This window comes from Chlamydotis macqueenii, chromosome 16 (genome assembly GCF_036417535.1).
Source record: "Chlamydotis macqueenii isolate bChlMac1 chromosome 16, bChlMac1.mat, whole genome shotgun sequence".
In the NCBI taxonomy this organism is placed as follows: domain Eukaryota; kingdom Metazoa; phylum Chordata; class Aves; order Otidiformes; family Otididae; genus Chlamydotis; species Chlamydotis macqueenii.
The window spans coordinates 15,494,359-15,550,383 of NC_141571.1; the positions used below are offsets into that span (position 1 = coordinate 15,494,359).

The window sequence follows — 56,025 nt, forward strand, 5'->3', positions numbered from 1 at the left end:
TCGGAGTTTTGACAAACCTGTTCTGCAAATAACACGCGAGTCTTTCCTCCAGGACTATTTCCTGCAAGATTTGTCTCATTTATTCCAATACCCAGACAGTTTTCAATGTCTATTGAATAACTCCCACCTCTCATTTATTCCTGCCTGCCTCCTGCTCGCCTCCAGCCTCCCTTTGTTCCCCTTTCCTGGTGAATCCCATGCACAGCCTCTCTCCTTGAAAGGAAAATTAATGAGTTCTCACATCCGCTGCCACTGGAGCTGCTCTTACCATGTGGCGGCAGCAGATGCAGTACAGGCAGCAGCTCTGGTGTGAGATGGAGTCATTTTGGATGGGTTTTGGGGGAGAGAAGTGTTTTCTCCTTCCATCCCTCCCCAGTCCTCCCAGTTCTGCAGGACACGTGGCCTGAAGCCCGGACCCACAGAGCAGAGCCCTTGCCAGGAGGATCAGCTCCGCTGCAGGGATTTCGCCCCTTCTCCTGCCACGGGCTCCCAGGGTGCCGAGAGCGAGATGTTTGAGAAGCAAAGCCTCTCCTCAGCTCCTGAACAGAACCGCCCGGCCCCAGGGAGGAGCGGCAAGCGAGCTGCTCTCCATTGCGGTCTTCCCCGGGTTACGCTTGGAGAGCGGCGCTCCTGTTCGCATCAGGAAAGGGAAATACCATCTCTTTTGCAGAAAATGGAAAGGTTTTTACTGAAGAGGGTCACTTTTCCCTCCCTTACACCCAGGAAAGTGACCCCTCAGAAAACAGTGGCAAAGGCCAGCCCAGCCCATCTCCTCCCGCCCAGCGCAGGCTCTTCAGTCACTTTAAAGCCTCTGAACCGACCCCTCAAAATCCATTCCTCACCTGCCCTAAACCCCGCACGCACAAATAAATCAACGCGTGGCAGGAACGGCACGCGCCAGCACACCCAGACGCAGCGGGGTGGCACCGAGGTGAGCGAACACCTGGAAAACCACCGAGAACACCGACTTCGAGAAGGCGAACCCGAGGGACAGCGAGGTGGCTGCCGGTTTCGATCCTTCAGAACAAACGGCAACGAGCTAAGGAAACGCTGTGCTGTGATTTTTTTTTTTATTGAATTCACATTCAGACAGCGGCAAGCCCACGGCGCTGTAACACTCTGGAGCGCTGAACGCACGCAACCAGGCCGCGCGTCGCAGGTTTGATGAAACTGGAAAACGCTAACTTTACAAAGTGATAGTAAAAGGCTTATAACTTACCCTAAATTAGCTAAAAAAGCAAAGAACTAGTAACATTTTAGCTTAACATCCATTTTTAAAAAGAGGTCTACACATAAATAAAAGTGTTGGTCTTTAAGGAAACGGGCTCCATGAAATGCAAGACTGCAGGATCCCTAGGAAAGAGGATTTCTTCCCAAAGCTTACGCGACTCTTCTAGGGAGAGCATAACCCCTCTGCCTGAACACATGGAAATGATACTGGACAGAGTAGCTTCCTAGACCTTAAAATACCAAATAATGAACATTTTTAAAAGGAATTATTTCAAACAGAATAAAGTTTTTGATGGAGAGAGCTGAACAGACTTCTCTTACTGACGGCTTTAGATAGTTAACGCACACAAGCCCCGTTAAAGGTAATTTAACCTCTCAAGCTGCTCTCTAAGAAAGGTTTTTAAGGGCTTTCATGGAATCCCTCACAAGGCAAGTCAGTTCTGTAGAAGACATTTCAGCTATGTTTTACAAACAGACCAAGTAACTGCTCCCGTATAAACACACACGCAAAATGAACACGCTGGCGTTTGTAACCAGCACCAGGGCAGCGCGTCTGCACCAGCCAGCGACACGGCAGCCCTGAGAAAATGAAACAAAACGAGCATCGCTCAGATACCATGGCTTGATGAGATTGTCAGTCGTTTGTCCAGGAGATGTATTTTCTGAGAAACGTAGAGTAAGATTTATTTTTCTGAGCTTATCCAGACGCTCCGTGATTCCAGTGAGCGCTGAACATTGGGCCGAGGGTGGCGGTGACGTCGGCAAAGGGAGCGCTCTGACTGAGCTCGATCACCAACTGCTTCTTCAGAACAAGAAAGACGTAGAACTTGGCCGCAGCTTCTTTCCGGTTGTTTTTCCGACAGAGCTCCCGGAAGCTGAAAGAACGCGCGCCTGATCGCTGCAGGTGCTGCATGAGGGAAACGGGACGATCACTCAGGGCAGCTTCACTGCCAGCAAAACCCGGCCCCACCAAGCCGGAACCGGGGAGCGCTGCTCCGAGCGCGTATTTTCCGCTTGAACGCCCTGAAATAGGATCTTCCCTGCGCACCTGCGGTTATGGAAGTGGCTCTTCACATTTTATCACCATAATATTGCTAACGCCTACGTATGTTACTAAAAACCTACGTGTGCCCACAGTCCTGGAGAATCCAGTTAAACCATACTGAGGCGCGCGACGAAGCGCAGCTGTAATGGTTTTCACCGCTCAAACCAGTAAAACTCATTGCGTACGCTGTTCTTCAGATACAGAGCAGCAGCTACGTTACAGGCAATTCCAGTCACAGGCAAGGGAGTGTTACTACAGCTTGGGCTTTAACAGCTACACTTAGACCTAAGTGTTTATTTATGGGCGTTGCACAGAACTTCTGAAATATGTTCATAGAAATAATTTCTTAAAAAGGGCTGTGAAGTCAAACCCCAGCACTACAGAAGAGCTAAGCAAAAAGGAAGCGCGAGCACCGAGCCGTCAGACCAAGGGTTTGGACACCCAGCATCAGGGCAGCCTGTGCTGGCTCCTGGTGCGGTCCTGTCGAGGTGGCACGTGATGCCACACGTTGCAGCTTCACCAGCTGTAGAAGGATTTCTGCAAGAAAGGCAGAATAAGCCTTCCTGCAACAAAGGCTACCCTTCCTGCTAAATTTCAAGTACCTTTAAAGCACTGAAACCTCTCAAAGGCGGCGTCACCAACTTTCTTTTTACCATAACCCTCGCTCATTCCCTAGCCTTCACCTCAGAAACAGCTCAGGCAGATGAACGGCCAAATGTCGGCGCCCTGCAGCGCCCAGCTGAGGTCTGGCAAGCACCTAGGAACTGGGTTTTGCAGAGATACTTCAGAGCACGCTCATGGAAGGAAGAGCGCGAGGGCCTAGCGTTACAGCAAACGCTGCCATGGAGGCAAATGTTTGGAAAGTTGTAGTGATCCCAGCAGCTCCGGGAGAGGACACACGTCAGGCACTCAGAATCCTGGTTTCCTACAGAAACGCCCCAGACGCCGTTACACGCTGCGTGCGGGAGGCAGCAATACGAGCAGCAGTGTAAGCAGGAGATTTTCCAACACGGTCAAGCTGAAATCAGCACCTGGTTTTGGCACCTAATTACAAAATCCAGCACCGGTACCTGTAAGGTTTTTAACAGCTGAAGAGTCCTTTGGCTCCACCTTCTCTCTTCACTGTCTTTGCCGCTCCTTGTTGGCTCCTCAAGAGGAAAGGGAACAGAAGGTTAGACAGCACGTGTAAAAAGTCACACAGCGTGATGATTAAAAGGACAAGAGTCCTAGCCTAATTGAAAATCCAGCTGGAGCCGGGCACTGTGATGGCCATACTCAGGATACCTGGGACCTCTGCGGTCACACTGGGCTTTGCGGAGCAGCAAAGGAACGTGAACCACGTTCTTTTTGCTACAAACAGATGGGTCGGCTGCAACACCACAAGATACTGTTCTGCGCGACTGGGATTCTAACAGTATCTGTACTGGTCGGGGGCAAAAAAGGATGTTCAAAAATTTGGCTTTAGATTTTGGGATTAACCTCTGAAGTTGACAGGAGGCAACTGCCCTTGTTTCAGAGTGTCTGAGTGTCCTCACAGCCAGTGAGTTCAGAAACCATTTCCTTCGTACAGGAAGCACGGTCTCTCAGTAAGGAGCCGTCTCCTTATCCGCATATCCCCGATCACTGAGCCATTGAAGTTTTTTACTAGCAAAATTTGTACTAAAGACTGTTAGTACACCAAAATTCACTGTAAGTTCATTACATTATCACTATTTAAAAAAATATATATATTTCTGAGAAAGAACACAGCTCTGAAATTAGCCAGAGTTGTCAGCTTCGAGTGCACGTACGTTTGCTGACTCCGCTCGCGGTGTTTCGGCTTGGCCCAGCGAATCGCTCACCGGCAAGGAGCTCTCAGACAAAGCCGTTCCATCCTGCAGCGAGAACGGAGGACAATCAGCAGGCATTCCGATTTACATGTACAGTGTAATTCCCAACTGCGAAATTCTACTCAAGTGATTTATTGTAATAAATGTTTTCCAGAGTGATTTAACAGTTGCTAGTTCTCTTGTCACAGAGGAAAGGACCTTGCTGCGGTATTTATCCTACAGCCAGACCCACGCCGACAGACTCCGTTCAGGCACAGACCCTACATTTTCTGCTGCTATTAGGTCCAATTTTGTCTTTCTTTTTGAACTTTAAAGAGCCTCGTGTTCTCTAAAGAATCTCCTTTCACATTAGCCTCAATAAAGGTGGCAGAAATAGATAATTTGTTATTGCTTGAGTATTTCCTTCATTTGAGACACAAGAGATTATAATCATCCTTATAAAGGATAAGATTTTCCTCTCTTCAGTACAAAGAGGCTATATTTCATAGTAAAGTTCCATTTATACTTTGTGATTAGACTGTAATCTATACTGATAGACAGACATTTTAATTACAGTTCATTTCATGGTGAGAATCTTCCAAAGTCTTTATAAACCTTCACGACACAGGCTACTTCGTGCTGTGTGGGTTGTCTCCAGCATCCTTTTCAAACATGTATTATTAAAAGTTGTTTAAATGGAACTCTCGCATAGAATGAAACCAATAAATACACTTAGAGCTCTAAAATTTACGGAAACTGCTCACTATAGTTCGACCACAGTTCTCATCGGTTTCATTTCTGTTATTCTGTGATGCCAACATAAATGAATCATTGCTAATTTTTCTCTCAGTCTCTGAACGAGCTGACTCCTGCAGATAGCTTGGCTCCTCTACTATCAGCATCTCTGTATTAACAAAAAAAAAGGTTTAAGAGGAAATTACTGTGAATCTCTGTTCTTAAAAAATAATAAAAAAAAAATTTGAAAAACAAAACTCACACCCTAGCCTAGCAATCTTTGATAGTAAGAGCCAGAATGAGAATAAATATAATTCCCAACAGGACCACAGAAAAACGTTCCAAGGGGGATTTTCCTTTTCTAGAAGTCAACCTTCATGGACTCGCAGGAGGTGGTGGTGTTGATTAACTTCTGAGGCAGCCGTACAGATTATATTCCTAGCAGAGCGAAGGAGTGACAGCAGACACACCACCTTCTCAGGACATCTAAAACTGAACGTTTCTTCTTGTTTGACATTAACCAAACTACCATCTTTGAGATACAAATACAAGTTATCTACACGAATTTGGATATTTGGAGAGTGATTTGATTAAATTCAGAATAAGTGGAAAGTTTGGGTTTTTTTAAAAAACAAACAAACAGAAAACAACAACAATAACAAAAAAAAAAAAAAGCCAACCCAAATCTGCAGTTTGATAGACAATTAGAGAAACCAAAGGTGAAACCAAAAATACCTCCTTATGCCAAAAGGAAGAAAGACTTGCATTTAATTTCTGATCTAAGGCATGAAAGAACAGCAAAGTACTTACAAAAACAAAAAGCTTTTAAAAAAATAATTAACAGTCAGTTTCCTTAACATTTAATTTTTTTGGCCTTTGATTTGTAGAATACTGCACAGAAATACTCCGCATGTGTGTCTCAAACATTATGTAAAATAGAAAATATTTTCTAATGGCTAATTCTGCAAGAAAAAAATTAAAATATTACTTGTGGTATCTTGTCCTTTTCTTGTTTCTTCCGTTTCAGACTCCCTCTGTGTTCCATTTCTTCTCATCTTAAATCTGTCACTCTTGAAGCATTTTTCAAACAGCTGAAAACAATGATTTTTATATGTTTGCTTTCAGAATATCCCGTCAGATGATTTGCAAACATCACCACAAAGGTATGAACACCACTTGTATATTGATTACCGCCACCTAGAACTTACACCTTTGAATTAGGTCATTCTGAACATCTGCATTTCTTTTAAAATAGCCTTCTGCAGCTTCCACTTTGGCAGTGGACTCAATGAAGAAACACGTTAGGAACAGCTTGGACCATTTTTTTTTCTTGAGGCCAGCCAGTAAGGAAGGATGAAAGAAACACCTGCAGTTAGCTGTGTGTGGATTTCTCTCCCCATGTTGTGGTGCGTGAGTATTTTTCACCCTCCAAGAGCGAGCTGTAATTCTGCACCTCGGCTCCGAGCGGTGAAGCTGTGGTGAACCCGAGGCGCTGTTTGCCTGCAGACCCTGCCTTCCCAGAGCTCACCAAGCCACGCAACCGAAGACACACGGTGCAGTTTGCATGAGGCTGCTGCACAGATTTTACACCGTGTCTTTCCGCATCATCACCTCTAAACTTACAGATAACACGAGGGGACACGAGAGGCTTCGGCAGATCACATTTCCACGAAACGAGCCCATCTTTCTTGTGCCAAAAGAGCAGTAAGGCCCCCAGGCACAGGCACGGGTGGTCCGGCCCGCCCTGCTAGCCAAGGTGACAGCGGGATCAGGAACCTCTTGCTCCTCTGAAAGGCAAGGCCCTGACTGCTCTCCAGCTGTAAGCTTAATCTCCAGTTGGGAAAGTACAGAAGAAATTGGCATCCCATGTTTCCAAAGCCATTAACGATAAAATAATAATGATGTTTAAGCCGTACGTACCTTGGAAATAAGCGCAGGAGAAAGACGCAGTCTTGTATTGATCACAGAGCAGAAACAAACCAGAAAACAACAAAACAAAATAGAATGCAGGAAAGAAACCGACAGAAATCTAAAGAGTTGTGTATGAGTGAAATGAAACAACAGCTCTCAAGTTTCTTTGTCATTTTTGAATTCTTGCTGGAGATTAAAGCCATGAGCTCTACAGATGGTCTTTCTGATGAAGCAATTAGTGGTGAGTATGCAAATTATCATCAGGCATCTGCACAACACACCTGAACCGTGCTGCACAGCAATACTTTCAGTGATGCTACACACTTGCCGTTTGCTAGGAGTTCACACAAACCAAAAACCTCTCACAGCTAGATCCTAGATGTCCACCAGTCCCATCGTTTACCCAGTGACGTAAAAACCTACAGGGAGTTGATCTTTACCATTAGCAGGTCAGCATGAACCACAGGCTGTGCAGCCTGGGACAGGAGTTTGTCCGCGCCTCCCGATTTCTTCCACATCATTGTTTTTTTCGTTGGCGGTGCGAGGTCTAACGGAGCAAGCGTGTCCGTGTAGTCGTTCAGCTGGTTGTAAATAGTGTTGCAGCTGAGTTCCTTGTTTACATCCACAAGCAACTTCCTCTTTCTTTTATTTTTCTTCCTCTGGGTGACAGCTAAATAGAACAAGTATTAAAAAAAAAAAAAATCCTAATAAGGCCTATGCACAGAACACCTAAGCAGAAAAAAACCCCAACCCACTGTGAATCAAAGGGCCAGGCTGCTGCCCTCCTGAAACACTGCACAGAGCTGAAAACCACAGTGCAAGCGCACGGGCCGTTTCTCCAGAAGTTCTCATGAAGTATACTCTGTGTTCTTGTACAGGAGATTCACGTGTGTTTAATTACAGAAGACATCACTGTTTTACTAAAGAATCAGGAACACGAGGACTTAATGAGAAGACATGATATGCCAACAAGACTGAATGAGCTATCTTGAATCCATCAGGAAGTTCATTGTTCCAAGAACCGCTGATGCACTCAACAGGTTTCACTACCTTGTAATTAATACCTGTATTTGTCAGTTTAAACTTTTAACAATTTAATTAAGATGTTCATAGTAAACACGAAAGACAGACGTGGATTTGCTATATATCCACAACTTCCTGAGTATTATTTTAGCAGGCTGGAAAATTCCAGCATTCTAAGTATTAGTGTCAACATAAACTTGTTTATTTGCTATCAGCCACCAATGTGACAGGTGACATTTAGATTTTCTCACAGGAGAAATAAAACATTTTTCTTTTTGGATCCTGTTAAAGTTAGAAGTTCACAAACCAAAATTTTACAAAGGCCTGAAAGTTTTCAGATTGTTATTTTACACATAAAAATCACTGCTGTGTCACTAGCAACAAGAGTTCTTCAGCTGAAGCTTCAGCAACACTCATGAATAAGCCAGGTTTAGAATCACAGACTGGTTTGGGTGGGAAGGGACCTTTCAAGGCCACCCAGTCCAACCCCCTGCAAGGAGCAGGGACATCTCCCACCAGATCGGGTTGCTCAGAGCCCCGTCCAACCTAGACCGCTGGCTCTGCTAGACTGCAGAGAGATAAATCCTGACTGGGTATGTGGAAGAAACTGTAAGCAGAGATTTGGGCAGATCAGATGAATAACCTGATACTCTCTTTGTGTAACAGTTACCATAAAACAGAACTCTGGCAGCAGGAGTAGATGAGATCTAAGGTGGGAATAATCTGTTTTGCAAATATTTTCACTAACGAGAACAAAAACAAACCTAGTCAACGCAAACATTCGCAAGAAACTGACCTGTATCATCAATGGGCTCAAGCACAAATTCTTCTTCTTTCAACAAAAGTACGGTTTCATTCACCAGATGACTTGCTTTCTGAACGGTGGTGTCTGCGCAGCTGGACTCAGCTGTAAGAAAACCCAGCAAATAACCAAAATTATTAAAAAAAAAAAATTACAGGCTGGAATAATTTCTCAATCTCATGACAGAGAATATCAGACAGAAAAGATTATCTGTCTGTTTCCAGTTCCAGGCAACCGTGTGGCAGCGTGGACACTTCTGTCAACACACGAGGAGCAGGCAGTACCAGCGCGAGGAGAGGCAGGCGCCTCTGTTTCCCTTGAAAGCTGTTCCAGATTACGGAGCTGTAAAGTCACAGTGGGACGGGCGTGTAAGGATTCCAGAGAGAAAAAAAAAATTCCAGCAATACTTTTCAGAAACGAATTTCCTTTATCAATACCAAACCAAATGACGACTAAGGACACCTTTACGAACTACTAAAGTGGCATTGTCACTGAAGCATGAAGCCAGAAATACTCACAGTTAAAGTTCAAAGTTACAGCACACCCTTACTCCGTGTCCTCCCCCTACAAAAGCCACCTCATGCTGCCGGAGCAGCAGGGCGGATCCACAGCACGTCCACCAGCACGTCACAGAAAAGCGCTCCTAAGCAACGTCAAGTTACAAATCGGGAATCCCTGGGTCAAATTAAATTATATCTAAAACAGTGGATGAAGCATATTAGGAAAAAAAAAAAGCAAAATAAATGAACAAAGCAAAAAGGCACGGGATATTATACAAGGCTGAACGTGAGTAACTTCAGGCGTTAAATACAGGACCAGAGGGTTCGTGCGAGTAAGACGGAGCAGACGCTGCAAACTCACTGGCTGTGCCGTTCTCTGGCAGATCTTGTGACAAAGGACGTTCCTCCTCCATATCAAGAATGCCTTTATCTAGGCCACTTTGCTCATCCCTCAGCAGGATTTCTTAAACACAAAATGCATAGTTTTAATCATTCTAAGCCCTAGGAGTCATGAAATAGCCCAATACAGCCTCACGTTACTTAAGGTTAATTTTGTGCAAACAAAAAAGCTCAGCTTCCACAGTTGGCTGTCAATGATATGTCTGCCTTCAACAGTACTAAAAGGAGAACAACAGTCCTAATTCTGAGATCTCCATCTTTTCTTTGAAAGGCGTGGTGTTGATACTGGATAAAAGGTACAAACCTAGAAAGGTTTACCTACATAACCTGAACCAAAGCAAAGATGGAGGAGCTACCTTGCTGCCTTTGTTATTACAACAATAAAGATAAAAATGCTGCAGTATTTCACCTTTGAAAATATAAATTCGTTTGTTAAACATTAAGTATAAACTGAATGCCTTCAACTCTAAAAAAAATGAAATATCTCCTTAAGTACAATTTTACTTGGTAATAACTAAGTGATCATAGATTTAGTGACAAGTAGGGAAAAAAAAACAAGGAAGTATGAAAACAACAAAAAACACAGACTCTGTGTTTGAAAACAATCACTTTCATGCTGTCTTGTTTGTTTTCCTGTAAGAATAAAAATATTTGGAAAGAAACTAACTCTGCTGAGCTGTAGCAAACCCTACCAATCATATCTGCAGCATCCTCCTCATCTCCAAAACAGTCATCCTCAAAACAGCAGGTATCTTCATGCAGCGCAGACTTGTCTCCAGGCACGCTCGCAGAGTTGTGCTCAGCCACAAGACAGTTACTGCTCGTTAAGGTGCTGCTGTCAAAGCTCTGTTTTCTTCCTGCATCTGCTTCCTCATCTGAACAAACACAGAATTCCTGATGCTTCATCCGCATTCATTTTTGAAACACATTTATCCATTCCCTAATTTTTCAAATAATTTTTAAAAGACTGTAAGATATCTCACACCTCAAATGGAATAAACGAGAAACAATTTAAGCTAATTCAGTAAAAAGTAGAAAATGTTGGGTTTGATTCTCAATGTCCAATATCCCATTATATTACTTAGGCAGAGTATTTACACAAAAATTTAAGCATGAGACGGCACGCAGGCCGATCAGCGCAAGCGTGAAACAAATGCACTTTTAAGAGTAGCTTTTTCACATGTGAAAGGACCCAGGCTGGGCAAAATTTTTTCATAAAACACACTTTTCCTTATGGAATAGTTCTAATTTCTCAACTACTCTCACCAAAGTTTCTATCACAGAGAAGTATATTGCTTTCGTAATCCTCTGTAAGTGTGATGTCTTCAGCTCTGCTCTGATTCAAGGCAAAATGTTCAACGACATCAATGGCACTGATGAAAAAAACATTATACAAACACAGGGTGAACCGAAACCCATTGACCATTCAGCTGGAATGTGAAAACTTGTTTCTAAACAGTCTTCAATCTTGCTGTTTTATCACAAAACCCCAAAGATAGCTTCTGTTTTCTATGGCATTGAAAGTACCCTGGCTGATCCTCACTTCTGTGGAGAGAGAACAACCGTTTCCCAAAGCTGTTTGCATTCAAGCCATTTAAGGTTTTATTGATAAAATTCACTGATAAAATTCACCGCTTTGAATTTCCTCTAAAAGCTACAAAGAAGCATATGGAAAACAGGTGCTACATGTTTATTAAAACTGGTACCTCTGAGCAAGCAGGCAGCTGCCTTCTTTGCCAGCCAGAGCTCCTACGCAATCTCCAGCGTAGGCTGTACAGCGGAGATGAACCTGCGATAGCTGTAACAGCCCCGTAGCTGGGGAGGGGTCCGCGGGGGGGGGGAACCGTTGGAAACACTCCCTGCAAGCAACCCCCTCAAGAAACAGCAGAAATATTTACAAGGACAAGGGAAGCGCCCATGCTTCTCTCCGTATTTCATATTTCTCCCTCTCTTCTGCCAGTAAACTTGGGCTCGTGTGAGTTTGTTTGTACCCAGGCCCTGCCATCAGCCAGACACTTGTCACACAGAAGCTAATTAGTGCGACACCATCATCCGTCAATCAAACCGCACGGACGCTTTGGGTGGGCAGGAAAGGCAGGCTTTGCAGAGTCAGCACACTGAGGTACCCGAATAAACAGTATTGCATCTCAGCTGTGCTTACAAAATACTGGACACTGTCGGATCCCACCAAACCCTGCGGGCGGCGAGGTACAGAGGGAGCCTCAGTGGACGTCTGTGACCTTTGGAGGCGACAGAGCCATCAGAAACATGTCTTGGCCTCCTGCTTTTTATCAGCTTTTCTACATTAATGCTGATTTTGTGCCAGAAAAGACAAAGAAATACGCTGGCTTTTCATCAGGAGCCAAGCTGGCTACTGCTGATAAAGTACCCCAGCCCCAAAGAGCAACGGAGCAGAAATTCATTGCACTCACACAGCAGAACGGTACAATGCCGCGAGATTACTAGCCAGAGCTTCCTTGGACTGACAACAGGATTTACACTACATTTATATTGCTCTTCAGGTCAGAAAGCTGTTTGCAGGCTTCACTCAGACAATTTAAAATCCCCAAATCTAAGTTTTACACATGATTTCATTGTAAAGCTCTGTTGATTGCATGAACTTTGAGGAACTCTACGCAAGCACAGTTCCTGTGACTGTAGCCTTGTAAAGCCGACACCAAATTTAGCAGAATTTGGTTATCAAACCAAAACAATTTCATCTGAGTCTTGATCAGATAACAGCAAGGGTATCTTACTTCTGAAAATACTAACATAATGAATAAAAACTAGGGAAGCATTTACTTTAAATCAGGCAGTGGTGTTTCAAAATCATGGAATTCTTCAGGTAACGTAATGGACTGGTAAGCAGCCTCAAAGTTCTCTTTTGGAAGGTCAACAAGTCCTAAAAGAAACAGACAACATAACAAAATAAATATAAACAAAATGAAAGTAACAACGCTCTCCCGAGTACGTATAATAAGACTGTAAACCTGTCAGGAAGGTCTGCTGCCATTCTAAATAAAAGAAAAGTAAAGCTGAGGCAATTTGCCAACAGGACTCCAAAGCGGAATTAAAATCCTTAGGTTACATGTAATTTAGAAGCCATATTTTTTACAGACAGATAAAGAGTCTGCTGCTACGGGACCCAAAATACTGTAAATACGTCGGGTTTATGAACAGCTGCCTTAAGTCCCTGGAAGATTCTCCCAGCTGACATTTAGCCCAGAGTCTTTCATACCACTTCAAACGAATTACTGCGCTCTCTTTTTCTCTCCAGTGTCCGTACGATGTTATTCTCCAGCATCAAATAATCATGAAGCGAGACTGCAAACACTTGGTAATCAGAGAACCCTGGAACAATTCGGATGAGGAGGGATTTCCGAAGGTCATCCAATCCAACCTTTGGCTCAAAACAGGGTTCACTTTTAAGTCAGATCACTTGTGACTTATTTCTGGTGATGGCGATTCCACCGCATCCCTGCGCAGCCTCTTTCAGCATTTTATCACTTCCACTGAGATTTTTTTTTCCCCCCTCCTTTTATATCGAGCTGGAGTCTCCGTGGCCCCAGTTGTGACCGTTGTATCTTGTTCTTGTGTCGCGCAGTCCTCTCTAAGCTGCTATAGTATCTATTTAAAATAGAGAGTGCTGTGCACTTATCTTAAGTGTTTCTTCTAGATATTTCCAAGTATTTACAAAAATTAACTAACTAATCACGTTCGTATCCTTGAGAGCAATGCAGAGCAGGCATTCACCATTCTGCAGACAGACCAGCTCACCAAGCACACTAAGGCTGGCAGCAGACGCTGCTGTCCTGGCCTTAGCCTTTTTTCAGACAACAGTGCCTCCCCGTTTGGTGCCTAAATCTGACAAAGGTACAGCCCGTTGGAAAAGGATCCGGTCATCTCTGCTCCCTTCTCGCTGGCTACATGGCTAGAGCTCAAAACACGCTGTCAGACCTGGCACTGACACACTGCTAGACATGGTGGTGGTGTCGTCACACATTAAAATTAATTATCTAGCAACAGAGGCTGAGTTCAGGCTTCTTCTCATAAGGCCACTTAAGATACTGCTTCTTTTAAAGGAGTTAAAGACCTGAAACGGCATTAAATTAAGCCAGACTAAACATCGGTGATAGGCACCAATAAGGTCAATTTCCCTTGGGATCAATAATGTGCATTTAACAGAAATATCCAAAATTAGCTTTTACAATGAGAGCTGTGAAGCACACAGATGGGAAAATGCAGGATATTCTGTCCATACCTGGGCGAAAGGCTGTCTTCATTTTCGTCAAAGCTTCACTACAGTCTGCCAGGAGATACTTTGCTTTCCTGTGGTAGATCCGCACCACGCCGAGAAGTAAGTGTCCAGAGGTTCGCAGAGCCACTGTAAACTTTCATGATTTAAAACAGTTGTTTGGGAGTCAGTATTTTTGGCAAAAACATTAAAATGAACGTATTAGACAGTGGTAACAGAGTTCCAGTAACATACAGCAGTACAGAGCTCTACAAAATTCAACAGGGCTTTGTACTGATGCAGAAGATCATAAACAGAAATGAATTTTCAGAGCCAGGACCTTCTGCTTGCTTCTGTTCCTAAGCACCGCCGCGCCAAAGCACGAGTGCTGAACTGACGCTCTCAGTGCTTGGTGTAAAACATCTCAGCTGCCTGCCAGCAAACAGTGTAACACATCCTGAAACAGAAAGTAGCTGCACACGTCCTAGTGTTTGCCACTTGGGTTATTAAGTGAGCAGAGCACACCTATGCCCTTATTTATGCAAATAAAGGTGATAACTATGCCCTTCTTTATGTAAAGCCTTCCTGCGCCTTCCACGTGGGCATGCTGATGCTAGACAGGACAGCAGGCCAGGGAAAACGCCTCCAAATAACATCAAGATCACTTTAACAACAATATTAATCATAACCCATGTAAGACAGACAATGAAATTTGGGCTACCAAATATCAAGCAGGTGTTTGCACAGAGAAAATTAAAAAATAAAAAAAAAAAAATCTGCTTGCACCAGCTGAAAGCTTTGGATCTCCTGAGCCATCGATTAGTGACAGCGCAGAGTTCCTCACTGTTCCTTGGATGCAACTGCGGCGGAGGGGCCAAGGACTGAGTCACGGGTACTCAGCTGCCTGCATCGGTGCTCGCTCGAGTCACGCCTTATCTGCGATGCGCAGGGGGCTCCAGCCTCCAGGACGGTCATACAGAGTCTCTCAAAAGCGCTACCTGTGCTTAATTACAGGTTTAACAGCTTATAATGGGGGACGCGGAAGAAGTCCACTGAAGGTGGAAGGATGGTTACAATATGTCAGAAGTTATTTATGATAACATCAGCAAAAGCATTCTCATCAAACGGTCTGCGTGCGGTTTCACGGTCATTTTCTTAGTCCCTTGGCTCCGGTTAAGCAGCTAATTTTCATTCTTTTTGAGACAATTTCCTCAACAACCACCATTTCCCAAATATTGTTGAACAATACCCGCAGCCAGTACTCAAAGTCTCCGAAGAAAGACCCGCACCACGCTGATGGGCTCGTGCTGCCTCACGAGTGGCTCAAAGCCACGTGCCACGATCCCTCGGCCAGCGATGCCCGCACAGCGCTCTGTGGAGCTCTGTTACTGTGTGGAAAAATACATCTGAACATACTGTGGTAACATTTTCTTACGCTGTACATAAATGTATGCCACAGATCTCCAGGAGTAAAACAGCAAGTAAAATATTTATATAACTGTCATTTAACAGGATGGAGATTTTATCCAGGTGAGAACTGAATAAAATCAGAGTTTACCTCGCATTGGTTTTGAAATAGCCACCAGTTTGTCCTACCAAGCCAGTCTCTGCGATAGCTGCAGTCCCGTTCCCTACAGAAGATGTACGCCTCTACCCCAGAGCCTGCCCAATGACCCTTCATCACGGAACAGCGTACCTTTGGCGAGATGATCTTTTCTATGGTCGTCTCTAAATTGCACTCAAACACATGAGTTTTGGTGAGCTTCTTCTCCCAGTGGGCAGCGAGCCATATTTTGGCCAAGGGCCCTCGCTTGTTGATGAGCAGGTGCAGGTAGAACATGGCGCCGGGGCTCACGGGCCGACCCTGCTGCCGCCGCCCTGGGCTCTTCCCCTTCCAACGGGAGACGGGTCCTGGGATATGAAGTGGGAAGAGGGATTTAGTGAGACCAGGGGGGATCAGTGGAACCCAGCCAGGCACCGAGGGGACAGGAGGGGGGGGGTTTAGGGGCATCTGAGGGGATGAGGGGCCCAGGCGGGTGCTGAGGGGACAAGAGGATTTAGTGGGACCCTGAGGGGACAGGGTGGGGGGATTTAGTGGGGCCTGAGGGGATGGGGGGCACCCAGCCAGGCACTGAGAGGACAAGGAGGATTTAGTGGGATCGGAGGGGATGGGGGACCCAGGCGGGTGCTGAGGGAAAGGTGGGAGGCGGGGGATTTACCGGGATCCCGAGGGATTTACCGGGATCCTGAGGGAATGGAGGGACTGAGCCAGACGCCGAGGAAACGGAGGGAGATTCGGCAGGGCCCTGAGGAGAGGACGGGACCCAGCGAGGCACCCAGGGGACCGGGGGGGTTCAGCGGGCCGGGGGCGCCGGGCTCCCCTCACCGCCGCGGCGGCTGCGCGCTCCCGCCAAAACGGCGGGGCGGGAAGCACCGGTACGGTCCCCGCGCTGCTGCTCCCGGGGGTCTCGGACGCCCCCCTCGCCCCCAGGAGCCCGAGGGGGCCGCCCCTCGCTGTTCCGGCGGGGCAGGTCCCGGCCTTTCCGTTGGGCTGCAGGGCCCCGTGTGCGGGCGGCTCGCGGCCCCCTCAGGCCTCCCGGGCGGGCCCGGCTCTCGGTATCAATAAATCCCGTCCCGTCCCGGGGCTGACGAGGGGCACGGCCCCGCTCACCTCATTTTAGGTGCCTGCGGGTGGGGAGCAGCTCCCCAGCGCTCTCCTCTCCCGACCGCTTTCCCCCTTGGCACGTTAAAAGCTGGCTTGGCGTGCACCCCCCCGCCTCTTCTCTCTGCAGGTCCTGCATCGCGCCGGGCATGTTTGGTGAAACTGTGCTGGGGAAGGAAACTTGCAGCAGGAGGAAAAAAAAATAAATTAGCTTCAGATCTAATCTCCATGCGGAGGGGTGAGGGTAAAGGTTTGCAAGGCAGCCACCCTCCACGTCAGCCACAGCCACCACCGAGGGGAAAGGCAGCATGTTTGCACGCTTACCTGTCACCAGCCAGCAAAAATAAATAAATAAATAAATAAATAAATAAATTCATTTATCAGCCCTCTATGTTCTGTGCTTTGCTTTATATGCAGGCAGGGTACAGCAAGTCTCCGGAGCCACGGCCCAGAGCATCAGCTGTTGCCGTATCACAAGGCACCTGTGGTTTTCCCCGCGTCTCCCCAGTGCCCCGGTGTTAGCTGAAGATAATTAGATCTCAATTAGCACCAGGAAAGTTTTGGGCCTCTTCCCAGTGCAGCTCTGCAGCTGGTCTTAGTGGAAGGCAGGGGTCTGTCCCTCCAGCTGCGAGCTGGTACCCCGGGCTGGGATGGTGCCGTTTGGGGAGGGAGAGGGGGTTCTGCTATAAAACACCCTTGGGGCGATACATCCCCAGTGGGGGCCTGGAGGAGCCCCTCACGTCCCAAAGCAGCCACCCGCTGCTCTCACGACGGCACCGAGCCACCCAGCGAGAGGGAAGTGACCCGCACCAGTGCCTGGCTGCGGTCCTCCCCGGTGCCAGGGCTGATTTCCAGCCCCGGGGTGCAGAGCCAGGTGGCAGCAGCAGGACCAGAAACCCCGCGGACACCCGGCACCGCGCGTGCGTCCTCGTGTGCATGGGGAACCCCGGGGTGCCACGTCCGTGGCGCGCAGGGATGGGAGCCACCATGTGCTGGGCACCTCTGGTCCTCGCAAGCTGCTGGATCTCCCCGCTGGTGCGGAGCCAGCGCCTGGCTCCCAAATTGCCTGGCTGCTTTTTTCCCCTGACCTCCGAGTCACCTTGAGCCGTGCCGGCAGCGGGCGTTCGCTCTGCTGTGAATGCTAAGGAGGCAGGAATGAAACTTCACCCTTATTGTGGGGCTGGGCGGGGGGCAGCGCTGCCAGCGGGCACAGGGCAGCTGCAGCAGCCGTGCACACCCCAAAACCGGGTTGGGCTGCACTGGAGGGGCCTGGGGGGGCCAGAAGACGTGTCCACCACCCTCCCAGCTCCCACCTGTTTCTGCTCCTGCTCTCTGCTCTGCTGGCTTGGGGCTCCTGTTTGCTGTCCCTCCCATCCCCGTTTAATCATTTGGCCAAGCAGCAGCATGTCCCTGTCCCCAGCACCTCTGTCCTCCGCTCCCATTCCCTGCTCTGGCTCCCTCCCTCCTCTTCCCATTTCTTTCCAAGCCCTCTGTCTCTCCCCTCCAGCGCTCCTGCAGATTCATTGCGAATTTTGGCAGCGCTGTCTCTGACCTTGGCTGTCTCCCTCCTCTCTGCTCCTGCGCTGGCAGCATAAGTCTTGGCTGTCTCCATCTCCCCTCCCCTTCCCTCGGTGCCAGTGCCCTGGGGATGGAGCCACCCTTGCCAGCCCCCAGCCCCACGCTCAGCCGGGCCCAGGATCGGGCTGGAGAAGGCTTTTGGGCTGCCCACCCCACGCTCTCCAGCCCTACAAAGGCCAGAGGCCGTCTCCCAGCTCCCGTCCAGCAAAGGCAGCAGGACCCAGGGGCAGCACAGCCAAAGCAGCCATGCGTGCGGGACGCGTACGCCTCACCCACTGCAGGTGTCCTCCCAAGCATCTCTGCAGGATTGGGGTGCGGGAGCAGCCCCCCGGGCACCACCACAGAACCCTGACCCCATGGCAGAGCACGGCATGGACCTGCCCACCGCGCCGGCTGCCTCCGCGCTCGCAGGGTCACCCCTGTCCATGGGTGAAGGCAGGCGGGAGCCACGGCGCGAGCGGCTCTGCCTCTGCCCCCCAAACCCCCCAGCCTCACTGGGATCCCAGCCTCAGCACCCCTGGGTGCATCGGCAGCCGCAGGGCTGGGGCGCTCCGAAATGGAGGGCTCGACCACGGCTCTGCTCAGGAGCAGACCGGCAGCATTTCTGCTTTTCCCAGGGAATTTGGCGATGCGAGAGGCAGCGGTCCCTGCCACTGGCACGTTCTCCTCCCACCCGGCTCCTGCCTGCCCGTCTGCTCGCAGGGCTGCGCCCGCCTGCTCCAGATCCTGAATTTCCTGCTGAATCGGGACAATCCGTGTCCCGTGACCTACTTGTCTCTGAGCATCTCCTGCCTTCCTGCGGAGTGGGTTGGTACTAAAGCCTCTCGAAATGTGGTTAACGTGTCAGGATGCACTTACATTTATTTTTAATTCTGCTTCCTTCTCGGCCCACTTCTGGATGTGTCCCCGGGGGACGCTGTGCTGGGAAGCCTCTGCGTTTCAACGTGGCGCAATGCGAGGAGACGGGAGCAGCGAGCAGGTGGGTCGCAGTGCACGCAACCTCCACTGCAAACTCAGAAAAGAATGAAACCGTGGGTATCTGCGCCCCTGACACAGCAAAAGGTGATGGGAGCCCCCCACCCACCCTGCAGCCCCCGGCCCTGCAAACCCATTTTGCTGAGCTAAACAAATAATTAAAGTAGACAAAAAACCTTCCTGGGGCACATTGGAGGAAAATTTTTTTTTTAATTAAAAAAAAAATGGCTGAAAATGATCCAGAGGTTAATTTTTAACAGAAACTTCAGAGTTTAACGAGGGAGATGTTCAAGGAAGGATAATGTCACCCATCATTAACCTGCTGAGCAGCGGTGGCACGAGCCATGCTGGCCCTGCCCGGACCGTTTCATCAGACCGGGTGGTAGGAGACTCCCATCTGCTGTCCCCGCGCAGGAAAACGCCCTGGCACCGTGTGGCTGCAGGAGTGGGGACGAGGACACAGGGCATGGGGAGGGGGCTCAGCCACGCATCCCCACAGCCCCCGTGCTGCGAGCTAAGCCGGCACCGGCATCAGCGCATCATCTAGAGCGATGGCGGGGGAGCTGGTGAGGATGCCGGAGGCATGTGAACGTGCTGAAGGGAGCGGCGACGTGACGGACAAATCTTCCCGGCAGCTTTCAGCAGCCCACCCGCCATCGCTCAGGATTTACATCCACAAGCCCATCTCCAGGCACGGCTCCAGACGCAGAAATAGCACACGTCGTGTTCGCAGCCGAGCCAAAAGCGCGCTGCTGCCAGTGGGTCACTGCCGGGGCTCAGGCCCGCGGCCAGTTCCAGGTCCGGGAGAACGCGGAGCGCGGGCACTAACACAAGCGCTGCGTGAAAAATGGAATAAAGGGGGCAGTGAGAGGGCGGGGGTGCAGGGGGGGCTCTATGCTGGGGCGTGGGACCTGGGTAGGAGAATGGCTCTGTCCCAGGCTGGAGCATCTTGTTCCCACCCCAACTCCAGGTCAAGTCCTGAATGTTTTCCTCAGGGATTTGGGGGGAATCTTGGCCGGGCTGGAGCGCTCCTTGCTGCCTTCGGGGCTGGGGGCTGCGGGGACTCGGGGTGCGGCCCCAGGGTCCCCATCCCAGCTCTGCCCCAGGTCTCCGGTGGGGACCCCCCACCCAGCCCCCCATGGACACGTCCCCCAAGCACGTCCTGCGCTGTGCAAAACCCACCCGTGCCCCTCCCCACGCAGCCGCCCCCCCCTACCCTGGGATGCCCACAGAGGGTACCAGATCGGGGGGCGGGGGGTGCACGGAGGGGTCCCTGTTGCGGGCGGGGCGTGCACAGCCGGTGCCGGTGTGCAACCGGGCGTGTGTGCGTGCGCGTGTGCCCGCGGGGCCGGCAGCTCGGGGCACCCACGGCTGCACCCGCACCGGCCCGGGGAAGCGGGGACGCGGCGGGGGTAGGCAGCCCGGCGCGGGGGACCGGGGTGAAAGGAGGGGGGGGGGCACGGTTCGGTGCGGGAAGCGGCGGGGCGGGCAGAACGAGGAGGGACCGGAGAAACGGGAGAGGAACCCGGCGTGGGGAGCGGGACCGCAGCCCGGTGCGGGAACCAGGGAGGGTGGGTGGGACCGGAGGGGAGAGCCCGGCGGGGTCAGAGGGACAGGGGTCCCCGGGGCGGGAGTGGCAGCCCGGTTTAGGGACCCAGCACCGGGGAGAGGGAGCACACTGGTCGGAGTGGGCTCGGCTCGAGGGAGGGGGAGCATCCCAGTCGGGGGGCCCGGGCAGGGAGAGCATCCAGGGGGGTTGGCTCCGGGGAGGTGAAGTACCTCGATTCGGGGACGCGGGGAGGGAGAGCATCCCGGTCCACAGGGTCGGAGAGGGGGAGCATCCCGGTCGAGATCCCCAGCACCGGGGAGGGGGAACATCCCGGCCCGGGGACCCGGGGAGGGGGAGCATCCCGGTCCAGGGGGTTGGGGAGGGAAAGCACCGCGGTCGGGGCCCCGCCGCTCACCTCTGCCCGCGCAGGCCGGCGGCGGCTCCATGGCGTCCCCGCGGGCGGCGGAGCGGCGGAGCCCTGGCGAGGCGGCAGCGGCGGCGGCGGCGAGCGGGGGCGGCCCGGCGGGGCCCGGTGCGGGCCCGGGGCTGGCGCTGGCGCTGGGCTGCGCGCTGAGCGGGGCGGTGCTGGTGCTGCTGGCGGGGGCCGTGCCGCGGGCGGCGCGTCCGGACCCGGCGGTACCGGCGCGGCAGATGGAGCGGCTGGAGGAGCGGGCGGCCCGGCTCCGCGCCCGCCTCGACCGCTGCACCGTGGCCGGGCTGGCGCTGCTGGCCCTGGGCGGGCTCCTGCTCGCCGCCCTGCTGTTGGCCGCCGCCGCCGCCCGCCGCCGGGCCCGGGCTGCCCGTCGCACCGGGGGCACCTACGGCTCGGTGTGCCTGCGGATGCGGAGGGTGTCGGGCGAGGGGACGCGGGCGCTGCTGGAGAACCAGCTCAGCCCCCCGGCCCGGTCCCCTGAGGGGCCGGGCTCCTAGCCCCACGTGTCCCGGGGGACCCCGCTTCAGCCCCGGGGACCCCTTGCCACCGGCAGAAGTGGAGGTCCCCTCCCCGCACCCCAACGCCCATGCCGTCCAGTGAGGCTTCTCCCACACTCGCCTGGCAGCCTTTGGCCACCTTCCTCACCTCCTCGGACCCTTCCTCGGATGGGGCTCCCATCCGGTAGCAGGGACACAGATTTCGGATGCCCTACTGGACTGCTCGGCCCCCGCCCGGGCTGTTCCCCAGCACCAGCACCAGGGCAGCGTGGCCTTCGGACGCCTCCCCACCAGCTTTCTGGGTGGGGTCCTGCCCACCAGCATCGCAGCGACGGCACCTTCCAGATGCCCATGGGACTCCTGGGCCGTGGCCAGTGGCAGCCGGGGTGGGACGTGAGGCCGAGCTCCCCACTGCAGCCAGCTCCAGGGCCTGGGGCGCCCGCTCCTCTCTGGGATGGAGTGTCTCATTTTCTGCGGTGACCCTTTTTTAGCAATAGTTTCTTGTAAAACTCTGTGGCGTAGAGTTGGCGCTTGCACCACCTTGGGCAGAAGAGAAGGGGACAGCAAGAGCGACCACCGTCCCTGTGGGGGGTCCAGCCCCCCGCCACTCCCCAGCCCTCGCACCCCACCAGCCCTGCTCCAGAGAGTGGGACGAAGGCTGGGACACACGCCTGCACCGCGCCGGGTATCCCACCAGTGACTCTGGAAAGGCCTCCTCAAAAACCACGGTGCTCTGTCCGGAGGAGAGAGGACGATTCCCAACTCCGGGAAACGGCGCGGTTCTGTTAGTGTTGGACAGGCGTGCCCGCGCGCCAGCCTTTGTGCTGATTGCCAGGGCCGTTGTCTGCGGCGTGAAGGTAAAATTGCACCTCGGGAATTAAACGTGAAGCATCATTAAAGCACAATGTTCTGTGGGAAGAGAAATCGGTACGAGCAGGATGCTGAGACGGGGAAGCAATTATCCCGCAGGAAAATGCAGGCCCACAAAAGGTGATGTTTGTCGTGAACCGCCACCAGTTTTTAATCCATCCCATAAATTACTCGCTTCAAATGTTTCCAGGTGCAGACAAATCTCTCCAGACAGCCTGACACAAGAGGTCGGTCATCTTTACATGTGCTGGGATTGCCTGGGTCAGGTTTTACTCCAGGGCCTCCAGTGTCCCCCCCCGGGGACAGCATCCTCCACCCGCAGCTGATCCCTCCTGCTGCTGTGCACGGCCACGTGTCCCTCTGTCCGTCACCGCGTCACCCGTCCACGCTCCATATTTATTGTAGGGTCCCGGGAAACAACCTCAAATGGCCTCGTGCCGGCGCTGCCGTCATGGCTGTCACGGAGGGGCTGGTCCTGGGGGCAGGGGGGCCACACTGCGGGAGGAAGGGGAGGAAGGGGAGGAAGGGGAGGAAGGCTCTCACGTGGGGTCTGCCAGGGGAGCGCTGGGGAAAGCAGAAGTCCCTCCTGCAGCTCTCAGTGCTGGCCCTACGAGCCTGGAATAGAAAATAAACCCATTAGAGGGAGAAATCCTCCTCATCAGTTTTTGTCACGTTAAATAAGGTGGAAGGGGTCTTTCTAGGATGAAAGGCTGAGCCTCCTCAGAGGTTACCACGCCGTTGTTGCTTTGCCAGCACGCTGCTGGGCTGTCCCTTGAGGACCCGCAGGACTGCGGGAAAAGCCTCTCCACTGAGCTATAGATAAATAATTTAAGGTGAACGAAGGGCATCGAGGAAGGGGTGCCCTTAAAGAAGCTCCCCCATCAAGAGCTCCAGGACTGGGAAGTTATTTCATCCAGAGAACCCCCCCAGGCTGAGGCAGAGGGTGGCTGCGGCGGGGGGACACGGAGCTGCCAGCAGCCCCCGAGCCGCTCTGCCCCGCGCCGCAGTCGGCTGCCCCACGCTGCCTCCCAGCCTTGGCCTGGCTGCCCCTCATGGCTCCCGGCACGTGCTGGGGGAGAGCAGCGCAGCCGGCTTCAGGCGCTGACCTGCGGTGGCTCGCGTGCGGTGGTGTACTTAGGAAGCGATCAAAAATACTCCAGGCTGGTGAGAAAAATCTGGCTGGGAAAGACGGGCTGATGCGGCGCAGCCCAGGCGGGACGAGGGTCGCCGGCCCCTCAGCACTGGGGGTCTGGGGGCTTCGCCCACCCACGGGAATTAGGTGTGGTGGGTGGGCTGGAGGCAGCTTTGAGATACCCCAGAAAAAGTCCCCCTGTCCCTTGGAGGTGCAGCGAAACCACCCCGATGGGAGAGTGTTTCACCCCTCCGTGCCATTTCTGGATCCTCTCCAGCTTCCACAGGAAAAGTCGGTTTTGCTGGAGGAGGTGGGAGGTGCGGGACGGGCATTGGGGAGGAGCGGGCAACGCTGTGCCCGCTGCCTTCCTGCAAAGCCAGAGATAACAGCGGCTGACTCGCGCTTCGCACAGCCGCACCCCGGGAAGGTTGCCCCAATGCCACAGGGATGGGCAGCGCGGCCGCAGCGAGAGGCACCAGGCAGGGCGTGAGGCTGGCTCCCCGCTGGCGACGCCACCGTACCGGGCCACAGAGTACGGTGCAAGGGCGGGCAGATGGCAGGCATAGAGTCACCCAATAATTTGGGTTGGAGGGGACCTTTAAAGGTCATCCAGCCCAAGCCCCCTGCAGCGCGTCCTCGTCCCCTCGCTCAGCACAGAGGTCTCCGGTCCCCCAGCTCCAGGGCTTCGGGGGTCTCTGCTTGTCCCAGGAGCGAGCAAAGAGGGAGCGACCCAGCGTGCCTTTCCCAGTCCCATACAATGGGGGCTGCTTTGTTCTCCTGTCCGTGCATTACGCACCGGTTCCTCCCTCGCACTGTGTGCGGGACACATGGGATCCCGGGAACAGAGCATCGTCTGCAGGGTAATTAGCAGCGCTGGGGGCTCTGCCTTTGGGAGCGCGTGGGGCAGGTGCCACTGGGCTGGGCGGGCTGGCAGATGGCTTGAAGGGCTCTCTGGGGATCTCAAGCCATTACCAGTAATCCAGTGTCTTTCTTCAAACGTGACGTGGACGCGCTTCACCGCTGCTGCGGGCGGAGGGAGGGCTGTGCCTGTGCCAAGAGCGCACACGCCAGCCCCAGACTCTCTTCACGGCCTCCCCGTAAAATTAACTCGAGGTGCACTGCTGGCTGCGCTCCCTTGCATGCTAATGCTTTCCATCACTTACATTAGCAGCAGCCGGGACGGGGATAGGGACGCGCGGCCGGGGGCCTGGACCACCCCTCCTGCTGACCGGAGACCCAGCCTTTGCAGCCGCCGCGCTCGGTGTGATAGGAGCCCGCGGCAGGGATGGCTGCCCCCCAGCCGCGCTCGTGGTGCAGGGCCTGTGCCTAGCCACCAGCTCTGCGGACGGAGTGAGGAACGTGCTCGGGATCACTGGTCCCCGGGAGCCACCTCTGCCACACTCCGGGCAACTCTGCGGCAGCCCTTCCGTGAGAGCTGAGCCAGCCGCAGGGATGGGCTCCTGTCTCCATCCGCTGACCCTCCATCCTCGCCTCCTTTTACCCATCCTCTCGGGAGAGCGGAAGGCCCAGCCCCGGGATCACTGAGGCTCAGGCACAGGCCTGCAGCGGGCACAGCTCAATGCTGGGCGCTCACCCTCGTCGAACCCCCTCTCCTTTCCCAGCTGCTCCCCCAGCTGCACAGCACTGCGAACCCGCTGGGGCTGAGCGCCGCAAACAAAAGGTTGTTTATCAGGACCAGCCGCAGCCTCTCCCGCGCTGGCTCGCTTTAATTAGCCCCATCAAAGCCGGCTGTGGCTCTCCCTCCTGAAAGGTTGCAGAACATCATTAATTCAGGCGCAGAAAGCAGCCATCTCCCGCTGAGAGAGGCCCCTCTGATGAGCCCAAAGCTGCTTCCTCTCCCCGAGCACCCCACATCTCTCCACCTTGTTCAGCGAGGCTGGGGGCTCCTTTCTCCTGGGGCAAAGCTGTGGATGGGCTCAGGAGCTGGAGGGGACAGACGGGACAAGCAGAAGCAGGGGTCTCACCAAGGTCTCGCTCTCCATCCCATCCATGCTGCAAGCCCAGCTGCTGTCTGCTTCGGTCACAGGCATCACCCACCGCTCATCTGTGGATCTGCAGTGGGACTGTCCCCCAAAAGCCCCAGGGAGGTGCAGCAGGGATGACAGCCCTGCTGGGGCTGGGCTGGAAACCAGCTCCTGCAAACGCAGGGTTCCAGGCGCCGGTGCAGGGGAGATGCAGGGGATGCTCCAGCTGCCCCTAGCGCTGCACTTCCACGGCCGGTCCTCCCCGTGCCCACCCCAGGGTTGCACGTGCCGTAACTCAGCTTTATTCGCTGCGTTTGTAGGCAAAGGGGTTTTAAAAGGAAAAAGCCTTTGGGGAAAAGAGATACACCGGGGGATCGCTCCCCCCTTTTTATTTATGCCAGCACGGCTGCGTGCAGCGTAGCGACGGCGTTCAATACCCCGGAGAGCCAATTACCGCACGGAGCGCCGCCAGAGCCAAGGCTGGGCTGTTCTCCGCTTCATTTTCTTCATGCAGTCACATCGTCTCGGAAAATCGCTGCTGCTCAGGGGAAGGCACAAAGCAGGTCCCAGCGTGGAGTCTCCTCCTCGGGGAGGGCAGGCGCAGCCCAGGCAGAGCTTTGGGGCTCCCCTTCGCATGGCAGGAAGGGGGCTGCGGCTGGGGCAGGGGAGCAGAGGGGCCACCCCCGGCAAGCACCAACACAAACGCTGTTGTCAGGTTTTTATTTCAATTTCATGAACATCCTGCCAAGAAATCAAACCACGAGAACAAAAGAATAGTATGAACCCCTGACAGGAGAGACGAGCTGCAACCCCAAAATTCACTGGGAGAAGTGGCAGGGAGGGGAGGGGGTTTCCAGAAATCGCTCAGGAGCCCGAGCCATGCAGATCTCGCCCGTCCTCCCCGAGCCGCGCGGCAGAGTGCAGCCAGGCAGAGCCCCGCCAGCCTCTGCCACGGGACCAGCGGTAGGGAAGCGAGTTCCTACAAACCTCCTCCGCAAAGCGAATCCCACAGCCGAGCGAGCCCCCTGCGCGCACCCCCCGAGGGCCCCAGCTCGGTGCTGGGCTCGGCTCTGCTGCACCTGGAGAGCCAACGCTGGGCCTGCAAGGTCGCACGGGTACCAAGCACCCTGCCTCCTACCCCAGCCCCGGCTGCCTGGGGGGCTTCGCCTGCACCCTGGGAACAAAAACGAACACACCTGCAGGGGAGAGAGGGGGCAAAGCAGGCCAGGAGCTCACTCTAGGTCTCTTCACACACACACTGATGGCATTGCTGGCGGTGCTCTTTAAAACCAGCACGCACGGCCACCCAGAAGCCAATCTCAGCTGCTGCTGGGCGTCTGCCCATGGGTTGGGCTCCTAGCCCTTCAGGCTGATCAGCCCCGTGCTCGGATAAAGAACTGAGAAACCATCTCTGCACAGAGCCCGCTCCGGCCGTCACCTGCAGCGAGGCCACGGCAGCTCCCCAGCGCAGGAGCGGCGAGAAGCCGGCTCCCTCCTCAGCGCTGCCCGCTTGCGTAACCCCAGCAGCGAAAGTGGTGCCAGCCTGGAGAAGCAGAGGAGGAGAGCCCACAGCACCCCGGCGGTTCTCAGAGCGCCAGGATGCACCCCAGCCACCGCCCCGTGCGGGGCAGGACCCCGTCAGCTGGGTGCAAACGGGCAGGCACCCTCAGAAGAGCACAGAAAGAAACAAAGCTACGGCCTCCTCTTCTGTTCTGCACACAGGGAAACCTTTATCGCTGCTCTGACACACGGGAACGTGGCCCCAAACGGGGAGAACTATAACGCTGCTGAAAAGACCCAAGTCCACCAAACGGGGAGCAAAGAGGGGAAAGTGCTCCTGTTTCCCAGGAGGCTGCTCTGGCCGCAGCCGTAAGCCTTGCGGTGGCTCCTCACATGAACATGTCATCATAGCCCGGAGGGGGAAGGTGGTCGGGATCTGGCCTGGAAAGAAATTCAGAGCAGAGTCAAACCAGGGGAGAGCTCAGTCCTGCAGCCAGGAGATCCAGGGGCAGCCCCGGGAGCAGGCTGGGGATCCCGGGCACAGCCCAGCACCTACCCCGATCTGCCAGCTCCTAATGGGCCGAAGGGGTCGAATCTGGCACCTGGTGGAACTGCTCCCGGGGGAAGCCGGCCTGGAATTCCCGACGATGGGTCAATGCCGGGCTGCGGGCGGCCAGACCGGAGAGGATCCACGATCATTCCCCCACTCCGACTTCTGGGGGGAGGAAAGGCAGAGAAGGAGATGAGATTGGCACCGGTGAGAGAGGAGCAAACCATGTCCCTGTGCTGCAGCAACGTGCCAGGGCACCAGCAAACCCCCAGTTCGGGGCACCACCGTGCCACCAAACCCCCAGGTCTAGCCGCAGACACGCACAGGGAAGCGACAGCCCTCGCCCGCCTGCCTTCCCCAGAGCCAGTGCCAAAACAGACACTCTGAGCAGCGGAGAGGCAGCTTCCCCCTTCCTGCGAGGAGCCATTTTGGGCATCGGCGGTGGCTGGCGAGTCCCGGTGGGCTGCTGACCACCCGCTGGGGAAGCGCCGGAACCGCTGGCCCTCGCTGCGGGCTCGTTCTCCTGTCCCTGCTCTGCTCTCCCCGGCGAGCAGCACGGCCTGCCCCGCGCGGTGTTGCAAGAGCTCGCGGCCCCAGCCGGGGCTCCCGCCAGCCTTTCCAAAGAGCTGCCTGGAAGTCATCTGCCGGCCGCAGCGGCTCCTCGGAGCTGCCCCACGCTGCGACTGCCATTCCTCACGGTCGGCTTTGTGCAAACGCGGCTGGAGCCTCTGGACACCACTGCCATCATACAAGTCATTAACAACGGCGCTAATGAGTTCCATTACGCCAGGCGGGCTGCCCAAAGCGCCCTGGGACAGCCGGGCCCCACAAGCATATGCCTGGGAGCCTGGGTCTCAGCCCCGGCGCTGGCAGGTGTCAGCACACAAATTGCTGCCATTTACAATCTTTTTTGTCATTTATAGAGAAACTTCTGACGAAGGGCTGGAGGCAGCGAGAGAAACAGGGTCTCTCCCGCAAATGAAGCCCCTCTCCGCGTGCTATCGGGTTTCCTTCCAGCCACCCAGGCTCCAGGCCTCTCCTTCCAGCCGGGGAGGACGTTTTTAGCTAGCCCTCTTCTAGCCAAACCCACGGAGAACCAAGTCTTGCAAGAGGGGAAAAAATGCGAGCCCCACAGGAGAGCGGTTCCAAAGAGGACTCCCTTGGGCCGCAGGACGCTCTGCAATGACTCCAAGAGCTGTTTTTTAGGTCTGACTGCGTGCTTTTAACTGGAAGGGAAGATGACAGCTTCTCCTTGCCCGACCAAACCAAAGACCAAGAGATGTATCTGGGAAGAGCAGTCCCCCAGGCTCCAGCCCTCCTTCTACCCAGGCTTTCTCTCGAGTGCCTCAGGCAGGCGGGAGGCTCACAACCAGGACCTGAAAATCTGTGGACTCGGCTTTAAGCCTCCCCTTCTCCAGACTGCTGGGCGGTAGATGCAGCAGCTGGTAACATTTTAAATTAGAGGCTTACATTCACTTAACGATGTATTCAGCTTTGATTTACTGAAGGAATTACTGCATGTTAAATGAATACAAGCTGATTATTAAGCAGACGCAGATTGCAACCTACCATCTATGCAAGAGCCAGGATCTTATTACAATATTAGAATCATATTGAGGTTCAGCAACTGTCAATTTGTCTCTTGCAATCTGCACTGAGCGATTGTCCCGTCGCCATCCACACTCAGAGACGCTCCCCCGCGCGCCTGAGCCAGGCGGACTCCAGCTGCTCCAGAGAACGTCCCCAGCCACCCCCACACCTCCCAAGGGCAGAGCAGGGGACGCTCCTCGGGCACGCAAAGCTCGACCTCTCCCAGCCACACTCACCCAAAAGGGTCCAGGTCATCCCCACCAACAGCAAAGGGGTTCGAGGGGGAAGGCCTGAAAGACAGAACACAGCGAGACGTTCAGCAAAGGGCAGACCTGGAGCGAGCAGGAGCGAGCGTGCGGGCAGCGCAGGGCAGCGCAGCGCAGCCAGCGTGGTTGCCGGTGCTGTGCTCACGGGTGCTCTCCCACAGCAAGCGCTGCAGCACCCAGCGGGCCCCGGGACCTGCGGGACCCTGCGTGAGCGGGCTGGCACTGGGAGCCACCCCGCGCCCAGGACGCTGCATGTCCTGCTCCGTGCTGCGGCGGGGCATGGACGCCGGTGAGCGCGGCAGGCTCGCGGGAAGCCTGCCGGGATGAAGGGGGCCCTGCTGTTCCCACCGCCCCAGGCTGGAGCTGTCTGTGGACGCTGGGAGTTTCCATGCCGGGGGCTCCCTGAGTGGTGCTGGGCTAGGCCAGGCTTTCCAGTGTGTCCCAGTCAGGCACACAATGACAGTCCTGCTTCCAGGAGAGCGAGGACAGAGGGGCGGTAGGCCTGCAGCCAGCTGTCCCATCTCCTTGCCAACACTACGAGCCAGTAACACGGATTCAGAGCCATGCCCAGCGCCGGCTGGTCTGCCCAGGCCTCCTCCAGGAGCATCTTGCATCCCGAGCAGCGCTGAGCCCCAGCAGATCGCAGCGGGGTTAAAGATGCAAGAGGTGACACGCGAGGCAGAAGCCAAGGCCAGTCCCCAAGGGATGGCAGAGCCACTGCAGCGTCTCCAACTTCCAGCCACAGGGGACTGCAGCTTGTGCAGGGAGAGAGCGGGGAGCCCGCCTGCCACATGCGAGGGATGGCGGGGCACGAAGGGGCCAGGGGGGATGGTGAAGGGGGTCCCAGGTGTCCTCTCCCCAGCTTTGCCCACAAAGGCTTTCAAAGGGAAAGCAAGGTCAGGACAGCAAGGAGAGGTCTCTGCTTCCCCCCCACCAGGCCCGCACCTCCTGGGCCTCGCCACAGGTGCTGGGCACACCGTCCCGGGAGGGCAGCTCTGCCGGCCGCAGCGGCAGGAGGATGAGAGGCAGCCCCGGCGCTGTGCCAGGTGAAGGCAGAGCTCCGCACGCACCCACGGCCTCTCCCCTCTGCCACGAGCACGGATCCTGCAAGCTCCGCCGGGGCCCACGGCCTGGTCTGACACCCAGCGCTCTGTGCCCCTCCTTCAGGCTGCCTGGCCCCCGACGGCCCCGTCCTTCCCGCTGCTGTCCCTGCTCCGCCAGCCCCGCAGCCCTGACGGCGCCTCAGCCAGCACAGCGGGGCCTCCCTCCTTCCACCCCACGCTCCTGGGTCTGTAGGTCTCCAGCTACGCCCCCCCGGCAATGCCAAAGGAGGGTCAAGCCACCACACAGCTCCAGAACAGACCGTCCCTCGGCAGGGAACTTAAATCAAACCCAAGTGCGTGGCCACTGAGGCCGAGACTGGCTGGGAAGGGTTTGGAGCCTCGTTGCTCCCTATCCCACTGGTGCGAGAACGGGACGAGAGGTGAAGTTTGGAGAGCTGCACCAGAACAACGTCCTGTCTAACAGGGGACTGCCAGCAGCCACCCGTTCTTTAGAACTCACCAGGACGGTGCTCTCGCGCCTGCCGGCTGCCGGGGAGGGACCCTGAGGGGGTCGTAATCCTGGGGCAAGTCAGGATCCTTCTTCTCAGCCTTAGGCTCCTTTTTGGGCTTTTCTGCAGGGGCCCCGAGGGGAGCGATGATGCCCGAAGCAATCCTTGTCCTCAGCTCCTCCGTGTTCTTGTACACCCTGCAGGGAGGAGAGGCGAGGTGGTGGGCTGGAGACGCCACGGCACTGGGGTGTCCAGGCTCCAGGCTCCTCGCAACCTGGTCTCTGCCCCCACGCGCCTCCCTCCCCATGCTGGTGGGACATTTTCTCCCACGGAAAATGCCAGGAAACTGAGGTTACTTGTGGAAATCGTCCAGGTGCTCCGGGTTGATGTAGTTGGCCAGCGCCAAGGTCACATCTGCCACCTTCTGAGATGTGCGATCCTGGCAAAAGACAGGTGAAACACAGAGTCAGCAGCCCGGCAGAGCAGGGAATGAGGGAAGGAGCAGGTACAACCATAGCTAGGACACAAGGAACGGGCTTGTCTGCTTCCTGCCACATCCCTGTGCTGTGCCAGAATCCCCAGGAGCAAACAAACTCCAGTGTACAGCAAGGCTCTCCCTGCTCGCTCCCGTAATCTGGGCTGCAAAGGGTGAAAGCAAAAACACCCTGGGCAGGTGCTTGTGGGGGACAGGAGAAAAGATCTGCAGAAAAATCCTGTGCCGGGAAGAGGACACAAAACGGGCAGCTCCTGGGCCAGAGCATGCAAGGCAAACCGCATCGCTGCCCCACTGCAGCTGGTGTTCGACCGGATTCATGCTGGGCCACATTTGCTGCACAGACAGGGCTGCAGCCCCTGACACCCCCTGGGTTTGCCCCATCCTGAGGGACAAACACTGCTGCAAAGCAGAAGAAGTAACAGCAAAACTTTAAGAAATGGGCGCTGCTGTTCTTTGCACATTTTGGGCAGCAGCAGCCGCTGCACCTGAAGGACCCCAAACCCAGAGGGATGAGCCTGGGTGCTCACCATGACATTGAGGATCATACTGTCTTCCACCATGATAGCCTTCAGCAGCAGCTCACGGGCATCATCTGTGGACTTGTAGCGTAGCGTATACACCTCCTTGTTGGCTTCCCAGCCGGCGGGCAGCAACTCTGACTTCTTCTCATCAGGACCTGGCTACAACAGGACAGACATGCTGCTGAGACCCTGCCCACGAGTCCAGCATGCTGCAGGGCCAGAGGGACCTGTGTTGGCTGCACAGAGATATCCAGGAGGGGATCTAGGTCTCTAGGAGTGGATCTATTTCTCCAGGAGGGGATCCACCCTCCCTGCTATGGCACCAGGCACCCCCCAGCACTGGGGACCCCCCAGCACATGTCCCCCCCAACACTGCACTGGACACTCACCTTTTGGGAAGGGGTTCCCCTCCCCAGCACCAGGAGCCCCTCAGCACCACACTGGCCCCCTCCCTGGTATCGCACTGACTCCTCCAGCACTGGGAGCCCCCACCACCCCCACGCTGCGCTGACCCCCCAGCCCCGGGAGCCCCGCAGCCCACCCCAGCAGCACTGAGGTCCCTCAGGCCCCGCACCGACCCGGGTGTCCCCGACAGCCCCGGCGCCGCACGGGTCCCGCCCCACCCCGGCAGCTGGCGCCGGGCTCGCCCGAGCGGCGGCGGCGAGCGGCGCTAGGAAAGGCCGAGGCTCGGCCGCGGCCTACGCGGCCTCCGCGGCGGAGGAGCCCGGCGGCACCCGGGCCGGCCCGTACCTGGTCGCCGGCGCCGAGGCAGCGGTAGCCGTGCCGGACCAGCTCCCAGTGGACCCCGCAGATCAAGGCGTCCTGCGGGCGGGAGATGGCCACCCGCGCCCAGGCGTACAGCGGCTCCAGCCCCGCCATGGCCGCGCCGCACCGAGCAGGCGGGGCCGGGCCGCGGCTGCGGGGGAACCGCCCGGGAAAGGCCCCAGGCGCCGCACCGGGGAGCCGAGCGCCGCACCGGGCGGGCCGGGCCGGGCCGCCCCTCACTAGAGGGCCCCCGTCCCCTGCGCAGGGCCCGCGCCGCCGCCCCCGAGGGCCGGGCTGGGCCGGGGGCTCCGGCCGAGCCGGGGGGGGGTCCTCCCCTGAGGAATTTAACGCTTCTTCCTGCAGCGGGCGGGACGGGGCTCGCCGAGGGGTTCACTTGTGGGCTGGGGTCTACCCGACCCCCCCTTTCCTTTTCCCCTTCCCCTTTCCCCTTCCCCCTTCCCCGTCCCCCTTCCCCTTCCCCCTTCCCCCTTCCCCTTCCCCCTTCCCCTTTCCCCTTCCCCTTCCCCTTCCCCTTTCCCCTTCCCCTTTCCCCTTCCCCTTTCCCCTTCCCCCTTCCCCCTTTCCCCTTCCCCTTTCCCCTTCCCTTTCCCCTTCCCCTTTCCCCTTCCCTTTCCCCTTCCCCCTTCCCCTTGTAGAAAAGCATTAGAGCCCGCAAACAAGTCTGCACACACTAAAAAGTGCCTTTTCCCTGGGACCAAAGGCACCCAAGTGCTGAACGGCCATCAGCAGGGTCATTTCACTCCTTCCACAGCTCCCTTCTCTTGCCGGCGGTATGTGTAACACCTAAATTCTATTAAAGGTGCCACTGGAAGGTGCTGGGGGGCAATTTTCCTGCCCCTGGGGCAGAGGCAGTGCCCTGGCTGGGCTGCGGCTCAGGATCAAGCAGCCCGTGCTGGAGAACTCCATTGCCTGCTGCTTTCCCAATCCAAGCTCCAGCTCCTTGGGGACGCTCATCTTGACTTCATTATGCGTCAATTAATTAACTCGCACTGTCCACTCTTTCCATTTCCCCCTCAAAAAGTCACTGAGGCTGAACAATCAACCGCAGACCGGCAGGCCTGCCTGCCCGACGGCCTCCGCGGCTCGGCGCTGCCCGTTCGCACGAATCCACCGCCACGCTGGCCGAGAAGCCTCCGTGTCTCCCGCTATTTCCCCCGCCAGTCCCGGCTCCACGGAAAATGGCCGCAGCTTGAAAGCCGAGTGAGCCGCGCCGGCCACGCTGGACTCAGCAGGAAAGCTACGCCTGATTTTCCACGGGGCCGGGATTTCAGCGCGAGAGCTTTGCGAGGGAGGCGTCGGATGGGGATGTGATGAGAACAGCAGGAAATGCCTCCGCCGGAGCTTTTCCAGCGCTGGGCTTGTGATTCACGGCAGCAGGCAGCGTTTCCGCCCCGCGGCTCGCTCCCGGTGGGCCGCGGCCGCGGTTGCAGGCTTTGACGGCATCCACATTTCACTTTCCCGGCACAGCCTGTCCCTGGGTGGGCGAGGCGGTGCCGGGAGCTTTGTTCGAATGCCCCGTCCTGAGGCAGAATCTGAAATCGTGGGTCTTCCTCCGGAAACTTGATCCTAAATCCTGCATCCCAGCGCAGTAACAGGCTTCCCCTGCCTGCCTGCGGACCCACTGCAGGTGCAGGAACGTGTGGGTGTTTGGGATCGGCGACCACGGGAGCTGGCAGTGCCTCGGTGGGGCGAGAGGTGTCGGGAATCGCACGGAAGCTTGTCCTTCTGTGGTCTCACTTCCGTGTTCATCCTTAATTTATTTTCCTTTCCTCACGTCGTGCCGGCTGTCCTGCACCACACATGAGGGGTGACTTTTGGTGCAGAGACCCCCCCCTGGCCTGAGCAGCCCCTCCATGGGCACAGCACGGGGTGAAGTGGGATGCCTCCACGCGTCCCGTTGTCCCCTTCCCGTGGGGACCCTCCCGGGAGCTGGGTCTCCGCCGTACCTGAGCCCACGGCTCTGGGGGCTGGCGGCCGCTACATCAAAGCTGCGCGGTGCCCCGCCGCGCCGGCCCGCGCTGCCCGGCTCCCCATCGGCTCCTTCCTCTGCTGCAGCGTCTCACCCGCTCTGTGGCTCATTGATGATGAAAACCACTGGCCACATGAAAGCGGCTCCCCTAACGCGAGTCCGGGGCCTGCAAGCTACGTGGGAGGTAGCGGCCGGCACAGCCCCGTCTGGGATGCAGCGGCCAAGTCATTAACGAGGTGACGAGGATTGCAGAGCCGGCTCATTAGCGCTGCAAGGCAAGTGCGTCACGCTGGCAGACGGGCATGCCGGTGCCGCCGTCGGAGCAGGCGGCGCAAAGCCGGGAGCGGGAGCGATGCTGCGAGAGCCGAGCGAAGCCCCTGCAGCAGCTGGTGCCCCGGACGCCTGCACGCGTTGTCGGGATTTGTGCCCGGCTCTCGCGCTGCCCCTCCTGCCCGTGGAAATGCAGGGGAGGCTGCACGTGGCCCTTTTCCTCCCTCTTTTCCCCGGGAATGCGATCCACGGGGACATGTGGCCCGTGGAGAGCTGCTCCCCGCAGCAGCCGGGCCGGGGGTGACGTCCCGGGGGAGGCGGTGGCCGGAGCCGCCCCGGCAGGGCGGTGGTGCTGGGAGCAGGTAGAGGGATGCATCAGGCGGGGTCACCTCCGTCACCCAAACCGCAGCCTCCCTGACCTTCATACTTTCCTGCTGCCTCACTGCTCCCGCTGGATGCGCCCGCTGCGGTGTCGTAACCAGCAGAAGAGGAAACAGATTTCCCAATCGCCCGCCCCGCTGGCAGCCCGCGAGCCCTCCGTGCTGGGAATGGCAGCCGGCATGGCTGGGGCAACTGGCTCACCCCTGCGCCGTGCCGTGCCGTGCCGTGCCGTGCCGTGCCGCATGTACCGGGTACGGCCCGGGGCCCGGTGAGAGGCGGCAGAGAGGGGCTGAGGATAATCCCCGCTGATGCTGGGGTGTTGCAGGCTGCTGCCATGTGAAAGCATCATCCCTCCTTCAGGGTCAGCTCGCTGTTGCTCCTCTTCCAGGGATGGGAAAGCCCACGGGCATCACCTCGCAGCGCTGGGCACCAGGGGACGATGCTGCCGAATTTCCTGCCGGGCTGCCCGCGCTGCTCTGAGCAGGCAGCGCTTCCCAGCAGAGAGCTGGAGGGAAAGAAAGGATCCCCGCTGCGGAGCAGGGAGAGCCAGCGGCACCGGGGCAGCCTCCTCCACGCTCTGCTCAGCCGTCCGGGGCTTGCTGGCACGGAAGGAGCCACCTGAAGGTGACCGACCTCGCCGTGCCAAGGGACACCGGGTGGGACAGGGCATCGGGGGCTCCTGGAATGGGCTCTCACAGGGCTGCCGTCCTTGCCTGCAGAGGGGAGGGAGTCACTCCATGAAAATTTGGCCTCCTCTTCGTTTCCCCTAAATTCTATTCCAGGGAAAGATGACACGGAGGCAGGAGAAAGGGGGGTTTTCTCTGGGGAAGAAATTCAAACCACATGCAGGCAGGCTCGCTGCAGCAGCACAAGGGACCAGGGCTGCGAGGGAGCAGGCTCTGGGCAGCGAGGCCAAGCGTAAAGTCAGTCAGCACTCGGAGGCTCCGAACACGCCTGAGCGCCGTGCTTCGAGCAGGCGTAATCCCTGTCGCCGGGAAGCTGCCAGTAGGACTGGAAAATAATTAGGAAGCCCAGAGCCCCGGTGCTTCCCAGAACAGCCCGTTAGCTCTGCGGTGGAAACCTTGCTTGCAAGGAGCGCGACGCACAAACACACTTGTGACTCATCGACTGGATGGAGCGAAACTCAATTTTTCGGAGGTCAACACGCTCGAGTCCTAATGAGCTTTATCCTTGGTGGGGCTCCTGCTCTCCCTTTGCCTGCTTTAATTCGGGGGACGCCCCACACGCCTGAGCGTAACGGGGACGGTTTCACGGGACGTGTGTCATCCAGAGACACCGACGCCTTCCTAAGGGGCAGTGTGATGGGGAAACTGAGGCACAGGGGGCTCGAACCACCTGAGCCAACGACCCAGAGCGCAGCACCAACCCCGGTCCCTCGACCCGCGGCCCCTGACCAGAGCCTGCATCCCACCAGCCCCATCCCTGCGGCCCGGGTGGATGCTGCCGTCCCCTCCCCGCTCTCGGGGGAGCTCGGACTTGGATCCGAATGGCCCAGGACAGCCTTGGAGGAACAAAACAAGGCAATCAATCACCCTTGCTTCACTCCCGCCCGAGTCTGCGGGCTGAGCCGGGTTGCATTGTGCGCAGCTGGAGGGACTCCACATCAAAGCGGGGCCCAGCTGGCTGCCGGGCTGCCCCAGCGCCCAGACGGGCATCGCCCTGCCCGCCGGCTGCCTGTCTGCGCTGCCCGCGCGGCCCCTGCCTCCGCGCGCTGCCCCGGGCCAGGCAGCAAAGCTGTGGTGCAAAACTGCTCCCTGCTCCGGGGGTACGGCAAGGGATGCCCGAGACCGCGGCGGCTCGCAGAGAGCGTCGAAGGCGGGGGGCGAGCGGATGCTGCCCCGGGGCTGGGACCCCCCTGCAACGTCCCGGGGCTGGCAGCACCTTCCCTCCACAGGGGCGAGGAGGAGGAGGAGGCATCACACACGGAGGAAGAGTTGGTCCCATCCCAAACTCCTGGAGCACTCCAGAGGCTGCGCGAAGGCGGCGGAGCCGCGAGGACGGCACAGCCTGCTCCTGCAGCGCAGCCCCCGCTATCCTCGCAAGACCCTTTCCTTTGCAGTTCCTTCCACGACTCGCGGCGGTCGGTTCCCCCAGGCTGCTGCCCCGGCGCTGCTGCAGACAGCACATTCATTTTTGGATGTCCTTTGCAGCTCCCCGGCGTTTCTCCCCATCCCAGGCACGCACGGATGGTATGAGGCAATGTTCTCAGGGACTATCGCCTTCCCGGCGCAGCGCTGTTGGGTAAGCGCTCGCCTTTCTTCTGAGGAGCTGGTGCCGAATATCCCCCCACGCAACCAGCCCAATGGGCTGGGATGGAGAGGGGATAGCGGGGGTCCGGTCACGGTGGGCTGGTCTGGGCTGCAGCGAGCCAGCGAGGTTAGCCGTACAGGACAGGGGGTCCAGGCAAGGGAGACCCCCAGATTCCCCCGGAGCAGCCTCTGTGTGCGGGTGCAGCAGAATAACAGCGGTTTGGGTGCAAACCCCCAAATATCCCCTATTTCCCCACTGGCAAAGGGTTGGGGTGGCTCTGCATGGGACAGTGCAGGGAACCAGCCTGAGCCCCGGCGCCTGCCGTCGACAGGCCCCGCCGCACACAGCCCCTTCCCACACCCCAAAGCTGGTCTGCGCCCTGCTCCGGCCCCGCTCCCGTGCTCGCTACGAGGCTGCCGACGCCGCAGCATCGCGGATGCAGCCAGGGAAGAGCCATCGGGGCACCTGGAGAGCAGCGACCTGGCAGGGGCACTAGCATTCCGGAGACCCCCAGCACTGTTGAGGAGGGGACGGAGGCAGCCAGACCCCATCGCGGGGGGGGGGTTGCGTCGGGGCTGAGGGTGGGGTGGTGCTGCCGCCTGCGCCGCCCGGGTTCGCCCTCCCCGGGTTCGCCCTGTGCCCCGCAGGGATTGCGCGTGCAGCGCTGGGGGAGCACCTCCGGCCATGGCCGCCTGCGGCGCGCGCGTGCCCGCGGCGGGTAACGACTGACATTTGTTCCAGGAATAAAAGTCACTAAAACGTGAGGCTGGGTGTTCAAAAGGAAAACTCTCCTTCAGGTCCCGGGTTTATAAAAGAAGGGGAAAAAACCAAGGTGGGGAGGCTGCAAGCTGGACAAAGAACTCCCTGGCAGGGCTGGTCTGCATCCTTCGAAGTTTTCTCTGTCAACTGGTGGGGAACTGCCCCAAACTGGGATGCGCTCCCAGCATCACCGCTGGAGCCGGAGCCGCCGGGACGCGGGGAAGATGCGCTCAGCGGAGGGCTGTGGTTCGGTGCGATGCTTGGGGCAGCGAAACCCCCCCGAATCCTGCAAGTCGCCCTCGGCGGAGCTGGGACCCTCGGCAGCGGCGGCCGGGCTGGGGGTGACGGAGCCACGGCCCCCGCGCCACCCACCTCTGCCGGGTGCCCGCACGCAGGCGCGGCGTTTGTGCTGACACATGTAAAGCATTAGGGTTTGCTTAGAAGCCCTTTATTGTCATATTTTGTTCTTTATTTCCTACAAATTAAATTTGCTGAGGGATATGTGCGGATTGTGAAATTATTTTGAGAATAGTTCCTCTGGGTTTTTTAATTTCCTTTGTATTAAAGTTTTACAGTGTTTAAAAGGCTGTGAAAAAATTCAAATTAAAAAAAAGGCAGGACAAAATCCCAGGGAGGAAAGAAGAGCCCGAGAAGGTGACCAGCCGCAGGCTGGCGCGGAGGCCAGCCGCTGTCACCTCTGTTATGGCAGGGACGGGCTGGCGCCGCTGCCACCCTCCTGTCCCCGCTCCGTCCTGGCCCCGCCGCCCCGGGAACCCGGGCTGGGACCCCCTGGGCTGGACGGGGCGGCCGTGGCTCTTCCCACTGGTCCCACAGCCTTTCCCTGTCCTTTGCTCCCGGTGCCGGACCGGGTCAGGGATCCCTCGCATGGGGCTGCGGGGTTCTGCCGACCCTCCGCCTGCACTTCCGACCCGGAGCAATCGTTCGGTGCAGCCGCGGAAGCCCGCGGCCGGGCTGTACAAAGCCGCTTTCCCCTGCGAGCAATTTCCAACGCGATAATCTTCCCAATTATCCCCCTGAGCTGCGACGGCTGCGGAAAGCCGAGCCGCGCTCCGTGAAGGGCTCTCCACATCTTGGAAGCATTAGGGACCCCTTTCGCTGCCGGGGCGCACGGTGTCGCAGCGATGGCCGGCCGGGAGCCGCCCTCCCACCCCTCCGTCCCCTGCGCTGGGTGTTTCCAGCTCATTAAAATCGCAGACACATTTTTCATCTCTTTATTTCTCCCCCTGTCATCGTCATTGTTTCGGGCCGGTGCAAATTGGGAACTGGCCGGGCACTGACGCTGCTGCTCCGCTCCACCCGGCAGCTGCCCTCGCCCCCGGGACGCACCGGAGGGCCCCGCTCCGGGGATGGGGACGGGGACCGGGATGGCACCGGCCTCCTGCCGCCGCTGCCCCGGGGGCTTTTGTGCCTAGGGCCAAGGCATCGTTGGCGTGGGACTCCCGGCACGGTGTCTCCCACCGCTCTCCAACTCGGCTTCCCTTCGGTGGCTTGCCCGCGGGGTGTGCGGCTTGGCCGGGGGCAGGAGGAGGGTGCCCACGGCCGCGGTGCCGGCACGGAGGGTGCCAGGGCTGTGCCGGCGTCCGGCGAAGGTCTAGGTGAGAGCAAAGAACGCTGCTGCCAGCCAGGGCCAGCGGAGGTCTCAGTGTGATTTCAGGACCCCTCGGTGTTCTCAAGGGGCTCGGCGGCACTGGGGACGGGGCGGGAGGCAGCGGGAGACCCAAAAATGGGGCAGCAGCATCCCCAGGCTCGGGAGACCAGGGACAAGGACTTGTCTTCGCCGGTGCCCCGCAGTGCCAGGGCTGCTGGTTTGTGCCCCCCGGCACCCCGTGGCAGAGGGGAGGGGGCCGCTGGGCTCCTCCTGGTTCTACGGGAGCGAGCGGGCAGGTGGTACGGAACATAATGACGTGACAGGATTTCTCCGTTAATAACAAGGAAAGGGGGAATTCAGTGAATGCGTGACTTCGAGCCAGAGCAAGGAGATGCCAGGGCTGCGCGTGGCAGATTGTCCGGGTGCAGCAGGATGCTACCGGAGAACCGGCAGCGCTGTCCAACTGGGAATAGTGGCTGAGGGTGTCTGAATGAGCTGGGAACAGCCTTCGAGGGCTGCAGGGCAGCAGGGATGCAGGGCGGCAGGGATGCAGGGATGCAGGGCGGCAGGGATGCAGGGATGCAGGGATGCAGGGATGCAGGGATGTAGGGATGCATGTCCCAACCTGATGGTCCCTCTGCCAACCGCATCGCTCTGCCCGTGCAGCCCCTCTCCCCTCTGCCCAGCCTCAGGGCACTGAGCCCCCTCAGCTCAGCTCAGCTCTCCGGCCCCGCCGGGGAACTTGGCAGAACGAAGTGGGAGGATTGCGGAGCGGAGCAGAGCCCAGCTCTTGATCTCTTCTAGGAAAAGAGAGACCACACCAAGAACTTTCTGAAATTCCTTCCCAAAGCCTTGGCCAAAAGCCGCTGCCTCTTTGCCGAGACGTTCAGACCCCGGCAGCGCTGCGGCTTGCGCCATCCTGCCCCTTCCTTCCCGGGTCAGGAAGCCGGAGCCTTTGCCATGGCTCCATCTCCCCTCTCCGCAGGTGTCTGGGAGTGGAGCCGCCCCTGCCAGTCACCTCCCAGCCCCTTTTTGTCACCGGAGACGCAGAATGGTGGCTTCTCCATGCCGAGGGACGCCCAGCATCGCTCTCCCCGCCGCACACAGGCAAATTCCTTCTGCATGAGTGGGAAATATGAGTTCTCTTCTTTTCTTTTTTTATTTTTCAGGAAAAAATATGTAAAAAAAAAAAATAAAATAAAATCCGGTCTGTGGTCTCCAGTTGTTTGGTTCGGTCTGGAGCTCAACGCTGGGCTGTTGGGACGGCCATGGACTGCGCATGACCCAAAGCTGCTCAAGCCTGGCTGCACCCGGCCCCACCATCAGCTGCGTGAGATGGATGTCCGGACGGATGTTCCCGTATCTCCACTGAAACTGGGAGCGGTGGGGCCGGAGGGACTCGCCCCGCTCCGGCCGGGCCGGCTGGGGGAGGCGGGAGGTGCGGTGGGGGTCTGCTGGAGCTCCGGTTTTGCTGTGCGGTCTTTGAGGGGCTCAAATTAGCCAACGAGCATTGTTAAAGAGCTGAAACCACCTAATTACCCCCTTTCCCCCTGGGAAGAGGCATTTTGCCAGGTCCGTGCCAGGACCCCGGAGACCCCCCAGCCATGGGGACCACCACCCCCACCCTCCTGGGACCCCCATTTTTGGGGAGTCTTTGCCGCTGCTGGGGGTGTTGGGCAGGGAAAAGCGGGAATGGATGGATGGAGTGGTCGAGATGAGGGCGCTAGATCGTGGTGTCCCTCCTGCCGCGGTCCCCTCCGCTCTGGGACAGGGCTGTCCCCGGGCTGGGGAGCCGTGAGCACCCGAAATACCGTGGGGAGGAGAGACGGAACGCTGGGAGCACTCGGAGTGCGTGCGGGGTGGGGAGGAAGCTGGGGATATTTGGAAATGGACTTTTTCCGCTTTTGCAGTGCAGCATACATTTTTTCCTTCATTTAATCTCTCTTTGCTCAAGTTCCCAAGTGGAGAATTCTTTCCAGAGCCTGCTGCAGCGGCTCTGTGCCCGGCCCTGGGCTCCGGCGACCGGCCGCCACGGTGCCCCCCCGTCCCTCCTCCACCCCAGCGGTGCCAATGGCTGGGGGCAGCTTGGCCCCCTCCCTGGCCACACTTCAGCTCCGTTCGTCCACCTGACCCCCTTTTCCTTCTGCTCCAGTGCTTTTTGGGACAAACAGCGAAGCCAAACCTCCTCTGTGCGCTCCGAGAGGGGAGCCGCCCGCCACCCCACAGCGTTTTACACAGCTCCCTCTTTGTCATTACTCCAGCTCCTGAAAACTGATTTTTTTTAGCGGCATTAACGGGATATAAAAGGCTAGGGAAAATAAAGAAAAAGGAGAGGGGAACATTTTTTCCATGGCTTTGCCTGCAATGGAGGCAGCGACCTGTGGGGACCACGTCCCCCGGCATCCAGGGTGTTAGGAAAACTCCTCTCCTCACGGCAAACCCAGCCCAGCGTCCGGGGACGGCTCCTGACCCTCGGGGTTTTGTTCATACAAACGTTTCTTTTTTTTTTGCATGGTGTTCTCCAAAATTCACGTTGGTTTCTGTGCTCTTTGACGTCAGCCGCAAGCAGGGCTGCCAGGTGGTAATAATTTTCCCGAATGTCGGCTAAATGCAATTATCACTCTATTTTCACTTCAGAAATATTAAAATTTGTGTCCCTCCTGTTATTAATTCTGAGAAAAGCCTTTATAAGCCACCGTGACACGCGGCCGCCGGCCCCTCGGCGGTGACGGGCTCGCGTCCCCTGGTGCGCCGGCAGCCGCTGCGGTGCCCACGGCGCGGGCTCGGTGCCCATGGCGCGGGCTGGCCCCGGCTGTGCCACGTCCCCGGGCTGTGCCGGATGGAGGGGACGGCAGGCAGTGCCCGGCGGACACGGGGACCAGAGCCAGGAGCTGGGATGTCAGCGGGGTGAGGATGGAGCCTGAGGCTGGGACGGTGAGGAGGGACCCGTGTCCCCACAGGGGACCCAAAACCCCGGTTCCCGTGGATGGGGCAGGGTGTGCTCTGATGGTGATGGCGAGGCCGAGGGCTGGGGCTGCATTTATGGCAACGGTGGAGCAGGTGCTGGTTGCTTCTTCACTCGGCTGCATGAAATGGAGCTTTCTGTGGCTGGGGACGTTCGCCTGAGCGTTCCCTATCCCTGTGCCGGGCTAACTGGTTGGCAGCCCTTAGGACACGCTGTTTCCTTACGGCTTGCCGTCCAGGCCGTGAGGAGATCCGTGCAGCTTCAGCCAGGGCGGGCAGGAGCAGGGGAGCCGTCGGCTTCGGTCGCGGCACAAACCGCGTCCTGCTGCCCGGCTCAGGAAATAGCAGCCGTCCGGACCCACGGCGGTGAGCAGAGGGGACGCAGGGAGGTTGGATTTGAAGCAAAATGGCTTAAAACTCAGCTCTGACACGGAGACGCACCGTCACGGGCGGTGCTAACACCGGCAGCGGGCTCTCGGCCCTGGCAGCCTCTGCGGAGTTTCCCCATCCCGGAGCAGGAGCCTGACCAAAGCCTTTGTCTTCCGCCGAATTCCAGCTGGTGAGAGTCATCACCGGAGTCAGAGGATTCACCCTCCTGGGGAATTGTGTGCAAGAGGGAGCCGTGTCATCTGAGAAAGGAGGGGACTTCTGAGTGCTGCCTCACGTGGAGCCAGGAGCATGCAGCTGACTGACGCTTCCATCTGCCTTCTCAATAGTTTCCTTAAATAGCACAAATATTAAAAGAAATTCAATTGGAATTTGGCGTAAATGATTCTTGGGAGAATAGTAGAGGGCCAGCTACTAAAATACCACTGGCTCGCTCCCTTCAGTAACAAACACAGGATTTTCACTGCCCGGACAGCCAGAGGCGGCCGATAGCCGTGCCCGGTGGGGAGGAGGATGCTCGGTGCTCCGGCTTCGCCGGGAGAGCAGCGCGGGCCGAGCTTGGGAGAAGCCTTCCCTGAGCCCTCGCCGCACAACGGAATCGCTGCGATGGCAGGAGGAGATTTCTGAGCAATTTTTACGCTGTGACTCAGTCACCCAAAGGCCTCCCCTGCCTTTTGCTTTTAGTTTCACCTCCCGGCAGCGATCTCCAGGAAGCTGGCGGTGCTGCGCGGGGGCTTCTCACCGTTTGCTCTTGTTTTGTCCGTCCAGCTTGGCTGCTTCTCAGCGGCACGGAGAGATGGCGGAGCCTCAGCAGCACCCGCGGGATGGAGATGGATCTTGGCTGCGGGACGGCGCTCGCTGCGAGCCCTCGCCCGTGGGGATGCTGGGGCTGGGGCAGAGACCCTGCCCCGACGCTCGCCCGCAGCTGGGGAGGAGTTGGATAAAACTTTCCACAACTCCCAGCCCTCAGGTCCGTCTCTTTCTTTCCCATTCTCCAGTGAATATCAAGTGTGAAGCGGGATGGTTCATATAAGGAGCGCGCGCATCCTCCCTGCTCCCACGGCTCGCCTCGCTCCACCATCCCCATCCCCTCCGCGCCCAGCCGGCCCCGGCAGCCCATGAGCGCTGCCCAAACGCGGCCTCTCCCCGAAAAATCCCAGCTCAGCCGTAACCACCAGCCCCGTTACGGCAGACGAGCCCCAGCGCCGGGGCAATGCCCGTCCCGTGGCCCATCGGCGAGCCAGTCGGCGCTGGCCGGCGCCGAGCCAGTCCCGCGCGGGCCGCCACGGTGTTATTCGCTCACTGACAGCTCTGCGGAAATTGGGAGGCGAGGCTGACATGTGTCAACAATAACCGGCGAACAAGCGCTGGCGGCGGCGGCTGTCCCCACCACCTAGAGGAGGCTGGCCACTCTTGGCTGAAATCACGGCAAGTTGCGGCTGGGAAGCAGGAGTATTGTTTCAATTATTTCCATTATATAAAGTCAAGCCATTTAATATATTCTGCCTCAAAGGGCCTCAACTAAAGAGATAAAATAAACACTGGAAATCTGCACCACTGGCTCGGACCAGGAATTTGGTGTCGACACCAAACCTTCCCTCCCACCTCACCGCTCGCCTTCCCTTTTCCTCCTCCTGGCTCCCTCTCCTGCTCCCGCTGCCCCTCGGCCTTCAGCACCGCTCAACACCAATTCCGACTTTGGGATTTGCTTCTGTTTTGGCAGCTGGAGCGCCGGGAGGCCGCCCAGCCGCACCAGCGGCCGGGGCGGCGGCGGAGCTGGCGGAGCCGTGCTGGCGGGAGGTGAGCAGGAGCTCTGCCGCTCTCTCCGGGATGAAGGGATTGATGGAAAGCAAAACTTAAACGTCTCGGGGTGCCGGGTACCCCCGAGAGAGGCAGGACTGGCTGGCGGCACGGACCGAGGACCAGCTGGAGCACGGCCAGAGGAGGAGGAGGAGGAGGAGATCCAGCATGGAAGTCAATCACCTTCATGTCATCTCCCTGCTTGGGAGAGTTGAGGGCGACTGCTCCCACCAGCTCCGACTGGGAGCTGCTTCCCACGGCGCTCGCCGGCACTCCCCTCCCTCACCGGGCTGTGCTGGCCCAGCTGCTCCCAACATGCCCCAGCACAGGGGTCACAGGCGACGCCATGGCCGGAGACCCGGGTGCGGGAGCCGGCCATGCCGCGGGATCCCCTTCGCGGGCCGCACCGTGGCCTTAGGTGGAGCCGGCATTTCATAAGCGTGGGGGAAAGGGCCTCTGCCGAGCTGGCGCGGGGAGCGGCTGTGACTTTCCATTCTTGTGGGAAGTGGGCTGCCACCGTCCAAGCATCTGGGCTTGTTATGATGGGAGAGGAATGCCAAATATTTTTCTTCCTTATCCACTACCATCCGCTCAAAGCCTCCCCTGATCAAACCCACATTTGCCGCCTGCGCTGCACGAGGGCCCCTGCGCGGGAGGAGACGTCCCTCCCGGCCGCTGCTCCCGCCCTGGCCGCCGCGGGAAGCGCGCTGCACCTGGGGAGAAACCCCTGCCCTGGTCCAGGGGTCCCTCTGTCCCCCGCCCCTCGCGTCTCTTTCCCCCTGCTGCCAGCTCCGGCTGTTTCATTTTCACTTTGCTGCCTTGGCCAGGAGCATCCCTGTGCCAGCATCCCTGTGTCTATGTCCCTGTGCCCATGTCCCTGTGCCAGCACCCCTGCCTGATCCGCGGCCCCAGCAGAACAACACTGTCCCCTCCGCAGCCCCGGGCACCCCAAAAGCAGCCCCTGGTGCAACAGGCGCGTGCCGCGGGGTGCTGGCCGTGCCAAGAAGCCGGCGGTGCTGCCTTGGAGGGTCACCAAGATTTTTGCGAAGATGAAAGCGTGCTCAAGTGTCAAACAAACTTTCCACATTATCGTTCTGGACACTTTCTCTCTGGCGCTTTGGAAGACGGAGGAGGGAACATTTCATTCCCTCTGTGCTGGCCTGGAGCGGGGCTGCGTGAGGGAGCCAGGAGCCGCCAGCGGCACCCGCGGGCTCGGTCCTGCCGCTCCCCAGCATCGCCCCTGAGTCACCGCGCTGCCGCCCCGGCACGGCCAGCCAGGCTCCCCGCAGCCCCCGAAATGCCACGACGGAGAGGTGCCAGGCACCCGATTAATCAGCGGACAGCGCGTCATCCCTTCCCACTGCCATTTTCGGAGGAGTAGTCATAAACAGCCAAATTCGGGCGAATGAGAGGGTTTCTGCCCGCTCGGGGACGCGCGGCACCCGCCGGGACTGGTAGTTCTACTGTCCTTGGCAAAGCCCCCACGCCACTGCACAGCCCTTGATGAGCTGAGCAAACTGCCACGTGCCGTCCCCGAGGTGACTAACTGTCCCCTAGTGCTAATGAGAGCCACCTAATTAGCGCGCTCCTCCTGCGAGGGGGCTCGCCCTGGCCAGGCTCGCGCTGACGTCCACTCGCTCGCGCCAGCGTGGCCAGGGACAAGGCGCTTCCCTGGCCCTGGCGCAGCCTTTGCCGTCCAAGTCCAGACAACGAGAATTCCCCGTCGGCTCCCGGGGAGCTGGGCTGGCCCTGCCGCGGGGCGAGGAGCCGCCGTGAGCCCGGCCAACGTTCCGTCCCCGGCAGCGCCCACGGGCGCCGGTGCCGCTGCCTGCCGCCGTGCTCCAGAGACACTCAAGGATCTCCCCCACCGTTCCCATGTCCGTATGTTTCTCAGCTCCCGTGCCGAGATGGTGACCCTGTCCCTGTGCCCGCGCGCAGATCCGCGGTGGGGACGCCGTGTTGCGGGCTCGGTTGTTTGTGGGAAGTCCGGCTGAGCCAGAGGCTGAAAATCCGCGTTTTAGGGGCAACTTTTATCTTTATTTCGTATTGGCATCAGAAAAAAAAAATGAAAGCAATCCCAACTCCCAACTTATTACTCCCGGTTTCCTTGGCGAGGCCCAAGGGGTCCAAAAAAGCTCCTTTGTTGTCAGAATTGTTAACTCTCTGGAAATGGCAGCCGTGGTGCCGGGCGGGAGCAGCGGGGAGACGCTCTGGGAGGCTGAGGGGGAGAGGGGGAGCCGCAGGGAGAAATCGGTGTGGACAGCGAGGAGGGTAACCCTGCTGTGCTTTCCCCGGCACGGCTGGATGCCCCAGGATGCTGACAGACCCTCTCCCGTGCAATGAGTTTGCTGGAGCTCAGCAGTCCCCCCCAACCCATTTGTCCCTCTCAGACCCAGAGCATCCCAGGTGGGAATGAGCCCGCTCCGGCTGGCCTCCGACGTGCCTGCCGGAGCAAATCCCAGTAAAACCGGTGCACCCTGCGAGAGCAAAGCAGGCAGAAGCTCTCCCTTGGGCAAGTGGAAGGCTGACCACCAAGGGCCAAAGCCAAACCTCTCCCTGGAGCGAGAGGCACCTGCGGCTCACCCGCGGGTGCCTGGCGAGTGAGGCTTTCGCAGCCAAGTCCCTTCCCCCTCCTGTCCTGCACCCCTCTCCAGGCACAGTGGGAGCTCCCGGGGTGCATTTTGAGGAGCACTGCATGGGGTGAGGGATGTGGGCGGCTGTGTGGGAGCTGGGAATGCTCAACTGAGCTTGGCTCAGCATGGCTCGGCTTAGCGTGGTGTGGCTCAGCTCGGGACAGCTCGGCTTGGCTCAGCCCAACTCGGCTCGGCTCGACTCAGCACAGCTTGGCTCGGCTTGGATTGGATCGGTTCGGCTAGGTTCAGCTTGGCTTGGATCGGCTTGGCTTGGCTCAGCACAGCTCGGCTCGACTTGACTCAGCTCAGCCCAGCCCAGCTCAGCTTGGCTCAGCTCAGCACAGCTCGGCTTGGCTCAGCCCAACTCAGCTTGGCTCGGCTCGGCTCGGCTCGGCTCAGCTCGGCTGGGCTTGGCTGGGCTCATCTCAGCACAGCACAGCCCAGCTCAGCTCAGCGCTGGGCTGGGCTCAGCGCAGCTCCCGCGGCTCGGAGGGAGGTGAATTACGAGGCGCTCGGAAAATCAGAGCCAGCTGCGATCCTGGGACGGCCAGGGCAAACCCGGAGCCGCCGCCGGAGCTGCCGGAGACCCCACCGCGGCCCCCGGCCGGCGCGGGGTGCTGCCACCAGCCCCCCCAACCCTGCTGGGGCTGCCAGGGCCGGGAGCAGGGGGCCGAGCCCCGGGGTGGGGGGGGCTGGCGGGAGGCAGCGTCACCCGCCCGGCTCCACCCCCCCACCCCCAAATGGCAGGGGGCTTCGCCTTGACCCCGCGCTGGGATGGCAGCAGGACAGTCGGACTGCGGCGGGGCAGCGGGACGGGTCCCAGCCGGGGCGGCGGCCGGAGCGCTCCGGCGGCGGGGGACTCCAGCCAGTTTGTTTGCGAGAGGCTTTGTTGCTGCTGGGGGATTTTTTTTTTTATTATTATTGTTTTGAAGGGGGGGCTGGCGGTGAGGCGAGGGGGCTGGCACCCGCTATAAAGGCAGAGCTCCTCGCGCGGCCGGCATTCCCCCGGCACCATGCGTGGTCCCCTGGCCTGACAGCCCTCGCCTCCCCGGCGCTCGCCGGCCGATGCCACCTCAAAGCGCGGCTGCGTCCCCGCGGCAGCGCCGGGGTGGGATGGTGTGAGCCCCCCGCCGCTCGCCGTCCTCCCACCGCCCCTCGGCTGGCTCTGGCGGGAGACGAGCCCACCGGTCACTTGGATGATTTGATTTCTTCCCTGCCCGAAACCACTCCTGCCCAGATGCTGTGGATAATATTCCTCTTGCTGTTACTCATCAGCTCCATGGAAATGCTCACGCAGAACCGATGGAAGAAGCAAGGTACGCTGCGCGCGGCCGGCTCGTCCCGCTCAGGTACGGCGGGGCGGCTCGGGGACGTGGGGCCGCCAGCCCCTGCCAACGCCGGTGCCGCCCGAGCAGAGTGGGCAGGAGGTGTGAAACGGGGCTGAGCCGGTAGCCAACATCCTCCCGACCTGGCCCCTTGGGCCCCGTCGGACACCGGCCGCCTTCCCACTCGGTGCACGGCACGGGGCTGGCTCGGCGGCGCGTGGAGACGGCGATGCCCAGCCCCGTGGCATCGCCTGCCCAACGCCTGCCCTGCCCCGGCAGCAGGGATGGCGCAGAACAGGCTCGTTTTCCGATATTCCCCTTCTCCGCTTAACGCATTCAGTGCAGAAGGAGTGAAACCTCCTGGAAGGATGCTCAGAGTCCTTCCCGGGGCAGAGGCGCCGGTGGGCCGCTGCCCCATGCCAGCCTGTGCCGGGAGACACGCACCCCTCCGTTGGGGACAGGCTCCTGTCCCCTCGCCCGGCAGCGGGGCCAGGGCTGACGCTCAGGGCGATGCCGCGCTGGTGTCCCACCTGGGTGCCCCGGTGTCTGTGGCAGCTCCCCACCGTTGCTCCCACCGGAGCCCCGGCGTTCACCAGGCGGAGGAGCGGGACCCGACCGGCCGAGCCTTCCCCCGGCTCCGCACCACGGGACTGTTTTTAAAACCGGTGATGGGAACAAAGCCCCGGAGCCTGCGCAGGGCTCCCCACCTCTCTTGCCCCAGACGGGGGTTGGAGGGAGGGCGACAAAAAAAAAAAAATCATCAAAAAGAATTAGGGGAGGGAAAGAGGCTCGTAAATCCCCGGGTCTCCAGGGAAGCCGCTCCAGCTGCAGCCAGGAACACAAATGTTGTCAGCGTTTGGTAAATATGTAACGGAGACCATAACAACTTAATGGATCCAAGGTGCTTCGTTAGCGCGCTCCCGGCAGACGCAGCCCCACAAAGGCTCCTGGCCGCGCCGCGCCGCCACCAAACCCTCCCGCGCCCCAGCCGGGCACCGGGACGAGCCAGCGCGGGGACAGCTGCATGGCACCGCTGCCCTGGGGACCGGCTGGCACCGGGGGACCAGCGCACAGGGGCTGCGAGGCTTCGTCGGCCAGCATCTCCCCCGGCTGCCCCGGCATCCACCTCCGTGTCCCGCCAGCCCCCCTACCCCGGCCACCGCAGCCGTGGGGCCCTTCTGCTGCCGGCTCCTGGGGCTCAGCCAGGATCAGTGCCCGGGATCGCTCCTCGGACCGAGCCCCGTGTCCATGCCGGGCAGCACCCTGCGCCAGGGCAGATCCCTCAGACCCGGGGTCTGCGTCAGCCCCTGCCTGTCCCAGCCACAGGCGCGGGGCTCTGTGCGGGTCGGCCGCCTCCTTAGGCCTTCGCTACGCACCAAAAAACCGTCGTGGCGCTCTGAGACCTGCTGGCAGATGGACCCCGGGCCTCGGGCACGCAGCGCCGGCACTGCTGGCACTGCCACTGCTGCACAGCGCGAACCTTGGCTCAGGAAGGGTCTGGGGAGCCCGCGGTGCTGGCGCCAAGCAAACGCTTCCCAACGTGAGAGGCGTCGGCCGCCTGCATGCAGGAGCTTGGTCGCCCGTTACAGAGACGTCCGGCCAGCCTCGGGGTGCAAAAAGTCACCAGGCACGGGTCGTCCCGGCGCTTGGGCATCAGGTACCCAGCTCCCACCACGCCGCCGTGCCGGGAGCATCTCTCTGGGCTGCGTCTCTGGGCTCAGGGATCCGGCTCAGCTCGGAGGAGCGGTTGACGGGGTCTCCGTGGGTGCTGGTGGGGGCTGCAGGCTGGCGGGACTGGCACCTCGTCCTTGTCCCGGGGAGCAGAGCCCACCTCGGGGCTGGCCACCCTCTGGAGCACAGAGAAGGTGGCCAGGGAGGCGCAGAGGCTCTTGAGCGAGCAGGCAGATCTTGATCTCTGCAAAATGCTCCCTGACACCTAGCAGGCGCCCACCCATTCACCCCTCTCAGAGCAGGTCTCCACGCCGGCCCAGCCGCAGTTTAGCTGGCAGTAGGACGCTGCGGGCGCGGCCGGCGTGGGGACAGGGCTGGGGCAGCACCCTCGGGCAGAGCCGGGCACGGGGCGAGCCCTCAGCCCTGGACCTGGGGGTGATGGAGGCAGTGACCCCCGAGCCGAGTGCTCTACACTCAGGGGGATTTGGGGAACGGAGGGAGGCGTCTGCAGGATGGTGCCATCACCCCTGCGGGTCGGAGAGGGGCTGGGACCCTTCCCGACACCTCGGCACGTGCCACAGCCGTGCCGCAGCCCCTCTCCGGCGTTTGCCCCCGCAGCCAGCGCCGGCCCGCTGGAGAACTGCACGGGCTGCGTCCTGTGCTCGGAGGAGAACGGCTGCATCGCCTGCCACCACCGGCTCTTCCTGCTCATCTGGAGGGACGGCATCCGCCAGCACGGGGTGTGCGTCCACACCTGCCCCCCCGGCTACTTCGGCGTGCGAGGCCTGGAGGTCAACAGATGCACAAGTAGGTCCCCGCGCCAACCGGGACCCCTCCCCGCTCCTCCCGGTGCCCCCACGCCCCCTCGCCACCCTGCAGGTCTGTGGGAAGGGTGACGGCTGCATCTCCCACAGCATCCCCGGCGGCACCGAGCCGGGGGGCTTCGTCCCCTTTTCCCCCACCCAGAGCCACAGCCCGGACCCCGCAGGTTTGGCAGGGGTGCCGCGTGCCGGCCCGTGACCAGCCCTCCGTCCCGGCAGAGTGCAGGTCGCCCAGCTGCGAGAGCTGCTTCAGCAGGGACTTCTGCATGAAGTGCAAGGACAAGTTCTTCTTGCACAAGGGCCAGTGTTTTCGGCAGTGCCCGCCCAGCACCGCGGCGCAGCCCGGCACCCGCGAGTGCCAAGGTAAGCGGCTCCCGCGCCCCGTGCCCGTGTCCCCCGGGGTCCCTGCGTGGTCACCATCCCCATTCTGCACCCCTGTTCCCCGCAGAGACGTGCGAGCCGGGGCCGTGGAGCGAGTGGAGCCCCTGCACCCACGAGGGCCGGACCTGCGGCTGCAAGTGGGGCGTGGAGACGAGGGTCCGCGAGGCGCCTGCGGCCGCGCGCGAGGAGGGGGCCGCCTGCCCTGCGTTGCAGGAGACGAGGAAGTGCCGCATGAGGAAGCACTGCCCGGGAGGTGAGCACCGCGCTGCCCGTAGCCCCCCAGCCCCTCCAAAGCCAGCCTCGCAGGACGCCGCGGGACGAGGGCGGTGGCGGCGGTTCGGCGGCGGCCGGCAGGCCCGGCTGTCATCGCCCAAGCGTTTTGGGGATGATGGCTGTGACGGCGCAGTTCTGGAGAAAGCCGCGCCTCAGGCACATGTGCTGAGCAGCCCCGGTGCTGGCGCTGGCGCCGGCTGCGGGGCTGGCGGGGAGCGCATCGGGCTGGCTGCTCCCACCCCGCAGCCCCCGCGTCCGCCTGGGACCAGCCGGCGGTCCCTTCCACCGCCGGGCCAGGATGAGCGCTGGCACGAGCCGCTGCGGCGGGACAAGGCTGCCGAGCTCCAGCCGTCGTCCCACCACGCTTGCGAAGGGAAAGGCGCGGCCGGGGCGATCTGCGCCGCAGCTGTGCATGAGGAGGGTTGAGACCCTGCAAAAACCTCCGAGCCCTCAAAACGCTCAGGGTGCTAACGGAGCTGGAGGGCATCACCCAGGGGGTTTTTCACGGCCGAGGCGTTGGGTGACACCCCAGGGCAGGGGCTCCTCCGTGGCTCAGCTGGCCAGATGTTTGCCCTGCCTCTGCCTCCTCCCACCACAGCAGCTCTGCGGCCCCCAGGCTGGGGGTCCCCGCCACCCCTCGCAGCACCCGGACGTGGCACAGGGTCCGGCCGGGCGGTGAGCGTACAGGCACGCGCTGGCGACGGGAACCAGGAGGCGGCTGATGTCATTTTTGGACGCGACCGGCTGGACCAAAGCTGTTCTGATAAATCCCCATGTAGTAACCGACAGAGGGGGGTCGCACGAGACACTGACCCGCAGGGCCTGAGGGGAGATCTGAGCCGCCAGCCCCAGCGGCGCAGAGCTCGCTGCGTGCCGTGGGACGTGCTGGCCGGCGGCCCTTGGAGCCAGGAGAGCGGCGTAATCTCAGCACCGCTGATCGTAAATTGTATTTTCCTGCTGACAGCACGGAGGAGCTGATTTCCTTCCCCGCCGGGCCCTGACTCGCAGCTTTGGGGCATCGGGCAGCACTGATTTTGGGGATGTTCCCCTCCCTGCCGGGCTGCGCCGGCTCTGCGCCCGGAGAGCTGGTGACAGGTTGATCCGGCAAGTTTTGGGGCGGGAGGACAGGCTGCTCCGGAGCGCGGCGTCCTGCAGCGCCGTGCTCGCGCCCAGCCTGGCATGCGGGGATCACAATGTGGGCACTTCAGAGGCGCCCCGTCCCATGGGGTGACTGGGAAGGGAACGGCACCCCAGAAAAGCGCTTGGCCTCCCCACTCTGCCTGGGCACCTGCTCCAGGAGCCCCGAGGCCACGGTGATGGGCTCCGGGAATGGCAGGGCTCCTCTCTGGAGGCCACTGCCCGGGATCAGCTCAGGTTTGGCCCCAAGATGGCGCAGGGAAATCCCGTCAGTGCCCCGCGAGCAGCCCCCGCTGCCGGCTGGGCAGGAGAGGGCAGCCCCTCCATGTCCGGCAGCCCCCGGGCAGGCCGCTCGGCGTCCCCGCCGCGGCACAGCGCACGTCTGCCCTCGGTCCCGGGCCAAGCGCTGGGTGATGGGATCCAGATGCCGCAGGAGGATGGCGGGTTCGCTCGATGCAGCCGAGACACCCCCGAGCCGGGGAAGGCAGTGGGACCCAGCCGTGTGACGAGGGATTTGTGCCACCACTTCTGAGCTGTCCCCCGGCAGCTGGGAGGGAGAAGCATCGGCGCTTGGCCGGGGCACAAAACCCCTCGCGCCGCCGTAAATCTGCCTGCTGTGTCTGCTGCGCTCGCCAGACGCTTGGCGTTCGTGCTGTGCCCTCTCCTTTGTGGGTGGCAACTGTCTGGGAGATCAGAGCCGAAAAACAGAGCTGGGCAGGAAAAGAGCCGGAGCCCCTGGAAAGGATCGGCTGGCGCACGCGGCGCCGGCCGCTCGCCGTCGCCGCGCCCCTTGCGTAGGCACCGGACCCCCTTGCGTCGCCTGGCTCGGGGGTCAGGAGAGCGCGCGGTGGGTGCAGGAGTTGAAGTGGAGGCGAAGCTGCCGGGTTTTTTTGGGCAGCCGTCCCACTCCCCGTCCCAGGTTCCCCATCCCATCGGAGCATCCGCGCGGAGAGGGCATCCCCAGGGAGATCGTTCACACCTACGCATGGATGCACCCCACAAGGGTGTCCTCCCACCCACAGCCGGACCTCCCATAGACCCCCGCTGCTGTTTGGTGACCCGGGGAGGGCTCTGGGATCCCCCAAATTGGGAAGAGGGTCCAGGATGCAGGATGCGCATCCCACGGATGGAGCCCAGGTACGCGACCCCTCCTTTTTTTCCTCTTTTTTTCTGTTCCAGAGAAAAGCGAACCCAAAAATAAAGGGAAAAAGCGACAGAAGAAGCCGAAGACAGAGCCACACGCGGGTACCTAGCGTCACGGGCACGGCAACCGGGGCAGCGTGGCAGGAATGGGTCTGGGGTTCTCCATGCTGCTGGCACGGAGAGCCCCCGACCTGTTCCCGCCATGCTGCCCCGGCCACGTCGCCCCAGTTATTCCATCCACAAAAAAAAAAAAATTGCACAATTTTCTCCCCCCATCTGCCTCGCCCCCCCTCTTTTGAGACAATTTACGGCCTGTAAAACATTTCCTTTTCAGAAAATTTAATTTGCACTGTCCAAAGCGATGCCCTGGGGCTCGGGGAGGGGGCGGCTTCTTTATTTTTCTGGGGTTTTTTTTTCCCCCCCCTTCTCCCCCAGCGTGGGTTGGAGCCCACCAATGAAGATGATGCCCCTTCCCCGACGTGTCCAGGTTGCGCTGGGGAGCACGGCGCGCCGCGTTGGGTGCTGGATAGGGTCCCCCACCAGCAACCAGCGGCACGGAGGGCGGTGAGACCCCCTCCAGGATCAAGACCATCTCTCCCGGCAGCCCAACCTGGTGCTCAGCATCCCCAATGGGCCAAATCCTGATGCTTTTTGGGCTCAGAGAATTCCCAGGCTGGGAATGGTGCTCAGCATCCTCACCGGCACAGTCGCGGGCCAAATCCTGCCGTCCGGCTCACTGGAGGGCTGGAGGAGCTTCCCTCCCCAGCTGGATGTGGATACAGGAATTTGGGGTGGCCCTGGCTGCGATCGGTCCGGCAATTGCGGCCGCGGGCGTGAGCCCGGGTGTGGGATGCTCCTGACTCCTGCAGCCCCCAGCCGGGACATGCTGGGAGCAGCCGCCGCAGCCCCCTCCCAACCACCGCCCGGGCTGTGACACGTCTTCAACCCGCGTTTGCTCGAACTGCCGTCCCAGCCACAGGCGTCTCTGCTGCTTGGGGGTTTATCGGGGTCCCCCGTCCAGGCTCCGAGCGTGGGCAGGGTCTGGCAGCGGGGTGTGAGGGCTGCAGGGGCTGGGGGGCTGCGGGGGGACGGTGCCCTCAGGGGCAGAGCGTGGGGTATCAGCGTCCAGCCGACACGAAGCCGCCGGGCAGCTCCTCCGTTCGCTTCATGTCCAATAAACGTGTGAAAGCCTCCGGCATCCCTCCCGCCTCCCTGGTTTCCCCATTCCGCTGCCGGAGGGGGACGGGGACGCCGTTACCCCTGCGTCCCTTGGTCCCGCTGCGGGAAACGCAGCCACCGGCGTCGGACTCCTCAGTCCTGCACCCCGTGCCCGAGCACAGGGGTCACACTGCCCCAGCCCCCAGGCACCGGGGGTCTGGGGGGAGGGTTTATTTTAAAGATTTTATTTAAAGGATCAGCAGCCTGGTGCCTGAGCCAGCTGCTGGAGCAAGCGGCATCACCAGAACTGCCGCCCCACAGGGATCCTGCGGTCCCTTCCCTGGCCCCAAATCTGTGCAAGGAGCCCGGCGTGGGGGGATGTCTGTGTGCCCCCCATGCCGTGGGAAAATCACCCTTTCCTGAGACACGTGAGCATCCCGGGGA

At 59.1% G+C, this 56,025-nt stretch overlaps 4 protein-coding genes across 4 annotated transcripts; 2 read left to right on the top strand and 2 right to left on the bottom strand.

Moving 5' to 3' along the window:
* Nucleotides 1–1,077: 1,077 nt before the first annotated feature.
* On the bottom strand, nucleotides 1,078–16,455 carry RAD21L1 (RAD21 cohesin complex component like 1). The gene is made up of 14 exons (XM_086760730.1): nucleotides 16,359–16,455; nucleotides 15,384–15,598; nucleotides 13,715–13,844; nucleotides 12,256–12,355; nucleotides 10,720–10,826; nucleotides 10,146–10,328; nucleotides 9,416–9,517; nucleotides 8,549–8,659; nucleotides 7,170–7,399; nucleotides 5,807–5,909; nucleotides 4,848–4,987; nucleotides 4,066–4,149; nucleotides 3,346–3,423; nucleotides 1,078–2,137 (listed from the first exon to the last, which is right to left on the bottom strand). The coding sequence occupies exons 2-14, from the start codon at nucleotides 15,525–15,527 to the stop codon at nucleotides 1,928–1,930; spliced, it is 1,722 nt and encodes a 573-aa protein (XP_086616856.1). The 5' UTR covers nucleotides 15,528–15,598; nucleotides 16,359–16,455; the 3' UTR covers nucleotides 1,078–1,927.
* Nucleotides 16,456–20,895: 4,440 nt separating this feature from the next.
* TMEM74B (transmembrane protein 74B) lies at nucleotides 20,896–22,436 on the top strand. Its single transcript, XM_086760815.1, has one exon. It carries the CDS (start codon nucleotides 20,896–20,898, stop codon nucleotides 21,379–21,381), a length of 486 nt encoding a protein of 161 aa, XP_086616941.1. The 3' UTR covers nucleotides 21,382–22,436.
* A 3,638-nt stretch (nucleotides 22,437–26,074) lies between these two features.
* PSMF1 (proteasome inhibitor subunit 1) lies at nucleotides 26,075–32,897 on the bottom strand. The gene is made up of 7 exons (XM_086760902.1): nucleotides 32,594–32,897; nucleotides 31,850–32,002; nucleotides 31,183–31,265; nucleotides 30,838–31,023; nucleotides 29,245–29,298; nucleotides 27,425–27,583; nucleotides 26,075–27,309 (listed from the first exon to the last, which is right to left on the bottom strand). Exons 1-7 carry the CDS (start codon nucleotides 32,720–32,722, stop codon nucleotides 27,258–27,260), a joined length of 816 nt encoding a protein of 271 aa, XP_086617028.1. The 5' UTR covers nucleotides 32,723–32,897; the 3' UTR covers nucleotides 26,075–27,257.
* Nucleotides 32,898–48,894: 15,997 nt separating this feature from the next.
* RSPO4 (R-spondin 4) lies at nucleotides 48,895–54,540 on the top strand. The gene is made up of 5 exons (XM_086760845.1): nucleotides 48,895–48,988; nucleotides 51,287–51,475; nucleotides 51,709–51,852; nucleotides 51,938–52,123; nucleotides 54,460–54,540. Exons 1-5 carry the CDS (start codon nucleotides 48,910–48,912, stop codon nucleotides 54,531–54,533), a joined length of 672 nt encoding a protein of 223 aa, XP_086616971.1. The 5' UTR covers nucleotides 48,895–48,909; the 3' UTR covers nucleotides 54,534–54,540.
* The last annotated feature ends 1,485 nt before the right edge of the window (nucleotides 54,541–56,025 follow it).

What these genes read in the sequence shown, in the direction of transcription:
- TMEM74B (XM_086760815.1), top strand. Translation starts at nt 20,896, where the DNA reads ATGGCGTCCCCGCGGGCGGCGGAGCGGCGGAGCCCTGGCGAGGCGGCA.
- RAD21L1 (XM_086760730.1), bottom strand. Translation starts at nt 15,527, where the DNA reads ATGTTCTACCTGCACCTGCTCATCAACAAGCGAGGGCCCTTGGCCAAA. An exon ending in AAAAGGACAAGATACCACAA is followed by an intron (nt 4,988 to 5,806) that starts GTAATATTTTAA and finishes TTGTTAATACAG; the next exon opens with AGATGCTGATAGTAGAGGAG. An exon ending in AGCTGTTAAAAACCTTACAG is followed by an intron (nt 2,138 to 3,345) that starts GTACCGGTGCTG and finishes TCCCTCATGCAG; the next exon opens with CACCTGCAGCGATCAGGCGC.
- PSMF1 (XM_086760902.1), bottom strand. Translation starts at nt 32,722, where the DNA reads ATGGCGGGGCTGGAGCCGCTGTACGCCTGGGCGCGGGTGGCCATCTCC. An exon ending in CACCTGGACGATTTCCACAA is followed by an intron (nt 31,024 to 31,182) that starts GTAACCTCAGTT and finishes TCCTCCCTGCAG; the next exon opens with GGTGTACAAGAACACGGAGG. An exon ending in GGCGCGAGAGCACCGTCCTG is followed by an intron (nt 29,299 to 30,837) that starts GTGAGTTCTAAA and finishes TCTGTCTTTCAG; the next exon opens with GCCTTCCCCCTCGAACCCCT.
- RSPO4 (XM_086760845.1), top strand. Translation starts at nt 48,910, where the DNA reads ATGCTGTGGATAATATTCCTCTTGCTGTTACTCATCAGCTCCATGGAA. An exon ending in GAACCGATGGAAGAAGCAAG is followed by an intron (nt 48,989 to 51,286) that starts GTACGCTGCGCG and finishes TTGCCCCCGCAG; the next exon opens with CCAGCGCCGGCCCGCTGGAG. An exon ending in GAGGAAGCACTGCCCGGGAG is followed by an intron (nt 52,124 to 54,459) that starts GTGAGCACCGCG and finishes TTTCTGTTCCAG; the next exon opens with AGAAAAGCGAACCCAAAAAT.